The sequence below is a fragment of the Melanostigma gelatinosum genome, assembly GCF_949748355.1.
Source record: "Melanostigma gelatinosum genome assembly, chromosome: 1".
In the NCBI taxonomy this organism is placed as follows: domain Eukaryota; kingdom Metazoa; phylum Chordata; class Actinopteri; order Perciformes; family Zoarcidae; genus Melanostigma; species Melanostigma gelatinosum.
The window spans coordinates 28,132,330-28,191,790 of NC_136634.1; the positions used below are offsets into that span (position 1 = coordinate 28,132,330).

General features: G+C 52.2%; 1 protein-coding gene across 1 annotated transcript; it reads left to right on the forward strand.

Moving 5' to 3' along the window:
* Window positions 1–7,445: 7,445 nt before the first annotated feature.
* On the forward strand, window positions 7,446–38,039 carry LOC306776131 (C-Jun-amino-terminal kinase-interacting protein 1-like; the record flags this gene model as incomplete). Its single annotated transcript, XM_079266732.1, has 8 exons — window positions 7,446–7,545; window positions 8,675–8,750; window positions 8,831–8,997; window positions 9,093–9,196; window positions 32,961–33,071; window positions 33,337–33,407; window positions 33,519–33,617; window positions 37,967–38,039. The coding sequence occupies 8 exons, from the start codon at window positions 7,446–7,448 to the stop codon at window positions 38,037–38,039; spliced, it is 801 nt and encodes a 266-aa protein (XP_079122858.1).
* Window positions 38,040–59,461: the final 21,422 nt, after the last annotated feature.

Below are 59,461 nucleotides of genomic sequence, written 5' to 3' on the forward strand. Positions count from 1 at the left end.
CTTTGTCATCCAGGAACGGCTTACACACTCTGGCCACACGAGGCCGGGCATTGTCCTGCACCAGGAGGATCCCAGGGTGCACTGCACCAGCGTCAGGCTTGAAAATGGGTCTGAGGATTTCATCCCTGTACCCAACAGCAGTCAAGGTACAGTTGGCTAGCACGTGGAGGTTTGTGCCACCATCACTGACCCACCGCCAAACTGCTCATGCTGGATGATGTTGCAGGCAGCATGACACTCGCCACGTCACCTCCAGACTCTGTCCCGTCTGTCTCATGTGCTACTTGTGAACCTGCTCTCCTGCTGGAGGTACTTTTTTCAGGGCTCTAGCAGTGCTCCTCCTGTTCTTCCACAAAGGAGCAGATACTGGTCCTGCTGCTGGGTTGTTTCCTGTCCAGCTCTCCTCGTCTCCTGGTATCCCCTCCACGCTCTTGAGACGGGACTGGGAGAAACAGCAAACCTTTTGCGACGGCTCGTATGGATGTGCCATCCTGGAGGAACCGGACTACCTGTGAAACCTGGATGGACTGCAGGTACCACCTCATGCTACCAGTAGGGACAAGGGCACTAGCTGGTCAATAAAGATGGCGCCGGACATGGCTGCCTCGATGATTCGGTGCGCAATGTTTTGTGTTGTTTTTGTTGTTAATTCAGTTTTATGCTGCGATACCCGGAGCTCCTTCACCAGAGATGAGCTCATGAACATCAGGGGTACGACTCCAGCGGATTTAGTTCCAACTTTTCTGCTAACTTCTGTGGAATTACTGGACATTCTTGCTAAGGGTGCGCTCATCCGTTCTCAAGCAGTGAGGCGACGCAGGAGAGGAAAGCGGGCCGGCGTGCTTGTACGTCTCCGCTCACGTGGATTCCGCACACCGCTGCCGGGCATATTCCTCTCAAACGTCCGCTCACTGTGTAACAAACAGGACGAACTTCAGCTACTAGTGGGGATGCAAATCATCCTACGTATAAACTGATGTGAACACAACAGATTTACGATCAACCCTCGACGCCGGTCACAAGTAAACAAACATGAGAAAGTCATTAAGACAGACAACTGAGACACTTAATGAAGAAGAGAGCTGAGGAAGCTTGTGTGAAGATGCTTCATAGGACACAGACTTTATGGAACCAGCTGCTCAGATTACAGTGGCTAAACAAAAACATTACTGAAGTTTTTCCAACAGTCGTTTCACTCTAAAATGGGCATATGTCTGTGAGGGAGAAGCTGAATGATACTCAGTGGGAACATAAGCGATATAAAATGGTGCAAGCTTCTTGCTGGCTGAGATGTTGCAGCCGAGGTGCAGCTTTGCTCCAGAAGACGTGTTTCTCACCCTGTTACGACCCAGTTCACTAGGGGAAAGGGGAAGCATCATAAAACCAGTCGGACAGTTGTTTTATTTACAAGAAACTCGGATTAAGGCCAAACACACCTGCAAAGGCAAAGAAAAGGGTCGTTGGATGCTGTTTAGAACAAATAACTCAATACAACCAAAAGAGGTTCCTATCTTGTGTTCCAGCAATGAGACCGGCCTTGTTTTGCGTAATATGGAGCAGCTAACTTACTTAAACTTCTTAGTTTCACTCGTAGTGGAGAGTATTGGTGTTTCATTATGGTATGAAGAGGCTTCTCCAACATCACAACAACCGAATTTCAGGTAAAATTGTAAATACTTTGAAATTGAGTAGAAAGTGGAGTGATACTGTTGATATTCTACTTAGTTATACCACTCATAACTAAATAAATACCATTACTGCCAACCAATGCAAACATTCTGTTTGGTAAGATTCCAGTAAAATTCAAAACACTGTGCAGAGCAGTAGCATGTCACATGATCATGTGCAGACGTGGGACTTCTAACAATACGTAGCATCAGTCAATCTAGAGTGCATGCAGAGCTACTCTCATGAAGACAGTCTGTCGCAAGGTGGAGTGTTCTCTTGCACCGCCGTGCGCTGATCCACTACTAGTGTGGGTTCACATAACTAATAATGGTCATGGACGTTTTGACATGTACCATACAGCCACAGTGTGTTTCCCACATAAGATGGAAGGTGAGATGTCACAGACTGGTGGAAGATAAGAGGTCAGTTTTCAGAGGAGTCGGTCTCTTCCGTGGAACCATCGCTTTCCACCTCCATCTTCCTCCTGTGGTGGATGTTCCTCCTGGGGGAGGCCCTCCTCTGCACCTCCTTCAGCCCCCCCACCGCACTGCCGCTGCTGTTGCTGCCGGGACTCACTGAGATCTGGGCGATTCTGGACAGCACCGGAAAAAAGAACGAGTTATTAAGAGAAGAAAGGAAGATAGGAGAACAACACAGCAAAGAGGACAGGAAGTAAAGGCCAGACACAGGAAATGAGGACAACAAAATGAGAAAACAGCGAAAGGAAAGAACGAGAAAAGCATGTCTGTTAAACAAATGTGAGAAAAGCTAAACGTGTTTGCGTATTATGATACTGTCATCCTGTGCAGTGTACAGTACACTGTATGCGTTCTCACAGTTTGTCCAGTTCCTGGTCCATCTCTGGATCAATGAGGAACTCTGCCATGCTGGGTAATGCTCCTGTAGGAAGAGGGACGAAAGACAACGTTCAGCTTATTGTTGGAATGCTGTTAAGCATTCCAACAATAACTATTGTTATCCTGTTTCTTTATTCAACTTCTAATTCTTCCGTCGCGCCTCTTCTTCTCCTTCATATTTTAAGCTACAGAAACCGTTCAACTATTAAAATGTTCAGCTCTTTCACCAGAGGGGTGCTATGACTTTTCATATTTCTAACCTTTAAACTTTTTGAATTATTAAGCTTTTTATTTTCAATGGGATCTCTATGGAGAATATTTTCAAATAGCTTCAGGCACACAGGTGTTCGCGATTGAGCCAATTAGTGATGTTGATAAACACACAGACTCACGCGCACATTGTTGTGGAATATTTCCTTAACAAGTTCAGGAGTGAAGTTGGTTTTATCCAAAGTGTCTAAAACAAAAACAGAGTCTCGATGAATGATCAAAGTTTCAAGAAGTCAATTTAATGTTTGCAAACAGAGAACACAAAACGCCACCACGTATTGCAGTGAGCTGTGAATATGCTCTAAAGACACAAAATCCAAACAAGATATTTATACCGGCCGGCAGAGAGGAACAGATAAAACACAGGAGACTAAGGCAGAAATGTTTAGTCTAACAAGAATCAGCTGATATAGAGAAAGACCACGTCGGCGGTTTGTCCCGACTGGGAAAGAAAAGTGACCTTCGTCCTAGACCAAATAGGTCAATGTGTTCAGACATCCAGACGCCTGTACAAATGAACTTTCTAAACAGCAATATGTCTCACAGATAATAACATGAGGAGGTTAAAACATTTTTTATCATTACACTCCACTCTTTTGGTTATACCATAACCACAATTAACATAATAAAAAAAAATGTAACCAGACTAACTAGAGCACAAAGGGTGGACTGCCTTTGTCTCAACAGACCCCAGAGGATTATTCTGCCTCTGTCTTGAGAGGTCTGTTCCTAGCTAGATCATGCTTCATGATGAAAGGCCTGGGTGTGCTCCGTTTCGAGCCCTGCTTCTCAGGAACACGTTGAGGTTGTGATGGGTGGCGGGTTGTTGTCCTTTTCTTTTCCCTCGGGGTATTGATGAGTTGTAGACCGTTAGCACAGATCACGACGTGTCTGTCGGCCACTGCCCGTTGTGATCCCGTCCGTGAATCACTGCTTGTCCTCCTGCGATGGTTCTTTCGGTGGTGCCCGTTGGCTGGCACTTGATGCAGGTGTTTGCTCACCTGAAGCTTCTCCTGGGTCGGGAACCTTTTTGCAGTGTGACGCGTGGACCCAAGTGGCTCTCTCAGCTACCTTTACTGCCGTGTGGGTGATGAGGAGGATCTGGAACGGGCCCAGCCAGCGCTGTGCTCTCCAGTTCTTCCGTCTGAAATCTTTCACCACTACGTATTCACCGGGTTTCAGGTTGTGGAGCGGTCCCTCCGCTTGCCTCGGGAGGGCAGCTGCCACCTGTTGTCGTATGTTAGATAGAGCAGAGGACAGTTGCGCACAATATCTCAACATTTCATGTTCGCATAAGGCGGTGGATGGGGGCGGTGCCCTGGGTGCTTCCGTGCCTACATGAGGAGGAAAACCAAACAATATCTCAAAAGGACTCAGATTGCTGCGTGTTCGTTTCCTCATACGCATGTACATCAGCACTAGAGGCAGGGCTTTTGTCCATGGTAACCCAGTGTCAGCACAACATTTTGCTAACTTTGTTTTGAGGGTACCGTTCTCTCGTTCAACAGCGCCACCACTGGCAGGATGGTAAGCACAGTGTGTTCTTAAGTCGATACCCAAATAGGCGCTTAGTTCTGTAATGGCCTGGTTTACAAAATGAGAACCGTTGTCACTTGATATTTTCGTAGGAATGCCCCAACGAGGAATGATTTCCGAAATCAATGCCTTTGCCACTGTTGCAGCGGTCTGTTTGCTTGATGGAAAAACTTCAACCCACTTTGACCACATGTCCACCATCACAAGACAGTGTTTCTTACCTTCAGATGGAGAGAGCTCAACAAAGTCCATCATAATGTGTTCAAAGGGCCGTGTTGGAGGCGGATGTGCAGCTTGGCTGGACACCGCTACCGGCCTGCCTACATTGTGAGTAGAACAGGTTACACATGCAGAACAAAATTTTTGTGCATATGAGGTGAACCCCTTTGTGAACCATGTTTCATTTAATGCCCTCAACATTCCTCCTTTTGACACGTGGTCTAACCCATGTGTCAACTTGGCATAATGATTGAAATAGTGCTTAGGCAGACATGGCTTAGCATCAGGTCCCACCCAAAGTCCATCTGTGTAAGTACACCCTGAAGTAGACCATAGCCGTCGCTCTTCCGGAGTGGAGAGAGTTTGCATTGCTATAAGAGAAGAAGGAACTTGCACGCATGAAAACGCGAGAGCAGAGGAAGTGGGGACCGGACGTCGAGCAGCAGCTTTGGCAGACGCGTCTGCTCGTGCATTTCCTGTTGGTACGTCATTAGTCTGATTAGTGTGTGCTGCACACTTACATACTGCAATGGCTGTAGGCAAAATAATGGCCTCTAACAGCTCAGCAATGAGAGTGTGATGAAGGACAGGCTTACCGTCAGACTTCAGGAATTTGCGATGTTTCCACAAAGCGCCAAAATCGTGCACAACGCCGAAGGCGTAACGAGAGTCAGTGTGGATAGTAACGGTCTTACCTTTAGCCAGTTTACATGCTTTAGTGAGTGCAATGAGCTCAGCTGCCTGGGCTGAGAGGTGACATGGTAGGGAACCTGAACACAGCACATCAGAGTCAGAAACAACAGCAAACCCCACAAGATTAGTACCAGTCTGAGGATCGCGAGAGGCTGATCCGTCTACATACATTACCATCTCGCTGTTGGCCAGCGGAGTGTCCAACAGGTCAGGACGAGGAGTGCACTGAGCTTGGAGCTCAGCCAAACAGTTGTGCTCCTCACCATCCCCAGGAATAGGAAGTAACGATGCAGGGTTAAGATTAGTACAGCGTTTGACCGTTACGTTCGGCATGTCTAGGAGACATGTGTGATAACGCAAGTATCGCGCTGCAGAGAGATGAGAGGACTTTTGTTCGAGGAGGATCAAAGAGACTGAGTGAGGTACGAGCAGTGTCAGCGGCGCGTAACCGACAATGTCACGTGATGCTGCGAGCGCTCTTTCGCACGCGGCCACAGCACGCAAACATTGTGGCAGGCCAGCAGCGACTGGATCAAGCTTTGCGGAGAAATACGCAACTGGTCTGAGTTTGTCGCCATGAGATTGTAGCAACACGGAAGTCATGCAGCTCTGTCTTTCATCTACTGTTTGAGTGAACGGCTTCTGCGGATCTGGCAACCCTAGAGTAGGAGGAGTTTGCAAAGCACATTTCATTTGCGTGAAAGCGTCATGGCCTTCTTTTGTCCAAATTATTTTGTCATGTGCTGTGAGATTCTTACCGTGGATCAAAGATGACAATGGCTGTTCCATTTGTGAGTAGTTAGGTATGAAAGACCGACAGTATGAACACATTCCTAGAAAGGACATCATCTGTTTTTTAGTGTTTGGTTGAGGCAACGAAACAATTGAAGCGATTCTTTTGGGGGAGAGAGTCTTACCTTCTCCTGAAATGTCATGGCCAAGAAAATGAACGTTTTGTGTTACAAACTGTAACTTTGAGAGACTGGCCTTGTGGCCTTCCTGTGCTAGGTGCTGTAGCAGCTTTAATGTATCCTTCTGACACTGTGCCTGAGTAGGAGCTGCGATAAGGCAGTCGTCGACATACTGAAGTAGGGCAGAGCCTGGTGAGAGAGTTAGACTTTCTAAACTTTCCCTAAGAGCGTCATTGTAGATTGTTGGTGATTCTGTATACCCCTGACACAGCCGTGTGAAGGTGTAAGGTTTCCCATTGAAGTTAAAGGCGAACCAAAATTGAGAATCTTTGTCGACTGGGACACTGAAAAAAGCATTTGACAGGTCAACAACAGAAAACCATTTAGCATCAGGTGGAATCTGAGCTAGAATAGTATATGGATTAGGCACATTCGGGGCGCGTGCATGGACTGAAGCATTTACTGCTTTCAGATCCTGCACAAAACGCCACTCAGTGGGTTTGTCTTTGTCTCTGATCTTTTTCACAGGAAAAATTGGTGTTCTTACTGGCGAATCCGGACATGGAACGATCACTCCTGCTTTCAGGAGTGATTCAAACACTGGTGTAATACCGTCAATGGCCTCCTGTCGCAGAGGATATTGGTGTTTGTGGGGTCGGAAGTCAGAGCGTGGAGTAATGACGACCGGTTGGCAGTTGTTGATCAAACCCACGTCATATTTGTGCGCCGCCCAGAGTGTCTGTGGAACAGAGGCAAGAGCGGGAGAAATAGAGACAGCGTTAGAGACGAACGTTTTAGCTTTGTTGTTGTGTTCATAAAAAACATAGACAGAATGTGAAGCTGCCGTCAGGAGAACACAAAAACCACGATGGTACCCAGTCGACTTTGAGCGTAACACGAGTGGATCATTTGTTGATTCCCAGTCAGTGAGCGCTTCGCATTGTGCCACGAACGGTCATTTTTGGTTAAAGGCTCTGGTCTCTGGTCTCTCTGGTCTCTCTGTCCACTTTCCACTGTCATGTGAAATAACTTCTCTGACTCACGTAATTATTCCGAAGATCTAGGGGGGCTCACCCATATCCCTGGCAGAGGCCGCTAAGGTAGTTAAAAACTGGTGGCAACTGGTGGCAACTGGTGGCAACTGGTGGCAACTGGTGGCAACTGGTGGCAACTGGTGGCAACTGGTGGCAACTGGTGGCAAGGCGCCGGGGGTGGATGAGATCCGCCCTGAGATGCTGAAAGCGCTGGACATGGTTGGGCTGTCTTGGCTGACACGCCTCTTCAATGTTGCATGGGGGTCGGGATCAGTGCCCATGGACAACCACAACTTCAGAGGAAGAAGAGTCTCCTCAACCTGTTTTCCAACAACAGCAGTCATTACAGCACCACAGGTTTGTATGTTATCTCAATATTTAGTTTGAAGCAAAAATATTTTAGAAATAAATAATCAGACAAAGAAATGTGACGAAGGTTTTTATATTGTCTGCATCACAGCTCTCTTCTCTGTGATTAGACATTGTGCAAAGAGAGGAATAAGTTCATTAGGGTGATAAGTATATTCACTGATACTATATGTGATATAGTCTTGATCGGGTTTATATAATGGTTGGAAGTTCACTTTATTCATCACATCAATGCACATTTCTGCTGATTGAGTGTGTTGAAGCTTACATTGTTACTGTCAAAAAACTGACTTGAGACACGTTGGCAGTTGATCAGCTGGAGGCAGTGAGGTTCAGCTGAAGCCTGATCGTCACAATGAAATGAGATTTTGTTTTGCTTCCAGCCGACAAAGTCTTTGTCATTTGTATGTCGCAGTTTTTCAATAAACAATACAGTCAGCAATACCTGTAATTCCTTATCCACGTTGACTTTCCACTAGCTGCTGCGTAATCAAGGGGACAGACTGCTAAGACCCAATCAAGTAGTGACCGTGGGAGTCTGCACCTTTGTTTTCAAAGGTCTCCGTTTCTGCCCGTCCAGACTCAAATGGAAAAATAAATCAATTTAAACATAAAAGTAATTTGGGGATGTATCCTGATGAATTCATGTCCAGTCTCAAAAGATACTTTCAGTCACCAGCGTGTGATTCCTGCTGATGGGGCTGGTTTTTGACCTGTGTTTTTTATTTGTGCCTTTGAGTTGTGTGCATTGTCGGTCATTATGTCGTTATGTCATTATGTCGGTATTTTGTGACTTGTGATGTTAATCTACCTGTTCTGGTCTGTGCACTTCTCAAACGTAAATGTGCTTTTACGGTACATACATGTGTTATTGACGTTGAGGGTCTACGAGGTGAAGGGGCGGGAGTAGTGGCGTACCTCGGTATCTCTTTTCACGCTGCTACCAGGAGTAGTCAAGGTCTATAACTTCCAATTCCAACTCATAGCAGCTCTCAGCGCTTTCATGGTGGTGGCCATTTGAACTCTCCATTCCTCAGTAAGTGTCAACATTGGATCACTTGCTGTTGTGTCAGTGATGATACGATTTTGAGTGTAACATAAATGCTGTATCGTTCAGGTGCTGGGTCATTTGGTGTGTTCTCCTGTGTTTTGGACGGAGTGGAGCGACAACAGAGCCACAGAGCTGTCTACAGGTCTAAACATATCAACACACACAAACTAATTGTGACATTTCCAAATAAACCCATGAGATAATAATCTGTACATGTTTTAGGTTTGTGCCCCGTCATGCAGACGAGCTGTACCTAGAGTCAGATGATCCGGTGTTAATGCTGAACCAGTCGGAGGACCTGTGGTGTCAGGGTTACAACATGAGGACTGGAGCTACCGGCATCTTCCCTGCTTTCTACGCTGTCAGGCTGGCTAAAGATATGAACCAAGGTACACTGCAAACAACTGTAATGAAAAAATAGAACAGCACTACCATCAACAACATCTCATAATTATCGTTTATTTTTTCTCCTTTGTTGTCGCAGTCCAGAAAGATGGCTGGATAGACCAGTTCCTGGTGCAATTCCTGGGTTCAGTTCAGGTCCCAATCCACAAAGGCAACGATATGCTCTGTGCTGCCATGCAGAAGGTACATACCGACACTGAGCAACAGACGCTAACCATTCAATCTGATCAGCAGCGTTGGAGTGATCGACTAGTTCACTTCCAGGTTGAGTATTTAGCGAGCGGGCTTCAGAGACGTAGCGTCTGAAGATGGCTCAACTTTCCCCACAAATTTGAACCATTTTCCAAGTAAGTATCGCTTGGTACAAATGTCTTTTATAAAGTAAATGCTCAATCCTGCCTGGACATGTTCTCATTTACCATTTGTAGCTATACCTACGAAAATAAATGTAATTGGTATATCTCATGAAATCAATCTGTATTTATTCCATGTAATCACAAAAAGGGATGTACCGGTATTAGGAGTGACAAACACTGTGTGGGGAGGAGGTCAGGGTGGACAGATGGGTGAAACAGCAGTTTGTATGGCAGACTGCGGTTCTTGTCCCTGTAACCAGAAGTCACAATATTGATTTATTTGTCACGTAGTTATTTTAATCCAAACGCCGAGTTATTAGTCATGTAACTTCCGTACAGTTATTTTAACACAAACCACAATGTTGCCTAAACCTAACGAAGTTGTATCCTGTGAAGACGGAGGTTTGTATTGTCAGCAGTAACCAGCTTCATCTTACATGAGTTCCTGGACATTCTTGGAAAATGCATGAAAACTGAGGAACGACTCTTTGTAAGATATAAGATCAGATACGATAATCCTTTATTAGTGCCACAGTGGGGGATTTACAATACGAACCATTGTATGAGGACACGTTGAACAGGACAACCGAAAACTACCGAACTGACAAGACGACGAGCATGAAGCTGACTGCGTTAGCCGAGAGCTACGGGGAACTCTGCCCAACCCTCCACCTACATCTGCCTTCTGCAGCCTGATTCTACATGTGCAGCCACAGGTGGGCCGAGGCTGACCAATCAACCAAATGAAAACTTTAAAGTGTGAAATTTCATTCATCTCTGTCTCAACCTATTGCAGAGGGTGTAGGGAGAAATCTCAAAGCCAAGACAAATAAAACCAAAACTATGTGAGATTTGGGTGAATTGACCCTTTAACTGATTTAAATTCAGTGTGTTATAAATGTGGAACGCTGTGCCTGTTGCAGCTGGAATCATTGTGTTTCCTTCACTGGCTCCAAATCTTTATCAAGAACATGAGAGCACACTGAAAGCTCCAGAGACACGCTCTTTCCTCTCACCTCATGTCTTTTACTGTGCAGCAGCTTTGCCCTCTTTGTGAAAAAAGAGTCAAATAATTGTATTGATTTCTCATTGTTGCAACACAAGTAGGAGTTCGGAATAATGAGTAGGGGAATAATTCATCTCTTGCTATATTCAGCACAGAGTGGAACAATACAAACTTCCAGTGGCTGTTGAGCTGACGGCTGAGGTGCTGCTGGACTCAGTGCTGCTGCTGGACTCAGTGCTGCTGCTGGACTCAGTGCTGCTGCTGGACTCAGTACTGCTGCTGGACTCAGTGCTGCTGCTGGACTCAGTGCTGCTGCTGGACTCAGTGCTGCTGCTGGACTCAGTGCTGCTGCTGGACTCAGTACTGCTACTGGACTCAGTGCTGCTGCTGGACTCAGTGCTGCTGCTGGACTCAGTACTGCTGCTGGACTCAGTGCTGCTGGTGGACTCAGTGCTGCTGGTGGACTCAGTGCTGCTGGTGGACTCAGTGCTGCTGCTGGACTCAGTACTGCTACTGGACTCAGTGCTGCTGCTGGACTCAGTGCTGCTGGTGGACTCAGTGCTGCTGCTGGACTCAGTGCTGCTACTGGACTCAGTACTGCTGCTGGACTCAGTGCTGCTGCTGGACTCAGTGCTGCTGCTGGACTCAGTGCTGCTGCTGGACTCAGTGCTGCTGCTGGACTCAGTACTGCTACTGGACTCAGTGCTGCTGCTGGACTCAGTGCTGCTGCTGGACTCAGTACTGCTGCTGGACTCAGTGCTGCTGGTGGACTCAGTGCTGCTGGTGGACTCAGTGCTGCTGGTGGACTCAGTGCTGCTGCTGGACTCAGTACTGCTACTGGACTCAGTGCTGCTGCTGGACTCAGTGCTGCTGGTGGACTCAGTGCTGCTGGTGGACTCAGTGCTGCTGCTGGACTCAGTACTGCTACTGGACTCAGTGCTGCTGCTGGACTCAGTGCTGCTGCTGGACTCAGTGCTGCTGCTGGACTCAGTGCTGCTGCTGGACTCAGTGCTGCTGGTGGACTCAGTGCTGCTGCTGGACTCAGTGCTGCTGCTGGACTCAGTGCTGCTGGTGCTGGACTCAGTGCTGCTGCTGAACTCAGTGCTGCTGCTGCTGGACTCAGTGCTGCTGCTGGACTCAGTGCTGCTGCTGGACTCAGTGCTGCTGGTGGACTCAGTGCTGCTGCTGGACTCAGTGCTGCTGCTGGACTCAGTGCTGCTGCTGGACTCAGTGCTGCTGCTGCTGGACTCAGTGCTGCTGCTGGACTCAGTGCTGCTGCTGCTGGACTCAGTGCTGCTGCTGGACTCAGTGCTGCTGCTGGACTCAGTGCTGCTGGTGGACTCAGTGCTGCTGCTGGACTCAGTGCTGCTGCTGGACTCAGTGCTGCTGCTGGACTCACTGCTGCTGCTGGACTCAGTGCTGCTGCTGAACTCAGTGCTGCTGCTGGACTCAGTGCTGCTGCTGGACTCAGTGCTGCTGCTGGACTCAGTGCTGCTGCTGCTGGACTCAGTGCTGCTGCTGGACTCAGTGCTGCTGGTGGACTCAGTGCTGCTGCTGGACTCAGTGCTGCTGCTGGACTCAGTACTGCTGCTGGACTCAGTGCTGCTGCTGCTGGACTCAGTGCTGCTGCTGGACTCAGTACTGCTGCTGGACTCAGTGCTGCTGCTGCTGGACTCAGTGCTGCTGCTGGACTCAGTGCTGCTGCTGGACTCAGTGCTGCTGCTGCTGGACTCAGTGCTGCTGCTGGACTCAGTGCTGCTGCTGGACTCAGTGCTGCTGCTGCTGGACTCAGTGCTGCTGCTGGACTCAGTGCTGCTGCTGGACTCAGTACTGCTGCTGGACTCAGTGCTGCTGCTGGACTCAGTACTGCTGCTGCTGGACTCAGTGCTGCTGCTGGACTCAGTACTGCTGCTGGACTCAGTGCTGCTGCTGCTGGACTCAGTGCTGCTGCTGGACTCAGTACTGCTGCTGGACTCAGTGCTGCTGCTGCTGGACTCAGTGCTGCTGCTGGACTCAGTACTGCTGCTGGACTCAGTACTGCTGCTGCTGGACTCAGTACTGCTGCTGCTGGACTCAGTACTGCTGCTGGACTCAGTGCTGGTGCTGCTGGACTCAGTACTGCTGCTGGACTCAGTGCTGCTGCTGGACTCAGTACTGCTGCTGCTGGACTCAGTACTGCTGCTGGACTCAGTGCTGGTGCTGGACTCAGTACTGCTGCTGGACTCAGTACTGCTGCTGGACTCAGTACTGCTGCTGCTGGACTCAGTGCTGCTGCTGGACTCAGTACTGCTGCTGGACTCAGTGCTGCTGCTGGACTCAGTACTGCTGCTGCTGGACTCAGTGCTGCTGCTGGACTCAGTGCTGCTGCTGGTCTCAGTGCTGCTGCTGGACTCAGTGCTGCTGCTGCTGGACTCAGTGCTGCTGCTGGACTCAGTGCTGCTGCTGGACTCAGTACTGCTGCTGGACTCAGTGCTGCTGCTGCTGGACTCAGTGCTGCTGCTGGACTCAGTACTGCTGCTGGACTCAGTACTGCTGCTGGACTCAGTGCTGCTGCTGGACTCAGTGCTGCTGCTGCTGAACTCAGTGCTGCTGCTGGACTCAGTGCTGCTGCTGGACTCAGTACTGCTGCTGGACTCAGTACTGCTGCTGGACTCAGTACTGCTGCTGGACTCAGTGCTGCTGCTGCTGAACTCAGTGCTGCTGCTGGACTCAGTGCTGCTGCTGGACTCAGTGCTGCTGCTGGACTCAGTACTGCTGCTGGACTCAGTGCTGCTGCTGGACTCAGTGCTGCTGCTGGACTCAGTACTGGTGGTGCTGGACTCAGTGCTGCTGCTGCTGGACTCAGTGCTGCTGCTGCTGAACTCAGTGCTGCTGCTGGACTCAGTGCTGCTGGTGCTGAACTCAGTGCTGCTGCTGGACTCAGTGCTGCTGCTGGACTCAGTACTGCTGCTGGACTCAGTACTGCTGCTGGACTCAGTGCTGCTGCTGGACTCAGTGCTGCTGCTGCTGGACTCAGTGCTGCTGCTGGACTCAGTGCTGCTGCTGGACTCAGTGCTGCTGCTGCTGGACTCAGTGCTGCTGCTGCTGAACTCAGTGCTGCTGCTGGACTCAGTGCTGCTGCTGGACTCAGTGCTGCTGCTGGACTCAGTGCTGCTGGTGCTGGACTCAGTACTGCTGCTGGACTCAGTACTGCTGCTGGACTCAGTACTGGTGGTGCTGGACTCAGTGCTGCTGGTGCTGGACTCAGTGCTGCTGCTGGACTCAGTACTGCTGCTGGGCTCAGTGCTGCTGCTGGACTCAGTACTGGTGGTGCTGGACTCAGTGCTGCTGCTGGACTCAGTACTGCTGCTGGACTCAGTGCTGCTGCTGGACTCAGTACTGGTGGTGCTGGACTCAGTGCTGCTGGTGCTGGACTCAGTGCTGCTGCTGGACTCAGTACTGCTGCTGGGCTCAGTGCTGCTGGTGCTGGACTCAGTGCTGCTGGTGCTGGACTCAGTGCTGCTGCTGGACTCAGTGCTGCTGCTGGTCTCAGTGCTGCTGGTGCTGGACTCAGTGCTGCTGCTGGACTCAGTGCTGCTGCTGGACTCAGTACTGCTGCTGGACTCAGTGCTGCTGCTGGACTCAGTACTGCTGCTGGACTCAGTGCTGCTGCTGGACTCAGTACTGCTGCTGCTGGACTCAGTGCTGCTGCTGGACTCAGTGCTGCTGCTGGTCTCAGTGCTGCTGCTGGACTCAGTGCTGCTGCTGGACTCAGTACTGCTGCTGCTGGACTCAGTGCTGCTGCTGGACTCAGTACTGCTGCTGGACTCAGTACTGCTGGTGCTGGACTCAGTACTGCTGCTGGACTCAGTGCTGCTGCTGGACTCAGTACTGGTGGTGCTGGACTCAGTGCTGCTGGTGCTGGACTCAGTGCTGCTGCTGGACTCAGTACTGGTGCTGGGCTCAGTGCTGCTGGTGCTGGACTCAGTGCTGCTGGTGCTGGACTCAGTGTTGCTGCTGGGCTCAGTGCTGCTGCTGGACTCAGTGCTGCTGCTGGACTCAGTACTGCTGCTGGACTCAGTGCTGCTGCTGGACTCAGTACTGGTGGTGCTGGACTCAGTGCTGCTGGTGCTGGACTCAGTGCTGCTGCTGGACTCAGTACTGCTGCTGGGCTCAGTGCTGCTGGTGCTGGACTCAGTGCTGCTGGTGCTGGACTCAGTGCTGCTGCTGGACTCAGTGCTGCTGCTGGTCTCAGTGCTGCTGGTGCTGGACTCAGTGCTGCTGCTGGACTCAGTGCTGCTGCTGGACTCAGTACTGCTGCTGGACTCAGTGCTGCTGCTGGACTCAGTACTGCTGCTGGACTCAGTGCTGCTGCTGGACTCAGTACTGCTGCTGCTGGACTCAGTGCTGCTGCTGGACTCAGTGCTGCTGCTGGTCTCAGTGCTGCTGCTGGACTCAGTGCTGCTGCTGGACTCAGTACTGCTGCTGCTGGACTCAGTGCTGCTGCTGGACTCAGTACTGCTGCTGGACTCAGTACTGCTGGTGCTGGACTCAGTACTGCTGCTGGACTCAGTGCTGCTGTTGGACTCAGTACTGGTGGTGCTGGACTCAGTGCTGCTGGTGCTGGACTCAGTGCTGCTGCTGGACTCAGTACTGGTGCTGGGCTCAGTGCTGCTGGTGCTGGACTCAGTGCTGCTGGTGCTGGACTCAGTGTTGCTGCTGGGCTCAGTGCTGCTGGTGCTGGACTCAGTGCTGCTGCTGGACTCAGTACTGCTGCTGGACTCAGTGCTGCTGCTGGACTCAGTGCTGCTGGTGCTGGACTCAGTGCTGCTGCTGGGCTCAGTGCTGCTGGTGCTGGACTCAGTGCTGCTGGTGCTGGACTCAGTGCTGCTGCTGGACTCAGTGCTGCTGCTGGACTCAGTACTGCTGCTGGACTCAGTGCTGCTGCTGCTGGACTCAGTGCTGCTGCTGCTGGACTCAGTGCTGCTGCTGGACTCAGTGCTGCTGCTGGACTCAGTGCTGCTGCTGCTGGACTCAGTGCTGCTGCTGCTGAACTCAGTGCTGCTGCTGGACTCAGTGCTGCTGCTGGACTCAGTGCTGCTGCTGGACTCAGTGCTGCTGGTGCTGGACTCAGTACTGCTGCTGGACTCAGTACTGCTGCTGGACTCAGTACTGGTGGTGCTGGACTCAGTGCTGCTGGTGCTGGACTCAGTGCTGCTGCTGGACTCAGTACTGCTGCTGGGCTCAGTGCTGCTGCTGGACTCAGTACTGGTGGTGCTGGACTCAGTGCTGCTGCTGGACTCAGTACTGCTGCTGGACTCAGTGCTGCTGCTGGACTCAGTACTGGTGGTGCTGGACTCAGTGCTGCTGGTGCTGGACTCAGTGCTGCTGCTGGACTCAGTACTGCTGCTGGGCTCAGTGCTGCTGGTGCTGGACTCAGTGCTGCTGGTGCTGGACTCAGTGCTGCTGCTGGACTCAGTGCTGCTGCTGGTCTCAGTGCTGCTGGTGCTGGACTCAGTGCTGCTGCTGGACTCAGTGCTGCTGCTGGACTCAGTACTGCTGCTGGACTCAGTGCTGCTGCTGGACTCAGTACTGCTGCTGGACTCAGTGCTGCTGCTGGACTCAGTACTGCTGCTGCTGGACTCAGTGCTGCTGCTGGACTCAGTGCTGCTGCTGGTCTCAGTGCTGCTGCTGGACTCAGTGCTGCTGCTGGACTCAGTACTGCTGCTGCTGGACTCAGTGCTGCTGCTGGACTCAGTACTGCTGCTGGACTCAGTACTGCTGGTGCTGGACTCAGTACTGCTGCTGGACTCAGTGCTGCTGCTGGACTCAGTACTGGTGGTGCTGGACTCAGTGCTGCTGGTGCTGGACTCAGTGCTGCTGCTGGACTCAGTACTGGTGCTGGGCTCAGTGCTGCTGGTGCTGGACTCAGTGCTGCTGGTGCTGGACTCAGTGTTGCTGCTGGGCTCAGTGCTGCTGCTGGACTCAGTGCTGCTGCTGGACTCAGTACTGCTGCTGGACTCAGTGCTGCTGCTGGACTCAGTACTGGTGGTGCTGGACTCAGTGCTGCTGGTGCTGGACTCAGTGCTGCTGCTGGACTCAGTACTGCTGCTGGGCTCAGTGCTGCTGGTGCTGGACTCAGTGCTGCTGGTGCTGGACTCAGTGCTGCTGCTGGACTCAGTGCTGCTGCTGGTCTCAGTGCTGCTGGTGCTGGACTCAGTGCTGCTGCTGGACTCAGTGCTGCTGCTGGACTCAGTACTGCTGCTGGACTCAGTGCTGCTGCTGGACTCAGTACTGCTGCTGGACTCAGTGCTGCTGCTGGACTCAGTACTGCTGCTGCTGGACTCAGTGCTGCTGCTGGACTCAGTGCTGCTGCTGGTCTCAGTGCTGCTGCTGGACTCAGTGCTGCTGCTGGACTCAGTACTGCTGCTGCTGGACTCAGTGCTGCTGCTGGACTCAGTACTGCTGCTGGACTCAGTACTGCTGGTGCTGGACTCAGTACTGCTGCTGGACTCAGTGCTGCTGTTGGACTCAGTACTGGTGGTGCTGGACTCAGTGCTGCTGGTGCTGGACTCAGTGCTGCTGCTGGACTCAGTACTGGTGCTGGGCTCAGTGCTGCTGGTGCTGGACTCAGTGCTGCTGGTGCTGGACTCAGTGTTGCTGCTGGGCTCAGTGCTGCTGGTGCTGGACTCAGTGCTGCTGCTGGACTCAGTACTGCTGCTGGACTCAGTGCTGCTGCTGGACTCAGTGCTGCTGGTGCTGGACTCAGTGCTGCTGCTGGGCTCAGTGCTGCTGGTGCTGGACTCAGTGCTGCTGGTGCTGGACTCAGTGCTGCTGCTGGACTCAGTGCTGCTGCTGGACTCAGTACTGCTGCTGGACTCAGTGCTGCTGCTGCTGGACTCAGTGCTGCTGCTGGACTCAGTGCTGCTGCTGGACTCAGTGCTGCTGGTGCTGGACTCAGTACTGCTGCTGGACTCAGTACTGCTGCTGGACTCAATGCTGCTGCTGCTGGACTCAGTGCTGCTGCTGGACTCAGTGCTGCTGCTGGACTCAGTACTGCTGCTGGACTCAGTGCTGCTGCTGCTGGACTCAGTGCTGCTGCTGGACTCAGTACTGCTGCTGGACTCAGTACTGCTGCTGCTGGACTCAGTGCTGCTGCTGGACTCAGTGCTGCTGCTGGACTCAGTGCTGGTGGTGCTGGACTCAGTGCTGCTGCTGGACTCAGTACTGCTGCTGGACTCAGTACTGCTGCTGGACTCAGTACTGGTGGTGCTGGACTCAGTGCTGCTGGTGCTGGACTCAGTGCTGCTGCTGGACTCAGTACTGCTGCTGGGCTCAGTGCTGCTGCTGGACTCAGTACTGGTGGTGCTGGACTCAGTGCTGCTGCTGGACTCAGTACTGCTGCTGGACTCAGTGCTGCTGCTGGACTCAGTACTGGTGGTGCTGGACTCAGTGCTGCTGGTGCTGGACTCAGTGCTGCTGCTGGACTCAGTACTGCTGCTGGGCTCAGTGCTGCTGGTGCTGGACTCAGTGCTGCTGCTGGACTCAGTACTGCTGCTGGGCTCAGTGCTGCTGGTGCTGGACTCAGTGCTGCTGGTGCTGGACTCAGTGCTGCTGCTGGACTCAGTGCTGCTGCTGGTCTCAGTGCTGCTGGTGCTGGACTCAGTGCTGCTGCTGGACTCAGTGCTGCTGCTGGACTCAGTACTGCTGCTGGACTCAGTGCTGCTGCTGGACTCAGTACTGCTGCTGCTGGACTCAGTGCTGCTGCTGGTCTCAGTGCTGCTGCTGGACTCAGTGCTGCTGCTGGACTCAGTACTGCTGCTGCTGGACTCAGTGCTGCTGCTGGACTCAGTACTGCTGCTGGACTCAGTACTGCTGGTGCTGGACTCAGTACTGCTGCTGGACTCAGTGCTGCTGCTGGACTCAGTACTGGTGGTGCTGGACTCAGTGCTGCTGGTGCTGGACTCAGTGCTGCTGCTGGACTCAGTACTGGTGCTGGGCTCAGTGCTGCTGGTGCTGGACTCAGTGCTGCTGGTGCTGGACTCAGTGTTGCTGCTGGGCTCAGTGCTGCTGGTGCTGGACTCAGTGCTGCTGCTGGACTCAGTACTGCTGCTGGACTCAGTGCTGCTGCTGGACTCAGTGCTGCTGGTGCTGGACTCAGTGCTGCTGCTGGGCTCAGTGCTGCTGGTGCTGGACTCAGTGCTGCTGGTGCTGGACTCAGTGCTGCTGCTGGACTCAGTACTGCTGCTGGACTCAGTGCTGCTGGTGCTGGACTCAGTGTTGCTGCTGGGCTCAGTGCTGCTGGTGCTTGACTCAGTACTGCTGCTGGACTCAGTGCTGCTGCTGGACTCAGTACTGCTGCTGGACTCAGTACTGCTGCTGGACTCAGTGCTGATGCTGGACTCAGTGCTGCTGCTGCTGGACTCAGTGCTGCTGCTGGACTCAGTACTGCTGCTGGACTCAGTGCTGCTGCTGGACTCAGTGCTGCTGCTGCTGGACTCAGTGCTGCTGCTGGACTCAGTACTGCTGCTGGACTCAGTGCTGCTGCTGGACTCAGTACTGCTGGTGCTGGACTCAGTACTGCTGCTGCTGGACTCAGTGCTGCTGCTGGACTCAGTGCTGCTGCTGGACTCAGTGCTGCTGCTGCTGGACTCAGTGCTGCTGCTGGACTCAGTACTGCTGCTGGACTCAGTACTGGTGGTGCTGGACTCAGTGCTGCTGGTGCTGGACTCAGTGCTGCTGCTGGACTCAGTACTGCTGCTGGACTCAGTACTGCTGCTGGACTCAGTACTGGTGGTGCTGGACTCAGTGCTGCTGGTGCTGGACTCAGTGCTGCTGCTGGACTCAGTACTGCTGCTGGGCTCAGTGCTGCTGCTGGACTCAGTACTGGTGGTGCTGGACTCAGTGCTGCTGCTGGACTCAGTACTGCTGCTGGACTCAGTGCTGCTGCTGGACTCAGTACTGGTGGTGCTGGACTCAGTGCTGCTGGTGCTGGACTCAGTGCTGCTGCTGGACTCAGTACTGCTGCTGGGCTCAGTGCTGCTGGTGCTGGACTCAGTGCTGCTGCTGGACTCAGTACTGCTGCTGGGCTCAGTGCTGCTGGTGCTGGACTCAGTGCTGCTGGTGCTGGACTCAGTGCTGCTGCTGGACTCAGTGCTGCTGCTGGTCTCAGTGCTGCTGGTGCTGGACTCAGTGCTGCTGCTGGACTCAGTGCTGCTGCTGGACTCAGTACTGCTGCTGGACTCAGTGCTGCTGCTGGACTCAGTACTGCTGCTGGTCTCAGTGCTGCTGCTGGACTCAGTGCTGCTGCTGGACTCAGTACTGCTGCTGCTGGACTCAGTGCTGCTGCTGGACTCAGTACTGCTGCTGGACTCAGTACTGCTGGTGCTGGACTCAGTACTGCTGCTGGACTCAGTGCTGCTGCTGGACTCAGTACTGGTGGTGCTGGACTCAGTGCTGCTGGTGCTGGACTCAGTGCTGCTGCTGGACTCAGTACTGGTGCTGGGCTCAGTGCTGCTGGTGCTGGACTCAGTGCTGCTGGTGCTGGACTCAGTGCTGCTGGTGCTGGACTCAGTGTTGCTGCTGGGCTCAGTGCTGCTGGTGCTGGACTCAGTGCTGCTGCTGGACTCAGTACTGCTGCTGGACTCAGTGCTGCTGCTGGACTCAGTGCTGCTGGTGCTGGACTCAGTGCTGCTGCTGGGCTCAGTGCTGCTGGTGCTGGACTCAGTGCTGCTGCTGGACTCAGTACTGCTGCTGGACTCAGTGCTGCTGGTGCTGGACTCAGTGTTGCTGCTGGGCTCAGTGCTGCTGCTGGACTCAGTGCTGCTGCTGCTGGACTCAGTGCTGCTGCTGGACTCAGTGCTGCTGCTGGACTCAGTACTGCTGGTGCTTGACTCAGTACTGCTGCTGGACTCAGTGCTGCTGCTGGACTCAGTGCTGCTGCTGCTGGACTCAGTGCTGCTGCTGGACTCAGTGCTGCTGCTGGACTCAGTGCTGCTGCTGCTGGACTCAGTGCTGCTGCTGGACTCAGTGCTGCTGCTGGACTCAGTGCTGCTGGTGCTTGACTCAGTACTGCTGCTGGACTCAGTGCTGCTGCTGGACTCAGTGCTGCTGCTGCTGGACTCAGTGTTGCTGCTGGGCTCAGTGCTGCTGCTGGACTCAGTGCTGCTGCTGGACTCAGTACTGCTGGTGCTTGACTCAGTACTGCTGCTGGACTCAGTGCTGCTGCTGGACTCAGTGCTGCTGCTGCTGGACTCAGTGTTGCTGCTGGGCTCAGTGCTGCTGCTGGACTCAGTGCTGCTGCTGCTGGACTCAGTGCTGCTGCTGGACTCAGTGCTGCTGCTGGACTCAGTGCTGCTGGTGCTTGACTCAGTACTGCTGCTGGACTCAGTGCTGCTGCTGGACTCAGTACTGCTGCTGGACTCAGTACTGCTGCTGGACTCAGTGCTGCTGCTGGACTCAGTGCTGCTGCTGCTGGACTCAGTGCTGCTGCTGGACTCAGTACTGCTGCTGGACTCAGTGCTGCTGCTGGACTCAGTGCTGCTGCTGGACTCAGTGCTGCTGCTGCTGGACTCAGTACTGGTGCTGTGCTCAGTGCTGCTGGTGCTGGACTCAGTGCTGCTGGTGCTGGACTCAGTGTTGCTGCTGGGCTCAGTGCTGCTGGTGCTGGACTCAGTGCTGCTGCTGGACTCAGTACTGCTGCTGGACTCAGTGCTGCTGCTGGACTCAGTGCTGCTGGTGCTGGACTCAGTGCTGCTGCTGGGCTCAGTGCTGCTGGTGCTGGACTCAGTGTTGCTGCTGGGCTCAGTGCTGCTGGTGCTTGACTCAGTACTGCTGCTGGACTCAGTGCTGCTGCTGGACTCAGTACTGCTGCTGGACTCAGTACTGCTGCTGGACTCAGTGCTGCTGCTGGACTCAGTGCTGCTGCTGCTGGACTCAGTGCTGCTGCTGGACTCAGTACTGCTGCTGGACTCAGTGCTGCTGCTGGACTCAGTGCTGCTGCTGGACTCAGTACTGCTGCTGGACTCAGTGCTGCTGCTGGACTCAGTGCTGCTGCTGCTGGACTCAGTGCTGCTGCTGGACTCAGTACTGCTGCTGGACTCAGTGCTGCTGCTGGACTCAGTACTGCTGCTGCTGGACTCAGTGCTGCTGCTGGACTCAGTGCTGCTGCTGCTGGACTCAGTGCTGCTGCTGGACTCAGTGCTGCTGCTGGACTCAGTACTGCTGCTGGACTCAGTGCTGCTGGTGCTGGACTCAGTGCTGCTGCTGGACTCAGTACTGCTGCTGGACTCAGTACTGCTGCTGGACTCAGTACTGGTGGTGCTGGACTCAGTGCTGCTGGTGCTGGACTCAGTGCTGCTGCTGGACTCAGTACTGCTGCTGGGCTCAGTGCTGCTGCTGGACTCAGTACTGGTGGTGCTGGACTCAGTGCTGCTGCTGGACTCAGTACTGCTGCTGGACTCAGTGCTGCTGCTGGACTCAGTACTGGTGGTGCTGGACTCAGTGCTGCTGGTGCTGGACTCAGTGCTGCTGCTGGACTCAGTACTGCTGCTGGGCTCAGTGCTGCTGGTGCTGGACTCAGTGCTGCTGCTGGACTCAGTACTGCTGCTGGGCTCAGTGCTGCTGGTGCTGGACTCAGTGCTGCTGGTGCTGGACTCAGTGCTGCTGCTGGACTCAGTGCTGCTGCTGGTCTCAGTGCTGCTGGTGCTGGACTCAGTGCTGCTGCTGGACTCAGTGCTGCTGCTGGACTCAGTACTGCTGCTGGACTCAGTGCTGCTGCTGGACTCAGTACTGCTGCTGCTGGACTCAGTGCTGCTGCTGGTCTCAGTGCTGCTGCTGGACTCAGTGCTGCTGCTGGACTCAGTACTGCTGCTGCTGGACTCAGTGCTGCTGCTGGACTCAGTACTGCTGCTGGACTCAGTACTGCTGGTGCTGGACTCAGTACTGCTGCTGGACTCAGTGCTGCTGCTGGACTCAGTACTGGTGGTGCTGGACTCAGTGCTGCTGGTGCTGGACTCAGTGCTGCTGGTGCTGGACTCAGTGTTGCTGCTGGGCTCAGTGCTGCTGGTGCTGGACTCAGTGCTGCTGCTGGACTCAGTACTGCTGCTGGACTCAGTGCTGCTGCTGGACTCAGTGCTGCTGGTGCTGGACTCAGTGCTGCTGCTGGGCTCAGTGCTGCTGGTGCTGGACTCAGTGCTGCTGGTGCTGGACTCAGTGCTGCTGCTGGACTCAGTACTGCTGCTGGACTCAGTGCTGCTGGTGCTGGACTCAGTGTTGCTGCTGGGCTCAGTGCTGCTGGTGCTTGACTCAGTACTGCTGCTGGACTCAGTGCTGCTGCTGGACTCAGTACTGCTGCTGGACTCAGTACTGCTGCTGGACTCAGTGCTGCTGCTGGACTCAGTGCTGCTGCTGCTGGACTCAGTGCTGCTGCTGGACTCAGTACTGCTGCTGGACTCAGTGCTGCTGCTGGACTCAGTGCTGCTGCTGGACTCAGTGCTGCTGCTGCTGGACTCAGTGCTGCTGCTGGACTCAGTACTGCTGCTGGACTCAGTGCTGCTGCTGGACTCAGTGCTGCTGCTGCTGGACTCAGTGCTGCTGCTGGACTCAGTACTGCTGCTGGACTCAGTGCTGCTGCTGGACTCAGTACTGCTGGTGCTGGACTCAGTACTGCTGCTGCTGGACTCAGTGCTGCTGCTGGACTCAGTGCTGCTGCTGCTGGACTCAGTGCTGCTGCTGGACTCAGTGCTGCTGCTGGACTCAGTACTGCTGCTGGACTCAGTGCTGCTGCTGGACTCAGTACTGCTGCTGGACTAAGTGCTGCTGCTGCTGGACTCAGTGCTGCTGCTGGACTCAGTGCTGCTGCTGCTGGACTCAGTGCTGCTGCTGGTCTCAGTACTGCTGCTGGACTCAGTGCTGCTGCTGGACTCAGTGCTGCTGCTGGACTCAGTGCTGCTGCTGCTGGACTCAGTGCTGCTGCTGGACTCAGTACTGCTGCTGGACTCAGTGCTGCTGCTGGACTCAGTGCTGCTGCTGGACTCAGTACTGCTGCTGGACTCAGTGCTGCTGCTGGACTCAGTGCTGCTGCTGGACTCAGTGCTGCTGGTGCTGGACTCAGTGCTGCTGCTGGACTCAGTGCTGCTGCTGGACTCAGTACTGCTGCTGGGCTCAGTGCTGCTGGTGCTGGACTCAGTGCTGCTGCTGGACTCAGTACTGCTGCTGGGCTCAGTGCTGCTGGTGCTGGACTCAGTGCTGCTGGTGCTGGACTCAGTGCTGCTGCTGGACTCAGTGCTGCTGCTGGTCTCAGTGCTGCTGGTGCTGGACTCAGTGCTGCTGCTGGACTCAGTGCTGCTGCTGGACTCAGTACTGCTGCTGGACTCAGTGCTGCTGCTGGACTCAGTACTGCTGCTGGTCTCAGTGCTGCTGCTGGACTCAGTGCTGCTGCTGGACTCAGTACTGCTGCTGCTGGACTCAGTGCTGCTGCTGGACTCAGTACTGCTGCTGGACTCAGTACTGCTGGTGCTGGACTCAGTACTGCTGCTGGACTCAGTGCTGCTGCTGGACTCAGTACTGGTGGTGCTGGACTCAGTGCTGCTGGTGCTGGACTCAGTGCTGCTGCTGGACTCAGTACTGGTGCTGGGCTCAGTGCTGCTGGTGCTGGACTCAGTGCTGCTGGTGCTGGACTCAGTGCTGCTGGTGCTGGACTCAGTGTTGCTGCTGGGCTCAGTGCTGCTGGTGCTGGACTCAGTGCTGCTGCTGGACTCAGTACTGCTGCTGGACTCAGTGCTGCTGCTGGACTCAGTGCTGCTGGTGCTGGACTCAGTGCTGCTGCTGGGCTCAGTGCTGCTGGTGCTGGACTCAGTGCTGCTGCTGGACTCAGTACTGCTGCTGGACTCAGTGCTGCTGGTGCTGGACTCAGTGTTGCTGCTGGGCTCAGTGCTGCTGCTGGACTCAGTGCTGCTGCTGCTGGACTCAGTGCTGCTGCTGGACTCAGTGCTGCTGCTGGACTCAGTACTGCTGGTGCTTGACTCAGTACTGCTGCTGGACTCAGTGCTGCTGCTGGACTCAGTGCTGCTGGTGCTTGACTCAGTACTGCTGCTGGACTCAGTGCTGCTGCTGGACTCAGTACTGCTGCTGGACTCAGTACTGCTGCTGGACTCAGTGCTGCTGCTGGACTCAGTGCTGCTGCTGCTGGACTCAGTGCTGCTGCTGGACTCAGTACTGCTGCTGGACTCAGTGCTGCTGCTGGACTCAGTGCTGCTGCTGGACTCAGTGCTGCTGCTGCTGGACTCAGTACTGGTGCTGTGCTCAGTGCTGCTGGTGCTGGACTCAGTGCTGCTGGTGCTGGACTCAGTGTTGCTGCTGGGCTCAGTGCTGCTGGTGCTGGACTCAGTGCTGCTGCTGGACTCAGTACTGCTGCTGGACTCAGTGCTGCTGCTGGACTCAGTGCTGCTGGTGCTGGACTCAGTGCTGCTGCTGGGCTCAGTGCTGCTGGTGCTGGACTCAGTGTTGCTGCTGGGCTCAGTGCTGCTGGTGCTTGACTCAGTACTGCTGCTGGACTCAGTGCTGCTGCTGGACTCAGTACTGCTGCTGGACTCAGTACTGCTGCTGGACTCAGTGCTGCTGCTGGACTCAGTGCTGCTGCTGCTGGACTCAGTGCTGCTGCTGGACTCAGTACTGCTGCTGGACTCAGTGCTGCTGCTGGACTCAGTGCTGCTGCTGGACTCAGTGCTGCTGCTGCTGGACTCAGTGCTGCTGCTGGACTCAGTACTGCTGCTGGACTCAGTGCTGCTGCTGGACTCAGTGCTGCTGCTGCTGGACTCAGTGCTGCTGCTGGACTCAGTACTGCTGCTGGACTCAGTGCTGCTGCTGGACTCAGTACTGCTGCTGCTGGACTCAGTGCTGCTGCTGCTGGACTCAGTGCTGCTGCTGGACTCAGTGCTGCTGCTGGACTCAGTACTGCTGCTGGACTCAGTGCTGCTGGTGCTGGACTCAGTGCTGCTGCTGGACTCAGTACTGCTGCTGGACTCAGTACTGCTGCTGGACTCAGTACTGGTGGTGCTGGACTCAGTGCTGCTGGTGCTGGACTCAGTGCTGCTGCTGGACTCAGTACTGCTGCTGGGCTCAGTGCTGCTGCTGGACTCAGTACTGGTGGTGCTGGACTCAGTGCTGCTGCTGGACTCAGTACTGCTGCTGGACTCAGTGCTGCTGCTGGACTCAGTACTGGTGGTGCTGGACTCAGTGCTGCTGGTGCTGGACTCAGTGCTGCTGCTGGACTCAGTACTGCTGCTGGGCTCAGTGCTGCTGGTGCTGGACTCAGTGCTGCTGCTGGACTCAGTACTGCTGCTGGGCTCAGTGCTGCTGGTGCTGGACTCAGTGCTGCTGGTGCTGGACTCAGTGCTGCTGCTGGACTCAGTGCTGCTGCTGGTCTCAGTGCTGCTGGTGCTGGACTCAGTGCTGCTGCTGGACTCAGTGCTGCTGCTGGACTCAGTACTGCTGCTGGACTCAGTGCTGCTGCTGGACTCAGTACTGCTGCTGCTGGACTCAGTGCTGCTGCTGGTCTCAGTGCTGCTGCTGGACTCAGTGCTGCTGCTGGACTCAGTACTGCTGCTGCTGGACTCAGTGCTGCTGCTGGACTCAGTACTGCTGCTGGACTCAGTACTGCTGGTGCTGGACTCAGTACTGCTGCTGGACTCAGTGCTGCTGCTGGACTCAGTACTGGTGGTGCTGGACTCAGTGCTGCTGGTGCTGGACTCAGTGCTGCTGGTGCTGGACTCAGTGTTGCTGCTGGGCTCAGTGCTGCTGGTGCTGGACTCAGTGCTGCTGCTGGACTCAGTACTGCTGCTGGACTCAGTGCTGCTGCTGGACTCAGTGCTGCTGGTGCTGGACTCAGTGCTGCTGCTGGGCTCAGTGCTGCTGGTGCTGGACTCAGTGCTGCTGGTGCTGGACTCAGTGCTGCTGCTGGACTCAGTACTGCTGCTGGACTCAGTGCTGCTGGTGCTGGACTCAGTGTTGCTGCTGGGCTCAGTGCTGCTGGTGCTTGACTCAGTACTGCTGCTGGACTCAGTGCTGCTGCTGGACTCAGTACTGCTGCTGGACTCAGTACTGCTGCTGGACTCAGTGCTGCTGCTGGACTCAGTGCTGCTGCTGCTGGACTCAGTGCTGCTGCTGGACTCAGTACTGCTGCTGGACTCAGTGCTGCTGCTGGACTCAGTGCTGCTGCTGGACTCAGTGCTGCTGCTGCTGGACTCAGTGCTGCTGCTGGACTCAGTACTGCTGCTGGACTCAGTGCTGCTGCTGGACTCAGTGCTGCTGCTGCTGGACTCAGTGCTGCTGCTGGACTCAGTACTGCTGCTGGACTCAGTGCTGCTGCTGGACTCAGTACTGCTGGTGCTGGACTCAGTACTGCTGCTGCTGGACTCAGTGCTGCTGCTGGACTCAGTGCTGCTGCTGCTGGACTCAGTGCTGCTGCTGGACTCAGTACTGCTGCTGGACTCAGTGCTGCTGCTGGACTCAGTACTGCTGCTGGACTAAGTGCTGCTGCTGCTGGACTCAGTGCTGCTGCTGGACTCAGTGCTGCTGCTGCTGGACTCAGTGCTGCTGCTGGTCTCAGTACTGCTGCTGGACTCAGTGCTGCTGCTGGACTCAGTGCTGCTGCTGGACTCAGTGCTGCTGCTGCTGGACTCAGTGCTGCTGCTGGACTCAGTACTGCTGCTGGACTCAGTGCTGCTGCTGGACTCAGTGCTGCTGCTGGACTCAGTACTGCTGCTGGACTCAGTGCTGCTGCTGGACTCAGTACTGCTGCTGGACTCAGTGCTGCTGCTGGACTCAGTGCTGCTGCTGGACTCAGTGCTGCTGGTGCTGGACTCAGTGCTGCTGCTGGACTCAGTACTGCTGCTGGACTCAGTGCTGCTGGTGCTGGACTCAGTGCTGCTGCTGGACTCAGTACTGCTGCTGGACTCAGTGCTGCTGGTGCTGGACTCAGTGCTGCTGCTGGACTCAGTACTGCTGCTGGACTCAGTACTGCTGCTGCTGGACTCAGTGCTGCTGCTGGACTCAGTACTGCTGCTGGACTCAGTGCTGCTGCTGGACTCAGTACTGCTGCTGGACTCAGTACTGCTGCTGGACTCAGTGCTGCTGGTGCTGGACTCAGTGCTGCTGCTGGACTCAGTACTGCTGCTGGACTCAGTACTGCTGCTGCTGGACTCAGTGCTGCTGCTGGACTCAGTACTGCTGGTGCTGGACTCAGTGCTGCTGCTGGACTCAGTGCTGCTGCTGGACTCAGTACTGCTGCTGGACTCAGTGCTGCTGCTGGACTCAGTACTGCTGCTGGACTCAGTACTGCTGGTGGACTCAGTGCTGCTGCTGGACTCAGTACTGCTGCTGGACTCAGTGCTGCTGGTGCTGGACTCAGTGCTGCTGCTGGACTCAGTACTGCTGCTGGACTCAGTACTGCTGCTGCTGGACTCAGTGCTGCTGCTGGACTCAGTACTGCTGGTGCTGGACTCAGTGCTGCTGCTGGACTCAGTGCTGCTGCTGCTGGACTCAGTGCTGCTGCTGGACTCAGTACTGCTGGTGCTGGACTCAGTGCTGCTGCTGGACTCAGTGCTGCTGCTGGACTCAGTACTGCTGCTGGACTCAGTGCTGCTGCTGGACTCAGTGCTGCTGCTGGACTCAGTACTGCTGCTGGACTCAGTGCTGCTGTTGGACTCAGTACTGCTGCTGGACTCAGTGCTGCTGCTGGACTCAGTACTGCTGCTGGACTCAGTGCTGCTGCTGGACTCAGTACTGCTGCTGGACTCAGTACTGCTGGTGCTGGACTCAGTGCTGCTGCTGGACTCAGTGCTGCTGGTGCTGGACTCAGTGCTGCTGCTGGACTCAGTACTGCTGCTGGACTCAGTACTGCTGCTGCTGGACTCAGTGCTGCTGCTGGACTCAGTACTGCTGGTGCTGGACTCAGTGCTGCTGCTGGACTCAGTGCTGCTGCTGGACTCAGTACTGCTGCTGGACTCAGTGCTGCTGCTGGACTCAGTACTGCTGCTGGACTCAGTACTGCTGGTGCTGGACTCAGTGCTGCTGCTGGACTCAGTGCTGCTGCTGGACTCAGTACTGCTGCTGGACTCAGTGCTGCTGGTGCTGGACTCAGTGCTGCTGCTGGACTCAGTGCTGCTGCTGGACTCAGTACTGCTGCTGGACTCAGTGCTGCTGCTGGACTCAGTGCTGCTGGTGCTGGACTCAGTGCTGCTGCTGGACTCAGTGCTGCTGCTGGACTCAGTACTGCTGCTGGACTCAGTGCTGCTGCTGGACTCAGTACTGCTGCTGGACTCAGTACTGCTGGTGCTGGACTCAGTACTGCTGCTGGACTCAGTACTGCTGCTGCTGGACTCAGTGCTGCTGCTGGACTCAGTACTGCTGCTGGACTCAGTACTGCTGGTGCTGGACTCAGTGCTGCTGCTGGACTCAGTACTGCTGCTGCTGGACTCAGTGCTGCTGCTGGACTCAGTACTGCTGCTGGACTCAGTACTGCTGCTGGACTCAGTGCTGCTGCTGGACTCAGTACTGCTGCTGGACTCAGTACTGCTGGTGCTGGACTCAGTGCTGCTGCTGGACTCAGTGCTGCTGCTGGGCTCAGTGCTGCTGGTGCTGCACTCAGTGCTGCTGGTGCTGGACTCAGTACTGCTGCTGGACTCAGTGCTGCTGCTGGACTCAGTACTGCTGCTGCTGGACTCAGTGCTGCTGCTGGACTCAGTACTGCTGCTGGACTCAGTACTGCTGCTGCTGGACTCAGTACTGCTGCTGGACTCAGTACTGCTGGTGCTGGACTCAGTGCTGCTGCTGGACTCAGTGCTGCTGCTGGACTCAGTACTGCTGCTGGACTCAGTACTGCTGGTGCTGGACTCAGTGCTGCTGCTGGACTCAGTGCTGCTGCTGGACTCAGTACTGCTGCTGGACTCAGTACTGCTGCTGGACTCAGTGCTGCTGGTGCTGGACTCAGTGCTGCTGCTGGACTCAGTACTGCTGCTGGACTCAGTACTGCTGCTGCTGGACTCAGTGCTGCTGCTGGACTCAGTACTGCTGGTGCTGGACTCAGTGCTGCTGCTGGACTCAGTGCTGCTGCTGGACTCAGTACTGCTGCTGGACTCAGTGCTGCTGCTGGACTCAGTACTGCTGCTGGACTCAGTGCTGCTGCTGGACTCAGTGCTGCTGCTGGACTCAGTACTGCTGCTGGACTCAGTGCTGCTGGTGCTGGACTCAGTGCTGCTGCTGGACTCAGTGCTGCTGCTGTACTCAGTGCTGCTGCTGGACTCAGTACTGCTGCTGGACTCAGTGCTGCTGCTGGACTCAGTGCTGCTGGTGCTGGACTCAGTGCTGCTGCTGGACTCAGTGCTGCTGCTGGACTCAGTACTGCTGCTGGACTCAGTGCTGCTGCTGGACTCAGTACTGCTGCTGGACTCAGTACTGCTGGTGCTGGACTCAGTACTGCTGCTGGACTCAGTACTGCTGCTGCTGGACTCAGTGCTGCTGCTGGACTCAGTACTGCTGCTGGACTCAGTACTGCTGGTGCTGGACTCAGTGCTGCTGCTGGACTCAGTACTGCTGCTGCTGGACTCAGTGCTGCTGCTGGACTCAGTACTGATGCTGGACTCAGTACTGCTGCTGCTGGACTCAGTACTGCTGCTGGGCTCAGTGCTGCTGGTGCTGGACTCAGTGCTGCTGGTGCTGGACTCAGTACTGCTGCTGGACTCAGTGCTGCTGCTGGACTCAGTGCTGCTGCTGGACTCAGTACTGCTGCTGGACTCAGTGCTGCTGCTGGACTCAGTACTGGTGGTGCTGGACTCAGTGCTGCTGGTGCTGGACTCAGTGCTGCTGCTGGACTCAGTGTTGCTGCTGGGCTCAGTGCTGCTGGTGCTGGACTCAGTGCTGCTGGTGCTGGACTCAGTGCTGCTGCTGGACTCAGTACTGCTGCTGGACTCAGTACTGCTGCTGGACTCAGTGCTGCTGCTGGACTCAGTGCTGCTGGTGCTGGACTCAGTGCTGCTGCTGGGCTCAGTGCTGCTGGTGCTGGACTCAGTGCTGCTGGTGCTGGACTCAGTGCTGCTGCTGGACTCAGTACTGCTGCTGGACTCAGTGCTGCTGGTGCTGGACTCAGTGTTGCTGCTGGACTCAGTGTTGCTGCTGGGCTCAGTGCTGCTGGTGCTGGACTCAGTGCTGCTGCTGGACTCAGTACTGCTGCTGGACTCAGTGCTGCTGCTGGACTCAGTGCTGCTGCTGGACTCAGTACTGCTGGTGGGCTCAGTACTGCTGGTGCTGGACTCAGTGCTGGTGCTGGACTCAGTGCTGCTGGTGCTGGACTCAGTACTGCTGCTGGACTCAGTACTGCTGGTGCTGGACTCAGTACTGCTGGTGGGCTCAGTGCTGCTGGTGCTGGACTCAGTACTGCTGGTGGGCTCAGTGCTGCTGGTGCTGGACTCAGTATTGCTGCTGGACTCAGTGCTGCTGCTGGACTCAGTGCTGCTGCTGGACTCAGTACTGGTGGTGCTGGACTCAGTGCTGCTGGTGGACTCAGTACTGCTGCTGGACTCAGTGCTGCTGGTGCTGGACTCAGTGCTGCTGGTGCTGGACTCAGTACTGCTGCTGGACTCAGTACTGCTGGTGCTGGACTCAGTACTGCTGGTGGGCTCAGTGCTGCTGGTGCTGGACTCAGTACTGCTGGTGGGCTCAGTGCTGCTGGTGCTGGACTCAGTATTGCTGCTGGACTCAGTGCTGCTGCTGGACTCAGTGCTGCTGCTGGACTCAGTACTGGTGGTGCTGGACTCAGTGCTGCTGGTGGGCTCAGTGCTGCTGCTGGACTCAGTACTGCTGCTGGACTCAGTACTGCTGCTGGACTCAGTGCTGCTGCTGGACTCAGTACTGGTGGTGCTGGACTCAGTGCTGCTGGTGGACTCAGTACTGCTGCTGGACTCAGTGCTGCTGGTGCTGGACTCAGTGTTGCTGCTGGGCTCAGTGCTGCTGCTGGACTCAGTACTGCTGCTGGACTCAGTGCTGCTGCTGCTGGACTCAGTGCTGCTGCTGGACTCAGTACTGCTGCTGGACTCAGTGCTGCTGCTGGACTCAGTACTGCTGGTGCTGGACTCAGTACTGCTGCTGGACTCAGTGCTGCTGGTGCTGGACTCAGTGCTGCTGCTGGGCTCAGTGCTGCTGCTGCTGGACTCAGTGGTGCTGCTGGACTCAGTACTGCTGCTGGACTCAGTGCTGCTGCTGGACTCAGTGCTGCTGGTGCTGGACTCAGTACTGCTGCTGGACTCAGTACTGCTGCTGCACTCAGTGCTGCTGGTGCTGGACTCAGTGCTGCTGCTGGACTCAGTGCTGCTGGTGCTGGACTCAGTACTGCTGCTGGACTCAGTGCTGCTGCTGGACTCAGTGCTGCTGGTGCTGGACTCAGTACTGCTGCTGGACTCAGTACTGCTGCTGGACTCAGTACTGCTGGTGCTGGACTCAGTGCTGCTGCTGGACTCAGTACTGCTGCTGCTGGACTCAGTACTGCTGCTGGACTCAGTACTGCTGCTGCTGGACTCAGTACTGCTGCTGGACTCAGTACTGCTGCTGCTGGACTCAGTACTGCTGCTGGACTCAGTGCTGCTGGTGCTGGACTCAGTGCTGCTGCTGGACTCAGTACTGCTGCTGGACTCAGTGCTGCTGCTGCTGGACTCAGTGCTGCTGCTGGACTCAGTACTGCTGCTGGACTCAGTGCTGCTGCTGGACTCAGTACTGCTGCTGGACTCAGTGCTGCTGCTGGACTCAGTGCTGCTGCTGGGCTCAGTACTGCTGGTGGGCTCAGTGCTGCTGGTGCTGGACTCAGTGTTGCTGCTGGGCTCAGTGCTGCTGCTGGACTCAGTACTGCTGCTGGACTCAGTGCTGCTGCTGCTGGACTCAGTGCTGCTGCTGGACTCAGTACTGCTGCTGGACTCAGTGCTGCTGCTGGACTCAGTACTGCTGGTGCTGGACTCAGTACTGCTGCTGGACTCAGTGCTGCTGGTGCTGGACTCAGTATTGCTGCTGGACTCAGTACTGCTGGTGGGCTCAGTGCTGCTGCTGGACTCAGTACTGCTGCTGGACTCAGTACTGCTGCTGGACTCAGTACTGCTGGTGCTGGACTCAGTACTGCTGCTGGACTCAGTGCTGCTGGTGCTGGACTCAGTATTGCTGCTGGACTCAGTACTGCTGGTGGGCTCAGTGCTGCTGCTGGTGGGCTCAGGGGAGTTTATGTGGGTCAGGGTTAGTCACGCCGTGATTGTTCAGCTGTGCGGAGGTCACAAATATATTTCTGACGCTTCCTGTGAACCCTTTGAATGTCTTTCTGGAGAAAGTGTCTGAGAATGTTGACCTCCCTGCGTATTTCAGTCTTATCTCTCCCTATGAGCCAGCATCTCAATCTGCCTTTGAGTGCGGCCGCCACAACCACAAACACAAACATCATGGTCACATGATAATGACCCAAAGACTGGCCCAACACTACTGATCCATCTAGAATACACCAGACCGTGCTGCTGAGAGTCAACGCTCCTCGGGTATCTTTATTGACGGATTGATTGATTATTTGTGTTTACAGGTGGCGTGTAACAGGCGGTCAGCAGGTCAGCGTCCCTCGGCCTGTGTGCTGGAGGTCAGTGTGAAGGGTGTGAAGATCAGTGTCCATGACCAGTGTCACTCTGCACACAGGGTACGTGCACTACCTACCTACCTTCTTCAGCTTAATACCTTTTTATATCCAGTCACCTGCTGCAGGTAGTTATGATGTTGGCAATAAGTTACTTTGCTGTAGTTAGCTGTAGCACTCTATTGTGGCAATCAGCAGTAACTACAACTGCTACAAAAAAGGTAATATTGATTTCTACTCTGACAATTTGGATAAATATCTCAGATAGAACGCTTGGAACTGAAAACATTGAAAGGTTGACATCTCAGTGTGTGTGTCCGGCTCTCAGGGGGACCAGTGCTTCCACTTCTTCCAGTTGAAAAACATCTCATTCTGTGGCTGTCATCCAAAACACAGCAAGTGAGTCGGACCACTCGATCGTATCGATTCCTACACTTGCATGAGCAGATTTGCCTCAACAAATATGTGGAAGTCAACCTGTGAACAGTAATGCTGATCATTCCACTGCAGGTATTTTGGCATCATCACCAAACACCCTGACCAACAGCGCTTTGCCTGTCACGTGATGATGTCAGAGACAACATCACACCCTCTGGCCGAGTCTGTAGGGTAAGACCTGTTGTGTACTCTATTCGCTTTTATCCTGTTGGATACATAGTTTCTGACTTTGACTGTTGGATATACATATCTGCTCAGGGCCAGCATTGGAAAGTACTCCGAAAGGTACATAAAGTACTGGTCCTTCATTTGAGTACCTCTAGTTTATGCTACTTTATACTTCTACTTCATTACACAGGGAAATGTTGTACTGGCTCCATCATACTTGACTCCGCTAGGTTATATTTATTGAAAAGCAACAGTTACTAGTTACTTCGCTTATTAAGATATTATAACAATGAGCAGATAATATAATGGTTTAACAACGTACAACTCTGCATAATAAGTACTACTTTGCTACTAAAAAGTAAAATGCAGGTATATAAAGGGATATTGTTACATTGGGCTTTTGCTTCTTTTACTTAAAGTTATTGTGAGGAACTTTTTACTGGTGTAACCGGTTGTATATGGACCCAAATGCAACACAAGATTCCAGGGATCTTTGGCCTTTTATTACAAACTTCCAGAAACAGCAGGCAGACTCTAAACAGGGTCAGGATCAGAAGGCTGGTGGGTTTACCGGGAGTCAGGCAAGGCGGGTAGAACAGGGGCAGGCAGGGTCAGTAACAGGAGATCAGTCCTGAGAGTGTGCTGCAGAGTCTGGCATCGGAAACCGAAGAACAATCTGGCAAATGTGTGTCTGGGAGGCAGGAGTCTATAGAGCGGCTTGAAGGTGAAGGGAGTTGGACTGATGAGGAGGGTGAGGAGGGAGAGGAGGGTGGAGCTGAACTGTGACAACCGGTTATGCAACAGTTGGTTCCTACTGGTAGCAAACAACAATGCCACCACGCTGCTGGAGACTCTTTGGAACGACTTGTTTTTCTGAACAAAATTACGTTAAAAACAGAGGTTAGGTTGAGGCAACAAAACCAAAACCATGACTCCACAACCATAACTCCACAACCATAACTCCACAACCATAACTCCACAACCATAACTCCACAACCATAACTCCACAACCATAACTCCACAACCATAACTCCACAACGCGGCGTCGAACACCGGACTCCAAGATGACAGTCCTGTGTTCGCGACTATTTCACCTGCCATGATACTGGGCTGACTGACGGTCCGACACCAGGCTGCTGGAGAACCAGGCCCGAGCACGCTGCTGGAGAACCAGGCCCGAGCACGCTGCTGGAGAACCAGGCCAGAGCACGCTGCTGGAGAACCAGGCCCGAGCAGGCTGCTGGAGAACCAGGCCCGAGCACGCTGCTGGAGAACCAGGCCCGAGCACGCTGCTGGAGAACCAGGCCCGAGCACGCTGCTGGAGAACCAGGCCCGAGCACGCTGCTGGAGAACCAGGCCCGAGCACGCTGCTGGAGAACCAGGCCCGAGCACGCTGCTGGAGAACCAGGCCCGAGCACGCTGTGTTGAAGCGTAAATGAGGATGGAGACAGGACGAATCGGAGTTTGCAATCCAGCGGGAATTGTTTAATGCACATTCGAACATGCGACATGGCATATGGAAACAGATTCAACATCTAACTGTCCGAGGAACACTTTTATAGACCAAATACACGCCTTCTTTCAGCTGTGGTTCATCAGTCAAACCTGTCTGTTCAATCCAGACAGGACACATCTGGACTTCTAATCTGGGTGGGTTCTATTTCGTTCTCGCAGAAAACAACTCTATGTAAGGGGTTGTTTTGGTCCTTTTGAGAGATTAATCACACTTTGTCTGTCAGAGGGAAGCATTTCCTGATAACTAACAGAGACAGAACCATTTCGCGATATCTCCTTCGAATTCACAATAACACGTTACGTAACTTGTTTTTAGTTCAAGTCCAGTTCAGTTCAGTTATAATGCTGATTTTCTTCAACAGCTGCTGGAGAACCAGGCCCGAGCAGGCTGCTGGAGAACCAGGCCCGAGCAGGCTGCTGCAGTTAGATAAGAGGTTTTCTGAAGGGAATCTGGTGCTCGGGAACACCACCACTTCCTCCCACAGGGACCGACCAAATCGTGACTCAATGAAAGTTCCTTGTTGTAACTTTAAGTGAAGGATCTAAATACTTTTAATGACAAAAATAGTTACATTCATTATCGATACAATCATATCTATAATGACATTATACATTCTAATCATATTGTTAGATCCGGGGGTTTTCCTTGGCCCGATACGTGGCTACTTATTGACTCAGCTCTCGATTAAAAGATTGGCAAGCTGGTGTTTTTTCGAGGAACTCGCCTGGCTCTGCTTACTACCGTTACTCCTGACGTCTCCCCTGCTTCCTCTGGTAACCACGCACTCGGCTGAGGGTCCACCCTACCCCGGGCGCACCTACCTGTCACGTCAGTTATGGTAGCTTCCCCTTTTGGATCCGTGCTCTTGGTAAATTGCCAGGTTTGGTTTTAACGGCTTGTATTACTTATAAAGCCGTAAGGGTTTGCTAAGTGGATTGGTCATTAGGATAACCATTCAGAACTCAGTTGTTAGACATACATAGATTTAACTTTTTACTATCATGAGGAACATTTACTACGTAAGCAAATTAATGCAATTGAGAATTTTACTTGAAATGCAGGTTAGATATTTATTGCAAAATATATTTAGCAAGGGCAAAGCTTCAGCTCACATAAAATAATAATACTACACATGATTTCTTACTTTCAATTCTTTGGTTATACTCATGGTTAGAGGTTGGAGCTGGCTTTGGGTGCGGTGAAAAGTTATTTTTTGGAGTTGTCAGGGGTGAAGGTCTGGCCAGACCCTCCTCACTCCTGCCTGCTCGGCAAACGACGTCTGTTCAGCGATCTTTGATCTTGTTAAAGTTGAGCAGGGAGGATAGGTGGTTCTTCGTCTTTCAATCTCTGCTCATAGAAGGGCCGTCTTCTGCTTTCGTCTTTTCTCGTCTTTCTTCCTTCTCACTTGGATTTGTCATTCTTGATTGGATCGTCCTTCTCACTTTGGATTCTTCCTTCTCAGTGGGATTGTCCTTCTCGGTTGGTTTTCGGTCTTGCTTCTGTCGTCTTTCTTCTTTCTTCTTTTCTCATCTTTCTTCCTTCTCACTTGGATTGATTCTTCCTTCTCACTTGGATTGATTCTTCCTTCTCACTTGGATTGATTCTTCCTTCTCACTTGGATTCTTCCTTTTTGGTTGGATCGTCCTTCTCGGTTGGTTTTCGGTCTTGCTTCTGTCGTCTTTGTTCTTCCTTCTTTTCTTCTTTCTTTTCTTCATTCTTGAGCAGAGACGAAGTCCACCGCTGCGTCTGTAGAGCGAAGTCCAGGGTCCTCTCAGGTGGAGCACTCGAATGGCTCTTACGACGTTATCCTCGCGTCTGTCAGTGTGTCACTTATTTTATAACACCTTTGGGTTATCTTGACCCCCCTCCTTTCTTACTCGGCACCTGATCCATTCCTCATCATAATATGTGTGCGCTTGACCTGTGGACGTGTGGAAATCACCTTGCCTTCCGTTAGGCCTGATTTTGCAATCCCAACGTCTCTGCATTTCTACACACCCACATTTCTAACTCAGGCTGGTTATCTTAATCACAGTTACAATTGTTATAATCAGTTACAATTGTTATAATCAGTTACAGTTGTTAATCGCTTTATTCAGCACACGCTTGCTTTTAAAATACTTATTCGATTTCCTCTCCTTCTCTCTCTGCAGCAGTTATTTCCACATCCAGGCCTGCTCTCAGCTCACTTCCTCTATTCTCACACACACTCATTTCTAACTCAGATTGGTTATCATCATCACGGTTACAGTTGTTATCATCTGTTACAGTTGTTAATCGCTTTATTTAGCACACGCTTGCTTATAAAATAATCATTGATTTCATCCTTCCTCATTATTATGCTTTTTTTCCTTATTCTTTCTTTTCTTCTCTTCGGCCGATATTTCCACATCCCTTCAGGATTTCACATTCCCCTCACTCTGCTTACTTCCTGAATTTAAACACTCACACAAACTGCACTCTTTCTCAGATACACATATTATTATTATTATCAGGTTGACATTTGTTAAAATCACTTTACATTTGTTATGTAATACATGCTTGCTTTAAAATAATTATTCTATTTCATCTTTTCTCTCTTAATTTTACGCTTTGTGTCCCTTTAACCTAATTTACAGGCCTACCATGTATTCCTCATTTAAGGCTGATCCTGGGAACTCAACTCTTTTTGACAATATCTATAATGATATTATACATTATAATGATATCTATAATGTCAGTCAGGCCAGTAGTTCTATCTTCCTCTGTACCCAGAGAGTGTTGGATGATACAACACAACAGATGTGTGCTCATCTCTTCTGTCTTTCCTTGTGTTCTCTCCTTTGGTGTCCCACAGGAGGGCGTTCCAGCAGTATTTCAAGGAGAACGTTGGCTACTCCTGTCCCACTGAAGACATCTTCATTGAGTAACACCTCTCCCCATCCACATCATGTATTGAATACTCACTATGTGCATGTAAGCTTGGTCTTACACAGCAGACTGGACCACTCGTATGTCTTTGTCAGAGTACTGCATTCCTTCATACAACAATTTGAAGGAACATACAAAAACGAATGGAGCTGCTTGCTTCTCTGCACCAATGAGGACAAACTAATGTTTTCAGAACTATATAAGACTTATTCTGTATCTTATAACCCCGACTAGACAATCTACTGCTGGAGACCTTTGGAGATGTTAAGGTGCCTCATTTCTCTTTTTGCTGCTTGATGTTTCATTTTTACCAAATGTGGTTTCGACTACAAACACCTGCAGCATTTCTCTGCTTGAGCAATCGAATGTCCTCTCTTTGGAATAACAAGGCCCAAATGACGCTGTGCAATTTACTACATGTGCAAAAGAAGTGGCTGGTGAGGAAGTGGATCACTGTGCACTCCTGTCCATGTCTGTCCGTGTTACTTTCAGCTCAGACTTCTTTTGCATTGTCTGCTCAAATCTAGGACCAAGTTGTGGTCAAGTCAGCTTGGAAACACTTATTTGTCATCAGACATAGAATTAGTTTCCTGTTTTATTTTGAATGGGATGTATTTAAAAGGAAATACTTGTTATCTAAGCAAGGGGAGTTGATGTCCATGCAGCTCCTCCTTGTTTCTCAGACTAGCTCCAGGCTCAAAGCTGCACCAGTCACATGTTGGATCAAATGACGATGTGCAATGTAAAAGGAGACACACACAGTGATGAACCAGAGACTTTTTATCCAACAACGCAGTGACGCTCAGCTCTATGAATCATTTCTTCTTCTTCTTCTTATGAAGAGCCTCTTTCAGCTCCACCCCGACCAACCTGTCATCTGAGAGCAGCAGGAAGCTGTTTGAGCTGAAGGCTCTGATGGACCCACTGTGCACTGACAGTTGGCAGCTAGCTGGTGAACACAGTGGAGCACACAGCAGCTAAAGAGACAGAGCGTTTCTCATGGGCTGATGGAGCCCAAAATAGAGCCAAACGAAAGTGAATATTGGATTTATTTTTCTCAGGCCATCTGAGCATTGACTCAAAATAACGATAATATTACTCAGTGTCTGCCAGATATGTAAAGAGACAAAGATTTGCTAACAAGCTAGACATTACAGCTTTTATACGGCAAAGTTGTGTTTTCAGCTTGTCCTGCTGCCTCAAGTAGCCTGAAAATCAATTAATGCAGCTTTAAGATCCAGGTTGTGACAATTTGGACTGGAATGTCCAGCCAGTCGGAATGCATCTGTACAAGCAGTTGAACAAGTTGGTAAACAGATTAGAGAATGTAAAGTCAATGGAAATGAAGGCTGAAATGTTTCGTCTTCAGAGGATAGTGCTGTGTGCTCTGGTGTAGTGGTGACTGCTGAGCTGCTGACTGCTGATGTCTCTGATCATACGATTTAGATCCATACAGTCAATCTCATCCAGATGAGTAGTCGTGTTAAATGATGTTACTGGGACTCGAGAGAGATATTCGGCCAAGGTGCATCTGAACACGGGCTGGTGTCGTTCCTCAGTCAGTCATTGTGGTTCAATGCTCTTTGATTGACTTCATATTTACTGTAGAACTGATTACCTTTTCTACAGGAGGCCATTAATCTAAGATGATGTAATGAAACATTTTGCTGAGAGTTTGCACAAATGTATTGTTATAGTTTGCGTTAGTACTTGCAGTATTAATAGTAGCTAAGTATTTCTCCCATGGTCTTGTTACTTTTGTAGTCTAGGAAGAATACAAACAATGCAGGCGAAACTAACATCTTGACATCTATATTTGGTCTGCAAAACCTGTATCAAATGAAGCCTTCATACAGGACAAACATTGATTTCACATATGCCATTACCTGCCATTGCCTTAAAGAAATGGTTTGGGTGTTTGAAGCCGGGTTGTATGAGGTCCTCATCCAAAGTCAGTGTATTACCGACTGTAGTTGGCGGTCAACACATCCCCAGTTTGGAGAAACAGGCAGGAACACCGACACAAGAGCAAAGCAATAAGTTGCTGTCGACATCTAAAAGAAAGACCCACCTACACAAATCAATATCAATTGAAGTGTTCGCCATATTTGGAGGGTTTTCACTGCTTCATCTTGCCGGCAGACAGCCTGAAAGTGAAACTTACCTACGCTCTCTTAAAAGGTGGATTGGCTAAAAAGCTTCTGGTGCTGCACTCGTCCACTGCAACACTTTACTTTGCTCCAGAGCTGGTGGTCCTCCCTGCTTCTCCTGTCTTCTGTCGGTAACACGCTGACTGTGAATAAGTACATACAACCCCACCTCAAAACACCCAAACTATCATTCATTTCAGAACGGGATCAAATAATTCAATAATGCATCAGAAATTTGCCCAAATCTAAGCAGACAAGAACTTTACAAAGATGGATGACAGATGTCACACTTCCAAGTCTCAGTTGTTTGAGTTTCATACTGAAGTGAATGAAAATGAATGGCGAGCTGGAAGAAAGACAAACTGTTTCAGTCTCATTGAGTGTACTTTCCACCACGTTCATTTCCATGCAGCCATTCAAGGTGCACCACAGGAAGTTGTTGTGATCCACCAGAAAGTGTCTTCTTTGTATTCCACTCTTCTGATTCTAACACCATGGGGATCTGCTGTACATGACTCATCAATATCGATATATCCTGTATAGAAACTCTATGTATGTATGTTTGTATCGGAGTTATCATTGTATGCTGTTGGTTTAAACCTGGGTGTAGCACAGCATGATATCGATGTTGTAAAATGAAGACACAGAAGATGCACAGACTGGTGATAATGATGCTAGTTTTTCTTGTCAATAAATTACATTTACAACTGCACTTAGAATACATGTTCTTCAGTGGGAGCCAGAGGACCTTCTCCTTCGAGAATACAAGTCTGTAAGTTCACCTCATTTTTATTCATCATAACCCTTGACAGGATTTTGCAATATATGAATGTGTTGGAGGGCTAAACTTGAGTGACTGCAGTTGTGGCTGACTTTTGTCAGAGATTGAAAGATGTATTTGTCAGTTACTCATCACTGTTTAGGTGTTACCTGCTCTAAAGGACCCTGTTACTGCCACCTTTATGTTTGAACCGCATCACTGCTTGCTCAGTTTGTGCTCAGCTTGTCAGTCTTGCGACTAAACTAGCTACCGTTTCTCATATTGACTCGTCACATGATCAAATACCCAGCAATCATCATTGCATATACAGATGTGCAATGATGGTTGCTGGGTATTTGATTGGGTATTTTTGTTATATACAGTGTATATAACAAAAATACCAAAGAAAATAGGAAATGATTCATTTAATTGGGTAGTTTGTTTGATAGTTGATGTGGTATAAATGACATAATTTTGTTACAGATTCCTAATGACTATTATATATTATATAAACATATAAAAATCTTGATGGAGATGGGTTTCTTTTTCTCGGGTTTTGTAGCGTGAAGGGATCCCGACCCGGGGAAAGCAGCACAAGCTTACACCTAGCACTCCGTCCGCTGTCCCACCTGCGAGGGTTAGGTTCCTCTTGGAGGTGTCAGAACTATACCTTCGGCCTTTTAGCTAACCCCATAGCTGAGTCGTTAGGATTTCGGAAATATTGTCTTTGTGAAAGTCTTTTACGGCTACGCCCTATAGCGCTCTCAGTAGGATGTAACCCTAACACCCTGTATGAATAGTTATGTACACCGTCTATACTTTACTGTTGCCTATTGTGAACATCTCACCATTTATGACTAACACTGCCAAGTCTTCACCCAGAGAACTCACCTTCAGCTCCTCTGGTAGCTTCTGGTGTCTGGGTCACACGGTTAACTGTGCTAAAGAACCAGAGTGTTTGGTTTCAGACACTTACAAATAGTAAGGCCGTTGTTTTATTAAAGGTTTTCACACAACAGTCACATACAACAATTAAAATTCAATGAAACAGTCACAGTACTACAATAACTAATTCTAGCACTCTCACTGTAATACGTAGGTTTATTTCTATTCAGCTTTCGCTGATTTGCTAAAGAAGTATAATCCAGCTTCTACCCTGGAACTCTCCTCTCTCTCTCTCTCTCTCTCTCGCTGATCTTCTGATAACGCACAAAGGGTCTTCTACTCCCCACCTCTGAGGGGGTAAGACCCCCAAGGGTCTATTAAAGAAGTCTATCCCAGTCTCTAGAGATGGGGGAAAAGCCCAATCTCACAGTTTTCCTGCTTCTTTTATGTTCCTCTGATTCTAGTACCTCCCCTAATCACATGCGTCACACATACATGAGGCATCTTGTACCAGAGTTAGCAACAGAATGGTGTGATGGAAGATTTCTATGTTAATCGGGGGAAGAGAGTTTTGTTCACAAATCAATAATAAAGTCTTCAGAAGATTCAAAGTTGTCTTTGTCTGTTTGTTCGCTTGCAAGAGGGAAGAGAATACCACAGCTACGTACTCAGTAGACTGTGGCAAAGCTTCGACTAAGTACAAGATTCAACGTCATGTCATACATAGAGGTCCACTCCTCAGAGGAATCATACATAGAGAGGTCCACTCCTCAGAGGAATCATACATAGAGAGGTCCACTCCTCAGAGGAATCATACATAGAGAGGTCCACTCCTCAGAGGAATCATACATAGAGAGGTCCACTCCTCAGAGGAATCATACATAGAGAGGTCCACTCCTCAGAGGAATCATACATAGAGAGGTCCACTCCTCAGATCAATCATACATAGAGAGGTCCACTCCTCAGAGGAATCATACATAGAGAGGTCCACTCCTCAGATCAATCATACATAGAGAGGTCCACTCCTCAGAGGAATCATACATAGAGAGGTCCACTCCTCAGATCAATCATACAAAGAGAGGTCCACTCCTCAGAGGAATCATACATAGAGAGGTCCACTCCTCAGATCAATCATACAAAGAGAGGTCCACTCCTCAGAGGAATCATACATAGAGAGGTCCACTCCTCAGATCAATCATACAAAGAGAGGTCCACTCCTCAGAGGAATCATACATAGAGAGGTCCACTCCTCAGATCAATCATACAAAGAGAGGTCCACTCCTCAGAGGAATCATACATAGAGAGGTCCACTCCTCAGATCAATCATACAAAGAGAGGTCCACTCCTCAGAGGAATCATACATAGAGAGGTCCACTCCTCAGATCAATCATACAAAGAGAGGTCCACTCCTCAGAGGAATCATACATAGAGAGGTCCACTCCTCAGATCAATCATACATAGAGAGGTCCACTCCTCAGATCAATCATACATAGAGAGGTCCACTCCTCAGAGGAATCATACATAGAGAGGTCCACTCCTCAGAGGAATCATACATAGAGAGGTCCACTCCTCAGATCAATCATACATAGAGAGGTCCACTCCTCAGAGGAATCATACATAGAGAGGTCCACTCCTCAGATCAATCATACATAGAGAGGTCCACTCCTCAGATCAATCATACATAGAGGAGTACAGGTCTTCTGACACAGGCTGTCTTGATCTGCTCATTATCTAGTTTCTGCTCGATGCGTTCAACTGGGAATCAGTGACTGTATCAAGGTAAGATGAGACTTTCAACTACAAGTTCAAACAAAGTGGCATACACAAACTTTCCATACAGTGGCCAGCTCCAGACACTCCAGTATGTGGAGGGATGGAGCATTTGCCCATTTTCCACCCACAACTTGAGAGTGGCATATTCCATGCTATTTAGAGGGCGACGCCTTCGTGTTCACTGATATGTGTGACATTCTCCCGAGGGGAACCCCAAACGATGGAACACCGGGGTTGTTCCAGTATGCCAGGCCGATGGTCAGAATTCAGATTTTCCTGAAATCAAAGGGAAAAATTTAAATCACAGCTGATCAAATTGGCCTGAATTTCATCACGACAGCTCATAATGTGACTCACTCAGTAGTGTGTATGTATGCACTCATGACAATGCAGAGTCTCCTCCCAGACCTGGATCAGGGCATCACGAGCTCCTGAACCGTCTGTGGCACTACTCTCTTGGCTGCGTCAGATGCACAGATGCATAACGTCCCAGAGGTTCTCCAATGGATTGAGGTCATGGGAACGTGAAGGCCAGTCAATGGCTCTATGCCTTTGTCATCCAGGAACGGCTTACACACTCTGGCCACACGAGGCCGGGCATTGTCCTGCACCAGGAGGATCCCAGGGTGCACTGCACCAGCGTCAGGCTTGAAAATGGGTCTGAGGATTTCATCCCTGTACCCAACAGCAGTCAAGGTACAGTTGGCTAGCACGTGGAGGTTTGTGCCACCATCACTGACCCACCGCCAAACTGCTCATGCTGGATGATGTTGCAGGCAGCATGACACTCGCCACGTCACCTCCAGACTCTGTCCCGTCTGTCTCATGTGCTACTTGTGAACCTGCTCTCCTGCTGGAGGTACTTTTTTCAGGGCTCTAGCAGTGCTCCTCCTGTTCTTCCACAAAGGAGCAGATACTGGTCCTGCTGCTGGGTTGTTTCCTGTCCAGCTCTCCTCGTCTCCTGGTATCCCCTCCACGCTCTTGAGACGGGACTGGGAGAAACAGCAAACCTTTTGCGACGGCTCGTATGGATGTGCCATCCTGGAGGAACCGGACTACCTGTGAAACCTGGATGGACTGCAGGTACCACCTCATGCTACCAGTAGGGACAAGGGCACTAGCTGGTCAATAAAGATGGCGCCGGACATGGCTGCCTCGATGATTCGGTGCGCAATGTTTTGTGTTGTTTTTGTTGTTAATTCAGTTTTATGCTGCGATACCCGGAGCTCCTTCACCAGAGATGAGCTCATGAACATCAGGGGTACGACTCCAGCGGATTTAGTTCCAACTTTTCTGCTAACTTCTGTGGAATTACTGGACATTCTTGCTAAGGGTGCGCTCATCCGTTCTCAAGCAGTGAGGCGACGCAGGAGAGGAAAGCGGGCCGGCGTGCTTGTACGTCTCCGCTCACGTGGATTCCGCACACCGCTGCCGGGCATATTCCTCTCAAACGTCCGCTCACTGTGTAACAAACAGGACGAACTTCAGCTACTAGTGGGGATGCAAATCATCCTACGTATAAACTGATGTGAACACAACAGATTTACGATCAACCCTCGACGCCGGTCACAAGTAAACAAACATGAGAAAGTCATTAAGACAGACAACTGAGACACTTAATGAAGAAGAGAGCTGAGGAAGCTTGTGTGAAGATGCTTCATAGGACACAGACTTTATGGAACCAGCTGCTCAGATTACAGTGGCTAAACAAAAACATTACTGAAGTTTTTCCAACAGTCGTTTCACTCTAAAATGGGCATATGTCTGTGAGGGAGAAGCTGAATGATACTCAGTGGGAACATAAGCGATATAAAATGGTGCAAGCTTCTTGCTGGCTGAGATGTTGCAGCCGAGGTGCAGCTTTGCTCCAGAAGACTGCTGCTGGACTCAGTGCTGCTGCTGGACTCAGTGCTGCTGCTGGACTCAGTACTGCTGCTGGACTCAGTGCTGCTGGTGCTGGACTCAGTGCTGCTGCTGGACTCAGTACTGCTGCTGGACTCAGTACTGCTGCTGGACTCAGTACTGGTGGTGCTGGACTCAGTGCTGCTGGTGCTGGACTCAGTGCTGCTGCTGGACTCAGTACTGCTGCTGGGCTCAGTGCTGCTGCTGGACTCAGTACTGGTGGTGCTGGACTCAGTGCTGCTGCTGGACTCAGTACTGCTGCTGGACTCAGTGCTGCTGCTGGACTCAGTACTGGTGGTGCTGGACTCAGTGCTGCTGGTGCTGGACTCAGTGCTGCTGCTGGACTCAGTACTGCTGCTGGGCTCAGTGCTGCTGGTGCTGGACTCAGTGCTGCTGCTGGACTCAGTACTGCTGCTGGGCTCAGTGCTGCTGGTGCTGGACTCAGTGCTGCTGGTGCTGGACTCAGTGCTGCTGCTGGACTCAGTGCTGCTGCTGGTCTCAGTGCTGCTGGTGCTGGACTCAGTGCTGCTGCTGGACTCAGTGCTGCTGCTGGACTCAGTACTGCTGCTGGACTCAGTGCTGCTGCTGGACTCAGTACTGCTGCTGCTGGACTCAGTGCTGCTGCTGGTCTCAGTGCTGCTGCTGGACTCAGTGCTGCTGCTGGACTCAGTACTGCTGCTGCTGGACTCAGTGCTGCTGCTGGACTCAGTACTGCTGCTGGACTCAGTACTGCTGGTGCTGGACTCAGTACTGCTGCTGGACTCAGTGCTGCTGCTGGACTCAGTACTGGTGGTGCTGGACTCAGTGCTGCTGGTGCTGGACTCAGTGCTGCTGGTGCTGGACTCAGTGTTGCTGCTGGGCTCAGTGCTGCTGGTGCTGGACTCAGTGCTGCTGCTGGACTCAGTACTGCTGCTGGACTCAGTGCTGCTGCTGGACTCAGTGCTGCTGGTGCTGGACTCAGTGCTGCTGCTGGGCTCAGTGCTGCTGGTGCTGGACTCAGTGCTGCTGGTGCTGGACTCAGTGCTGCTGCTGGACTCAGTACTGCTGCTGGACTCAGTGCTGCTGGTGCTGGACTCAGTGTTGCTGCTGGGCTCAGTGCTGCTGGTGCTTGACTCAGTACTGCTGCTGGACTCAGTGCTGCTGCTGGACTCAGTACTGCTGCTGGACTCAGTACTGCTGCTGGACTCAGTGCTGCTGCTGGACTCAGTGCTGCTGCTGCTGGACTCAGTGCTGCTGCTGGACTCAGTACTGCTGCTGGACTCAGTGCTGCTGCTGGACTCAGTGCTGCTGCTGGACTCAGTGCTGCTGCTGCTGGACTCAGTGCTGCTGCTGGACTCAGTACTGCTGCTGGACTCAGTGCTGCTGCTGGACTCAGTGCTGCTGCTGCTGGACTCAGTGCTGCTGCTGGACTCAGTACTGCTGCTGGACTCAGTGCTGCTGCTGGACTCAGTACTGCTGGTGCTGGACTCAGTACTGCTGCTGCTGGACTCAGTGCTGCTGCTGGACTCAGTGCTGCTGCTGCTGGACTCAGTGCTGCTGCTGGACTCAGTGCTGCTGCTGGACTCAGTACTGCTGCTGGACTCAGTGCTGCTGCTGGACTCAGTACTGCTGCTGGACTAAGTGCTGCTGCTGCTGGACTCAGTGCTGCTGCTGGACTCAGTGCTGCTGCTGCTGGACTCAGTGCTGCTGCTGGTCTCAGTACTGCTGCTGGACTCAGTGCTGCTGCTGGACTCAGTGCTGCTGCTGGACTCAGTGCTGCTGCTGCTGGACTCAGTGCTGCTGCTGGACTCAGTACTGCTGCTGGACTCAGTGCTGCTGCTGGACTCAGTGCTGCTGCTGGACTCAGTACTGCTGCTGGACTCAGTGCTGCTGCTGGACTCAGTACTGCTGCTGGACTCAGTGCTGCTGCTGGACTCAGTGCTGCTGCTGGACTCAGTGCTGCTGGTGCTGGACTCAGTGCTGCTGCTGGACTCAGTACTGCTGCTGGACTCAGTGCTGCTGGTGCTGGACTCAGTGCTGCTGCTGGACTCAGTACTGCTGCTGGACTCAGTGCTGCTGGTGCTGGACTCAGTGCTGCTGCTGGACTCAGTACTGCTGCTGGACTCAGTACTGCTGCTGCTGGACTCAGTGCTGCTGCTGGACTCAGTACTGCTGCTGGACTCAGTACTGCTGCTGGACTCAGTGCTGCTGGTGCTGGACTCAGTGCTGCTGCTGGACTCAGTACTGCTGCTGGACTCAGTACTGCTGCTGCTGGACTCAGTGCTGCTGCTGGACTCAGTACTGCTGGTGCTGGACTCAGTGCTGCTGCTGGACTCAGTGCTGCTGCTGGACTCAGTACTGCTGCTGGACTCAGTGCTGCTGCTGGACTCAGTACTGCTGCTGGACTCAGTACTGCTGGTGGACTCAGTGCTGCTGCTGGACTCAGTACTGCTGCTGGACTCAGTGCTGCTGGTGCTGGACTCAGTGCTGCTGCTGGACTCAGTACTGCTGCTGGACTCAGTACTGCTGCTGCTGGACTCAGTGCTGCTGCTGGACTCAGTACTGCTGGTGCTGGACTCAGTGCTGCTGCTGGACTCAGTGCTGCTGCTGCTGGACTCAGTGCTGCTGCTGGACTCAGTACTGCTGGTGCTGGACTCAGTGCTGCTGCTGGACTCAGTGCTGCTGCTGGACTCAGTACTGCTGCTGGACTCAGTGCTGCTGCTGGACTCAGTGCTGCTGCTGGACTCAGTACTGCTGCTGGACTCAGTGCTGCTGTTGGACTCAGTACTGCTGCTGGACTCAGTGCTGCTGCTGGACTCAGTACTGCTGCTGGACTCAGTGCTGCTGCTGGACTCAGTACTGCTGCTGGACTCAGTACTGCTGGTGCTGGACTCAGTGCTGCTGCTGGACTCAGTGCTGCTGGTGCTGGACTCAGTGCTGCTGCTGGACTCAGTACTGCTGCTGGACTCAGTACTGCTGCTGCTGGACTCAGTGCTGCTGCTGGACTCAGTACTGCTGGTGCTGGACTCAGTGCTGCTGCTGGACTCAGTGCTGCTGCTGGACTCAGTACTGCTGCTGGACTCAGTGCTGCTGCTGGACTCAGTACTGCTGCTGGACTCAGTACTGCTGGTGCTGGACTCAGTGCTGCTGCTGGACTCAGTGCTGCTGCTGGACTCAGTACTGCTGCTGGACTCAGTGCTGCTGGTGCTGGACTCAGTGCTGCTGCTGGACTCAGTGCTGCTGCTGGACTCAGTACTGCTGCTGGACTCAGTGCTGCTGCTGGACTCAGTGCTGCTGGTGCTGGACTCAGTGCTGCTGCTGGACTCAGTGCTGCTGCTGGACTCAGTACTGCTGCTGGACTCAGTGCTGCTGCTGGACTCAGTACTGCTGCTGGACTCAGTACTGCTGGTGCTGGACTCAGTACTGCTGCTGGACTCAGTACTGCTGCTGCTGGACTCAGTGCTGCTGCTGGACTCAGTACTGCTGCTGGACTCAGTACTGCTGGTGCTGGACTCAGTGCTGCTGCTGGACTCAGTACTGCTGCTGCTGGACTCAGTGCTGCTGCTGGACTCAGTACTGCTGCTGGACTCAGTACTGCTGCTGGACTCAGTGCTGCTGCTGGACTCAGTACTGCTGCTGGACTCAGTACTGCTGGTGCTGGACTCAGTGCTGCTGCTGGACTCAGTGCTGCTGCTGGGCTCAGTGCTGCTGGTGCTGGACTCAGTGCTGCTGGTGCTGGACTCAGTACTGCTGCTGGACTCAGTGCTGCTGCTGGACTCAGTACTGCTGCTGCTGGACTCAGTGCTGCTGCTGGACTCAGTACTGCTGCTGGACTCAGTACTGCTGCTGCTGGACTCAGTACTGCTGCTGGACTCAGTACTGCTGGTGCTGGACTCAGTGCTGCTGCTGGACTCAGTGCTGCTGCTGGACTCAGTACTGCTGCTGGACTCAGTACTGCTGGTGCTGGACTCAGTGCTGCTGCTGGACTCAGTGCTGCTGCTGGACTCAGTACTGCTGCTGGACTCAGTACTGCTGCTGGACTCAGTGCTGCTGGTGCTGGACTCAGTGCTGCTGCTGGACTCAGTACTGCTGCTGGACTCAGTACTGCTGCTGCTGGACTCAGTGCTGCTGCTGGACTCAGTACTGCTGGTGCTGGACTCAGTGCTGCTGCTGGACTCAGTGCTGCTGCTGGACTCAGTACTGCTGCTGGACTCAGTGCTGCTGCTGGACTCAGTACTGCTGCTGGACTCAGTGCTGCTGCTGGACTCAGTGCTGCTGCTGGACTCAGTACTGCTGCTGGACTCAGTGCTGCTGGTGCTGGACTCAGTGCTGCTGCTGGACTCAGTGCTGCTGCTGTACTCAGTGCTGCTGCTGGACTCAGTACTGCTGCTGGACTCAGTGCTGCTGCTGGACTCAGTGCTGCTGGTGCTGGACTCAGTGCTGCTGCTGGACTCAGTGCTGCTGCTGGACTCAGTACTGCTGCTGGACTCAGTGCTGCTGCTGGACTCAGTACTGCTGCTGGACTCAGTACTGCTGGTGCTGGACTCAGTACTGCTGCTGGACTCAGTACTGCTGCTGCTGGACTCAGTGCTGCTGCTGGACTCAGTACTGCTGCTGGACTCAGTACTGCTGGTGCTGGACTCAGTGCTGCTGCTGGACTCAGTACTGCTGCTGCTGGACTCAGTGCTGCTGCTGGACTCAGTACTGCTGCTGGACTCAGTACTGCTGCTGCTGGACTCAGTACTGCTGCTGGGCTCAGTGCTGCTGGTGCTGGACTCAGTGCTGCTGGTGCTGGACTCAGTACTGCTGCTGGACTCAGTGCTGCTGCTGGACTCAGTGCTGCTGCTGGACTCAGTACTGCTGCTGGACTCAGTACTGCTGCTGCTGCACTCAGTACTGCTGCTGGACTCAGTGCTGCTGCTGGACTCAGTACTGGTGGTGCTGGACTCAGTGCTGCTGGTGCTGGACTCAGTGCTGCTGCTGGACTCAGTGTTGCTGCTGGGCTCAGTGCTGCTGGTGCTGGACTCAGTGCTGCTGGTGCTGGACTCAGTGCTGCTGCTGGACTCAGTACTGCTGCTGGACTCAGTACTGCTGCTGGACTCAGTGCTGCTGCTGGACTCAGTGCTGCTGGTGCTGGACTCAGTGCTGCTGCTGGGCTCAGTGCTGCTGGTGCTGGACTCAGTGCTGCTGGTGCTGGACTCAGTGCTGCTGCTGGACTCAGTACTGCTGCTGGACTCAGTGCTGCTGGTGCTGGACTCAGTGTTGCTGCTGGACTCAGTGTTGCTGCTGGGCTCAGTGCTGCTGGTGCTGGACTCAGTGCTGCTGCTGGACTCAGTACTGCTGCTGGACTCAGTGCTGCTGCTGGACTCAGTGCTGCTGCTGGACTCAGTACTGCTGGTGGGCTCAGTACTGCTGGTGCTGGACTCAGTGCTGGTGCTGGACTCAGTGCTGCTGGTGCTGGACTCAGTACTGCTGCTGGACTCAGTACTGCTGGTGCTGGACTCAGTACTGCTGGTGGGCTCAGTGCTGCTGGTGCTGGACTCAGTACTGCTGGTGGGCTCAGTGCTGCTGGTGCTGGACTCAGTATTGCTGCTGGACTCAGTACTGCTGGTGGGCTCAGTGCTGCTGCTGGACTCAGTACTGCTGCTGGACTCAGTACTGCTGCTGGACTCAGTGCTGCTGCTGGACTCAGTACTGGTGGTGCTGGACTCAGTGCTGCTGGTGGACTCAGTACTGCTGCTGGACTCAGTGCTGCTGGTGCTGGACTCAGTGTTGCTGCTGGGCTCAGTGCTGCTGCTGGACTCAGTACTGCTGCTGGACTCAGTGCTGCTGCTGCTGGACTCAGTGCTGCTGCTGGACTCAGTACTGCTGCTGGACTCAGTGCTGCTGCTGGACTCAGTACTGCTGGTGCTGGACTCAGTACTGCTGCTGGACTCAGTGCTGCTGGTGCTGGACTCAGTGCTGCTGCTGGGCTCAGTGCTGCTGCTGCTGGACTCAGTGGTGCTGCTGGACTCAGTACTGCTGCTGGACTCAGTGCTGCTGCTGGACTCAGTGCTGCTGGTGCTGGACTCAGTACTGCTGCTGGACTCAGTACTGCTGCTGCACTCAGTGCTGCTGGTGCTGGACTCAGTGCTGCTGCTGGACTCAGTGCTGCTGCTGGACTCAGTGCTGCTGCTGGACTCAGTGCTGCTGGTGCTGGACTCAGTGCTGCTGCTGGACTCAGTGCTGCTGCTGGACTCAGTGCTGCTGCTGGACTCAGTGCTGCTGCTGCTGGACTCAGTGCTGCTGCTGCACTCAGTGCTGCTGGTGCTGGACTCAGTACTGCTGCTGGACTCAGTGCTGCTGCTGGACTCAGTGCTGCTGGTGCTGGACTCAGTACTGCTGCTGGACTCAGTACTGCTGCTGGACTCAGTACTGCTGGTGCTGGACTCAGTGCTGCTGCTGGACTCAGTACTGCTGCTGCTGGACTCAGTACTGCTGCTGGACTCAGTACTGCTGCTGCTGGACTCAGTACTGCTGCTGGACTCAGTACTGCTGCTGCTGGACTCAGTACTGCTGCTGGACTCAGTGCTGCTGGTGCTGGACTCAGTGCTGCTGCTGGACTCAGTACTGCTGCTGGACTCAGTGCTGCTGCTGCTGGACTCAGTGCTGCTGCTGGACTCAGTACTGCTGCTGGACTCAGTGCTGCTGCTGGACTCAGTACTGCTGCTGGACTCAGTGCTGCTGCTGGACTCAGTGCTGCTGCTGGGCTCAGTACTGCTGGTGGGCTCAGTGCTGCTGGTGGACTCAGTGCTGCTGCTGGGCTCAGTACTGCTGCTGGACTCAGTGCTGCTGCTGGACTCAGTGCTGCTGCTGGGCTCAGTACTGCTGGTGGGCTCAGTGCTGCTGGTGGACTCAGTGCTGCTGCTGGGCTCAGTGCTGCTGCTGGACTCAGTACTGCTGCTGGACTCAGTGCTGCTGCTGGACTCAGTACTGCTGCTGGACTCAGTGCTGCTGCTGGACTCAGTGCTGCTGCTGGGCTCAGTACTGCTGCTGGACTCAGTGTTGCTGCTGGGCTCAGTGCTGCTGGTGGACTCAGTGCTGCTGCTGGGCTCAGTGCTGCTGCTGGACTCAGTACTGCTGCTGGACTCAGTGCTGCTGCTGGACTCAGTACTGCTGCTGGACTCAGTGCTGCTGCTGGACTCAGTGCTGCTGCTGGGCTCAGTACTGCTGCTGGACTCAGTGTTGCTGCTGGGCTCAGTGCTGCTGCTGGACTCAGTACTGCTGCTGGACTCAGTGCTGCTGCTGCTGGACTCAGTGCTGCTGCTGGACTCAGTACTGCTGCTGGACTCAGTGCTGCTGCTGGACTCAGTACTGCTGGTGCTGGACTCAGTACTGCTGCTGGACTCAGTGCTGCTGGTGCTGGACTCAGTATTGCTGCTGGACTCAGTACTGCTGGTGGGCTCAGTGCTGCTGCTGGACTCAGTACTGCTGCTGGACTCAGTACTGCTGCTGGACTCAGTACTGCTGGTGCTGGACTCAGTACTGCTGCTGGACTCAGTACTGCTGGTGCTGGACTCAGTACTGCTGCTGGACTCAGTACTGCTGGTGCTGGACTCAGTACTGCTGCTGGACTCAGTACTGCTGGTGCTGGACTCAGTACTGCTGCTGGACTCAGTGCTGCTGGTGCTGGACTCAGTATTGCTGCTGGACTCAGTACTGCTGGTGGGCTCAGTGCTGCTGCTGGTGGGCTCAGGGGAGTTTATGTGGGTCAGGGTTAGTCACGCCGTGATTGTTCAGCTGTGCGGAGGTCACAAATATATTTCTGACGCTTCCTGTGAACCCTTTGAATGTCTTTCTGGAGAAAGTGTCTGAGAATGTTGACCTCCCTGCGTATTTCAGTCTTATCTCTCCCTATGAGCCAGCATCTCAATCTGCCTTTGAGTGCGGCCGCCACAACCACAAACACAAACATCATGGTCACATGATAATGACCCAAAGACTGGCCCAACACTACTGATCCATCTAGAATACACCAGACCGTGCTGCTGAGAGTCAACGCTCCTCGGGTATCTTTATTGACGGATTGATTGATTATTTGTGTTTACAGGTGGCGTGTAACAGGCGGTCAGCAGGTCAGCGTCCCTCGGCCTGTGTGCTGGAGGTCAGTGTGAAGGGTGTGAAGATCAGTGTCCATGACCAGTGTCACTCTGCACACAGGGTACGTGCACTACCTACCTACCTTCTTCAGCTTAATACCTTTTTATATCCAGTCACCTGCTGCAGGTAGTTATGATGTTGGCAATAAGTTACTTTGCTGTAGTTAGCTGTAGCACTCTATTGTGGCAATCAGCAGTAACTACAACTGCTACAAAAAAGGTAATATTGATTTCTACTCTGACAATTTGGATAAATATCTCAGATAGAACGCTTGGAACTGAAAACATTGAAAGGTTGACATCTCAGTGTGTGTGTCCGGCTCTCAGGGGGACCAGTGCTTCCACTTCTTCCAGTTGAAAAACATCTCATTCTGTGGCTGTCATCCAAAACACAGCAAGTGAGTCGGACCACTCGATCGTATCGATTCCTACACTTGCATGAGCAGATTTGCCTCAACAAATATGTGGAAGTCAACCTGTGAACAGTAATGCTGATCATTCCACTGCAGGTATTTTGGCATCATCACCAAACACCCTGACCAACAGCGCTTTGCCTGTCACGTGATGATGTCAGAGACAACATCACACCCTCTGGCCGAGTCTGTAGGGTAAGACCTGTTGTGTACTCTATTCGCTTTTATCCTGTTGGATACATAGTTTCTGACTTTGACTGTTGGATATACATATCTGCTCAGGGCCAGCATTGGAAAGTACTCCGAAAGGTACATAAAGTACTGGTCCTTCATTTGAGTACCTCTAGTTTATGCTACTTTATACTTCTACTTCATTACACAGGGAAATGTTGTACTGGCTCCATCATACTTGACTCCGCTAGGTTATATTTATTGAAAAGCAACAGTTACTAGTTACTTCGCTTATTAAGATATTATAACAATGAGCAGATAATATAATGGTTTAACAACGTACAACTCTGCATAATAAGTACTACTTTGCTACTAAAAAGTAAAATGCAGGTATATAAAGGGATATTGTTACATTGGGCTTTTGCTTCTTTTACTTAAAGTTATTGTGAGGAACTTTTTACTGGTGTAACCGGTTGTATATGGACCCAAATGCAACACAAGATTCCAGGGATCTTTGGCCTGTTATTACAAACTTCCAGAAACAGCAGGCAGACTCTAAACAGGGTCAGGATCAGAAGGCTGGTGGGTTTACCGGGAGTCAGGCAAGGCGGGTAGAACAGGGGCAGGCAGGGTCAGTAACAGGAGATCAGTCCTGAGAGTGTGCTGCAGAGTCTGGCATCGGAAACCGAAGAACAATCTGGCAAATGTGTGTCTGGGAGGCAGGAGTCTATAGAGCGGCTTGAAGGTGAAGGGAGTTGGACTGATGAGGAGGGTGAGGAGGGAGAGGAGGGTGGAGCTGAACTGTGACAACCGGTTATGCAACAGTTGGTTCCTACTGGTAGCAAACAACAATGCCACCACGCTGCTGGAGACTCTTTGGAACGACTTGTTTTTCTGAACAAAATTACGTTAAAAACAGAGGTTAGGTTGAGGCAACAAAACCAAAACCATGACTCCACAACCATAACTCCACAACCATAACTCCACAACCATAACTCCACAACCATAACTCCACAACCATAACTCCACAACGCGGCGTCGAACACCGGACTCCAAGATGACAGTCCTGTGTTCGCGACTATTTCACCTGCCATGATACTGGGCTGACTGACGGTCCGACACCAGGCTGCTGGAGAACCAGGCCCGAGCACGCTGCTGGAGAACCAGGCCCGAGCACGCTGCTGGAGAACCAGGCCAGAGCACGCTGCTGGAGAACCAGGCCCGAGCAGGCTGCTGGAGAACCAGGCCCGAGCACGCTGCTGGAGAACCAGGCCCGAGCACGCTGCTGGAGAACCAGGCCCGAGCACGCTGCTGGAGAACCAGGCCCGAGCACGCTGCTGGAGAACCAGGCCCGAGCACGCTGCTGGAGAACCAGGCCCGAGCACGCTGCTGGAGAACCAGGCCCGAGCACGCTGCTGGAGAACCAGGCCCGAGCACGCTGTGTTGAAGCGTAAATGAGGATGGAGACAGGACGAATCGGAGTTTGCAATCCAGCGGGAATTGTTTAATGCACATTCGAACATGCGACATGGCATATGGAAACAGATTCAACATCTAACTGTCCGAGGAACACTTTTATAGACCAAATACACGCCTTCTTTCAGCTGTGGTTCATCAGTCAAACCTGTCTGTTCAATCCAGACAGGACACATCTGGACTTCTAATCTGGGTGGGTTCTATTTCGTTCTCGCAGAAAACAACTCTATGTAAGGGGTTGTTTTGGTCCTTTTGAGAGATTAATCACACTTTGTCTGTCAGAGGGAAGCATTTCCTGATAACTAACAGAGACAGAACCATTTCGCGATATCTCCTTCGAATTCACAATAACACGTTACGTAACTTGTTTTTAGTTCAAGTCCAGTTCAGTTCAGTTATAATGCTGATTTTCTTCAACAGCTGCTGGAGAACCAGGCCCGAGCAGGCTGCTGGAGAACCAGGCCCGAGCACGCTGCTGGAGAACCAGGCCCGAGCAGGCTGCTGCAGTTAGATAAGAGGTTTTCTGAAGGGAATCTGGTGCTCGGGAACACCACCACTTCCTCCCACAGGGACCGACCAAATCGTGACTCAATGAAAGTTCCTTGTTGTAACTTTAAGTGAAGGATCTAAATACTTTTAATGACAAAAATAGTTACATTCATTATCGATACAATCATATCTATAATGACATTATACATTCTAATCATATTGTTAGATCCGGGGGTTTTCCTTGGCCCGATACGTGGCTACTTATTGACTCAGCTCTCGATTAAAAGATTGGCAAGCTGGTGTTTTTTCGAGGAACTCGCCTGGCTCTGCTTACTACCGTTACTCCTGACGTCTCCCCTGCTTCCTCTGGTAACCACGCACTCGGCTGAGGGTCCACCCTACCCCGGGCGCACCTACCTGTCACGTCAGTTATGGTAGCTTCCCCTTTTGGATCCGTGCTCTTGGTAAATTGCCAGGTTTGGTTTTAACGGCTTGTATTACTTATAAAGCCGTAAGGGTTTGCTAAGTGGATTGGTCATTAGGATAACCATTCAGAACTCAGTTGTTAGACATACATAGATTTAACTTTTTACTATCATGAGGAACATTTACTACGTAAGCAAATTAATGCAATTGAGAATTTTACTTGAAATGCAGGTTAGATATTTATTGCAAAATATATTTAGCAAGGGCAAAGCTTCAGCTCACATAAAATAATAATACTACACATGATTTCTTACTTTCAATTCTTTGGTTATACTCATGGTTAGAGGTTGGAGCTGGCTTTGGGTGCGGTGAAAAGTTATTTTTTGGAGTTGTCAGGGGTGAAGGTCTGGCCAGACCCTCCTCACTCCTGCCTGCTCGGCAAACGACGTCTGTTCAGCGATCTTTGATCTTGTTAAAGTTGAGCAGGGAGGATAGGTGGTTCTTCGTCTTTCAATCTCTGCTCATAGAAGGGCCGTCTTCTGCTTTCGTCTTTTCTCGTCTTTCTTCCTTCTCACTTGGATTTGTCATTCTTGATTGGATCGTCCTTCTCACTTTGGATTCTTCCTTCTCAGTGGGATTGTCCTTCTCGGTTGGTTTTCGGTCTTGCTTCTGTCGTCTTTCTTCTTTCTTCTTTTCTCATCTTTCTTCCTTCTCACTTGGATTGATTCTTCCTTCTCACTTGGATTGATTCTTCCTTCTCACTTGGATTGATTCTTCCTTCTCACTTGGATTCTTCCTTTTTGGTTGGATCGTCCTTCTCGGTTGGTTTTCGGTCTTGCTTCTGTCGTCTTTGTTCTTCCTTCTTTTCTTCTTTCTTTTCTTCATTCTTGAGCAGAGACGAAGTCCACCGCTGCGTCTGTAGAGCGAAGTCCAGGGTCCTCTCAGGTGGAGCACTCGAATGGCTCTTACGACGTTATCCTCGCGTCTGTCAGTGTGTCACTTATTTTATAACACCTTTGGGTTATCTTGACCCCCCTCCTTTCTTACTCGGCACCTGATCCATTCCTCATCATAATATGTGTGCGCTTGACCTGTGGACGTGTGGAAATCACCTTGCCTTCCGTTAGGCCTGATTTTGCAATCCCAACGTCTCTGCATTTCTACACACCCACATTTCTAACTCAGGCTGGTTATCTTAATCACAGTTACAATTGTTATAATCAGTTACAATTGTTATAATCAGTTACAGTTGTTAATCGCTTTATTCAGCACACGCTTGCTTTTAAAATACTTATTCGATTTCCTCTCCTTCTCTCTCTGCAGCAGTTATTTCCACATCCAGGCCTGCTCTCAGCTCACTTCCTCTATTCTCACACACACTCATTTCTAACTCAGATTGGTTATCATCATCACGGTTACAGTTGTTATCATCTGTTACAGTTGTTAATCGCTTTATTTAGCACACGCTTGCTTATAAAATAATCATTGATTTCATCCTTCCTCATTATTATGCTTTTTTTCCTTATTCTTTCTTTTCTTCTCTTCGGCCGATATTTCCACATCCCTTCAGGATTTCACATTCCCCTCACTCTGCTTACTTCCTGAATTTAAACACTCACACAAACTGCACTCTTTCTCAGATACACATATTATTATTATTATCAGGTTGACATTTGTTAAAATCACTTTACATTTGTTATGTAATACATGCTTGCTTTAAAATAATTATTCTATTTCATCTTTTCTCTCTTAATTTTACGCTTTGTGTCCCTTTAACCTAATTTACAGGCCTACCATGTATTCCTCATTTAAGGCTGATCCTGGGAACTCAACTCTTTTTGACAATATCTATAATGATATTATACATTATAATGATATCTATAATGTCAGTCAGGCCAGTAGTTCTATCTTCCTCTGTACCCAGAGAGTGTTGGATGATACAACACAACAGATGTGTGCTCATCTCTTCTGTCTTTCCTTGTGTTCTCTCCTTTGGTGTCCCACAGGAGGGCGTTCCAGCAGTATTTCAAGGAGAACGTTGGCTACTCCTGTCCCACTGAAGACATCTTCATTGAGTAACACCTCTCCCCATCCACATCATGTATTGAATACTCACTATGTGCATGTAAGCTTGGTCTTACACAGCAGACTGGACCACTCGTATGTCTTTGTCAGAGTACTGCATTCCTTCATACAACAATTTGAAGGAACATACAAAAACGAATGGAGCTGCTTGCTTCTCTGCACCAATGAGGACAAACTAATGTTTTCAGAACTATATAAGACTTATTCTGTATCTTATAACCCCGACTAGACAATCTACTGCTGGAGACCTTTGGAGATGTTAAGGTGCCTCATTTCTCTTTTTGCTGCTTGATGTTTCATTTTTACCAAATGTGGTTTCGACTACAAACACCTGCAGCATTTCTCTGCTTGAGCAATCGAATGTCCTCTCTTTGGAATAACAAGGCCCAAATGACGCTGTGCAATTTACTACATGTGCAAAAGAAGTGGCTGGTGAGGAAGTGGATCACTGTGCACTCCTGTCCATGTCTGTCCGTGTTACTTTCAGCTCAGACTTCTTTTGCATTGTCTGCTCAAATCTAGGACCAAGTTGTGGTCAAGTCAGCTTGGAAACACTTATTTGTCATCAGACATAGAATTAGTTTCCTGTTTTATTTTGAATGGGATGTATTTAAAAGGAAATACTTGTTATCTAAGCAAGGGGAGTTGATGTCCATGCAGCTCCTCCTTGTTTCTCAGACTAGCTCCAGGCTCAAAGCTGCACCAGTCACATGTTGGATCAAATGACGATGTGCAATGTAAAAGGAGACACACACAGTGATGAACCAGAGACTT